Genomic DNA, 72,089 nt, shown 5'->3' with positions numbered 1-72,089 from the left:
TTTCACACACACACACACACACACACACACTTACACAAACACACACACACACACACACACACACATTTGGTACAGACCAAATAATTCCCAGCCTTGGCTTCATCCCATGTGCCAGTGCAAGGCTTCAAAAGCAATTTCAGCTGAAAAATAAGGTGCTTTTCTTCAATTTACAAGTAATTTGTGCAAGGGTTAGTCTTGTTTACCTGGCCAGTATAGTGGTATTTACATACCTCTTTAAAGGGAAGGGGGGAAATGACTGCAATGATTTATGGACTGCGGCAAGAGCACAATTTTCCATGTTGTGTGCGTCATCTGTGAAGCTGTGGAGAAAGGTCGTCGTGGCCATACAAATACCACAGCCTTACTATGGTGAAAAAGCATATCCACTCACTTTGATAAAAAAAGTGGTCTTTCATATCCTTTTCTAGTGTGTGTATATGTGTTGTATGTGCGTGTATTGCTTTGTATGAGAAATGATATCCAGAGTAGGACCAACAGCAAAAGCTCTCAGATGTGTGTGAACTTTGTGGACATGAATCTAATTCTCATGAAGGAATGTATTACACAGGCTTCATCTATTATCTTATACAGTTCAGATTTATTCAGACTATGGGGCTTGACACCTTACACACTAAAACAGGGAGAGAATAGCAATAACCCCATGCTGCTACCATCTTTCAGAGGAGCAGAATAAATCCTGGTGTCACTATAGAAAATTATGTTAACGTCTAGACAAGGAATCTAAACTTTATAGCATGGTTGTGATCAAATTGTGTAATTTAAATTGTAGGCAAAAATATATTTCAAGTTCTCACTGTATTTTCTCGTATATCAAGGTTGTATCTGCTATGTGTTACCTGTGAATAACAAAAAGAAACAAAAAATACTTTATATAAAAATATATACGCAAGATCCACACCAACCAAGACCAATGAGTTAATTTGCAATTTAATTTAAATAATAAGATTCAGTTGCCACTACAAACTCCAGGATGCAGTAATGATTTTAGCTTAGACACAACCAGTATCACAGAGTGTAGTCCCAACATTAGCAAAGCAACCGAATCTGATAACCATTTATCTGATAACCGAATCTGATAAACCATTTTGGGTGACTTTCATTCCAGATGAATGAAAAGTAGTAAAAGTGGTATGCAATTGTACATCAAACATCTGCTACACCTTATGCGTACAGAGCAACACATAGCACCTATAAATTTGTACTTAAAAAAAAATATTAAAAATAAATTTTTCTATACCTTATATTAATGTACTTTCTAAATACAAAACTACTATTATCTTTCACTACTACAAATAATCAGTTTTAAAGAAAAGCTTAGTGCAATTTTTGAAAATGACCTATTGATAAATAATTACAATTATCCACAAGTGATAGAAGATGCTTGTGAGTCTGAGCAGGAGCAGGACTGGTTCACAGCATTACGCAATGCACAGTTTCCCATGCTACCAGATGGATTAGAGTGAGAGAGTGATAGAGAGACACTCACTGTCAGGTGTTATGTTCAGTCCCATGCCTCAGTGTTGTAACCTTTACCCCTGTCCCTTGACTCAAGGCTACATAATACCATGGGATTGAAATAGAGAGAGAAAATACATTTAAAAGTACTTAGTGAACATGATACTGCTTCTGTGTTTTTTTGTGTATTTGTTCATTTCATCTGCATACTGTGTGAAACATGTGGCTCCCTCACTTAAATTTGATCTGTTTGGTTGAGAGATTGTGGGCAGAGACTGGAAGGGCAAATGATCTACACACAGTCTTTTATGATTGATCAAAATATTATGTCAAATATACGGCATCCTGTCTTGTGGGGTAAGTCTCTGAACATGGACAGTTAACAATTATTCTCTAATTTATTATCTATTAATGCTTGATATCGCTGTCTCTCTCATTAATATTAACCAGTTGGTATTGCTACTTGGCACAGATTCTGTTTCTGAAAGAGGAGAAAGAAAAAATCCTGAATAGGTCACAGAAATCACAGTTTTGCTGAAACATTGAACACATTTATAAAGGGCATCGCAATCAAGCTATCATATCAGGACAAGCCACTGGTATCAAAATGACTGATCCCCAGTGCAGTGAAAGGCCCTGGTTTAATCTATGCATTATTTCAAAGGCAGAGTATTGAGGCAATGAGGATAGCTTCCCTGATTTGCATTCTTCATTATGACTTGGGTTGCTTTATCAGAAGGACAATTCACTGATGCATTTGCTTTTACAAACATTTATTGTACCAATACTGTTTTTGCCTTGTAATTTTACTTCATTTTTAGGTAAAGTAATGGTGAAATAGCATGAATTCACCACAAATACATTCTGGCCAATTAAGGTAGCATGACCCAAATTTGCATGATTAGAGTTCAGTGATGTGCATGCTGGTGCTCATTAGCTGAGTGGCACTCCTTAGCACAGAACTGCTAATCCCTGGCCTGCGCGGGAGGATCAAGTTCATTCCTAATGACGACCCAGCTCTGACCTCTTTTGAGAAAACAAATGGATCCTCAAGGTGATGTTTCAGGCTCACTAGCCTCTCGGGGGTCACAGGGAGCCAGGAACAGATGTAGCCCTGAGGACAGGGAAAGGGTGACGTGCAGGTCAAGGTTGCCATACGCCAAGGTTAGGGTCAGATAAGCACGGCTGGCTCAGGGTCTGCTCTGGACTAAAGGCCAGTAAAAAGAGAGGGGGAGAAGAGCAGCCCTGCACTCAGGAACTGAAGATCGAGTGTTGCTCCTTAGAGACTGTGCGAGAGCATTCGCTGTCATGTAGGGGCTTTTGGGGTCATGGTTCTCACGGTTAGCACTTAAAGCTGAATTATGTTTTTTTTTTACATATAGTTTTGTTCAAAGTTCAGTAATCTGACATAAGTTTTAATGAAGAATACATACGGAATACAAGACAGCTAATCCTACTCCTCTAGTTAATCCTAATTCTACTAACCATTTGTACGCTTTCATATGCGTCATAGGAGTTTGTATGAAACTGCCATCCTGAGGACATGTTGGTTTAGTGAAGGTAATTTGTATCATTTGTGTAAATCACATTATTACTTATTTAGTAATTATACCAGATTTCATGTTTGATATGTCGGCTACTGTTAAGTTGATTTGAACAATAATAAAAATAGTTTAATATTTGTTAATAGGTTATTAGTTATTATTTAGTTAATTAATGTTATTGTACAGACAGAAGTCATGCTAAGACAGTGAAAATGTCAGCCGAAGTTGTGTCTTCTACGATCCCAGATCATTCCAAGGGAATATGTTATCTCATTTTGACTTGATTAATGTAATAATCTGAGTGAGATATTAAATTTCCTGTGTCCATAAAATGCAATAATAGCACTGCACCACAGGTGTACATGAAATTTTATGAAATGGAGTAGCCAAAAGCTCTGGAATGAAATCGCAATTAATGTCATATTCACTCGGAGGAGAACTAATAAGGAGCCTCTCTTTTCACAACAGATTCAATGAAATGTAAATGTGTTCTGTCAGCTTGTGTCTCCATTAATTAGAATCGGCGAGTTGTTTGTTAAACTCCTTAAGTGCCTTTAGCTGTCAGTGCTGCACCAATGCACTCCCTTACATACTCATTCATTCCATCACATTTTAGCTAGTTAACAACTAGCCCAGCTGGCAATGTCTCTGTAAAAGACATAGCTAGTGCTAATAAACACCTTTTCACTGGTGAAAGTGCAAATCTGAGGTGTAATAATCAGCCACCTTTCGAATAAAATGATATTGTACTATTCATTAAATTCTGATGAGGAAGATGCAGAACTAGTTAGTGTTTAAAATATGTAGCTTTTTTAATCTATTATTTATTTTAAATTGGCCTTGTCCTCCCTGCCAACAGACACAAGGGAGATTAAAGATAGAAGAGACAATGAAACCAATCAGTGTCACTCCTATGACACTCAGGTGGGTGTCTGTATAGAGAAAAAGTACTCCAACAAGATGACAAAAAGGTAATGCTTTTAATGGCAAGCTACTGATAAAACCAGCTTTATCTGTCTAAGACATTGTAATAAACATAGCAAAATAAGTAAATATTTAATGAAGGCATAGATACAGGAATCTCATCGGATTTCAACTCATAAACTTGATATGCAACAGTAATAAGAGCCACCACAGACAACCCACTTGAAGTAATCTGCATCCTCAGCTGGGATTGTACCGTGCATTGTTGTTTTGCATATGTTTCTGTAAAGCTTAAAAATGATATAGATCCAGATATACAGATCATATTTAGAATTTAAACAACAGTCCACAATAGTTAATAGGCCACACTATGTTTGTGCTTGTATGTGTGTGTGTGTGTGTGTGTGTGTGTGTGTGTGTGTGTGTGTGTGTGTGTGTGTGTGTGTGTGTGTGTGTGTGTGTGTGTGTACACTGCCATAGTTAGATAGTTGTGGTGAGGAGTGAGATGTGGCATTCAATCATGAATATCATAAAAGAAAAACAAGGCATGCTTTTCATCACCCTACATATACATACCCTTAAAAAGTGGTACTTAGCCAAACTGTGGGAAAAACTGTATACTGAACAATATATATAAAACAAAGGAAATGTATGCCTGTGACAAAAAATAAATAAAAAATATTGCATGTTCAAACAGTGACAATTTATTAACCATCTCAATCAAAATGCCAACTCTGGAAGCATTCCAAACAAACTGGTGCTTATGTATAAATAAGAGAAAAGGCAAAACAGTATCATTAGTTCTAGCAATGAAGAGGGGTGGATGAGTATCCAGGGAGGCAAAGAAAGAGAAGCAGACAGAGAGAACGTGTTTCCGCAAAGGTCAGTTCTCCTTTGTAGTCAATAATTGACATTTAGACGTGCGTTTCAAACGTCACTGATAATGTTAGGAGAGATAATGGTAGGGGGGGCGGCTTACACTGCTGTGTAATTACAGCCACAATAAGATGCAAAAATGCAAATGGCTTTGAGCATGCTCCAGCCCGGCTTTTGTCCAGCACAGTGGCGGTTGGGCTGGATGATAGATGCCACACCAACGGTGGCAGACTGCACCATGACATGTGGGAGTGGGAGCAAGCAGAGAACAGAATTAGGGCAAACATTCCACACCCATATATACATGCCAAATCCCACCAGTGAAGCACTTAATTCATTGATTAATGCTATTTGAAATACAGTATGTGAGTGCTTGAGTCAATTTCCGACACACACATATATTTTTGTGTGTATATATATGTATATATGTGTGTGTGTGTGTGTGTGTGTGTGTGTGTGTGTGTGTGTGTGTGTGTGTGTGTGTGTGTGTGATTTATAATCAAATCATTTATGTACATTTTCTGGGACAAGTATTAAGTATCCTAAGTGTGAGCCCTGTCATATGCACTGTTGTTGTTATCCTTGTCATGCTCCTTGGCAGACGCTTGCAACCCATTTACACTAATTGTCACGTGAGGTGGACAGTAGATACATGGTAATGTCAAAAGAGTAAAGAACAGTAGGTTTTGAACTCTATGTTTCAGAAATTATTTCAAATATACATTATGTAAGAATAAAGGAATGCAGTGATAGGAAAATATTTAGTAAAAAGTGGACTGGCAGGCTGTTAAATTTTTAAGTTGATTACTTACCTATAAAAGCATGCACAGTACTATTTTATTCTTCTTGTAAAACCAAATTATATTATTGTTCATTTCTATTACATTTATATCCATACATTGTGACATGTAATACTATGGAGCAAATGCAAAATAATTGTCCAGTGTTACTTATCACATTGCTGGATTATTGCAGCTATAAACATTTGTTTATAATTAATAACACAGTTATGTTCAAATCAAAACCCATCTACAATAAAAAAATATATATTTTTCCCCACTGTGAAAAATAACCGTTTTACCCTCAAGTGCTTATATGAAGACTTTTTGTAAAAGTCTCTATACATTCTGTACACAATCTGTATTCATAAATACATTACAAAAATTATTAAAGTTATTAATGCATCAAAAAAATCTATGATTAATATAAACCTGTTATTTGCCTTGTAGCCAGTATATTTTCATAAAGTGTTGAATACAAAAAATTAAACACTTCCATACCACTCATGTATTTCATGCAAATATAAAGTCTTATAAAGTTATTTTAATGCACCACTGACAGTCAGTGAACTAGCCAGTGCACAATTACAATAAAAATGTTAGTGAAAGCCTGAATCCTAATGAGTTATGTAAACCTATGCCTTCTGGCATGAGTTTTGATAACATAAATCACCTCAGATCAAGTATTCCCTAAAACATATTGTCTAAACCCCCTGCCTAGACAAACTCCAGCCCCTTTTTGGCCAAGTATCCAACCGGCATGCAGAAAATGTTCAGAAAGTGGTCATGCTGTTTGTTAGTGGCAATTAATTTCTCTGCTGCTTTTGCTCTATTGAGAGGGAAGCCTTTGTGCCTTAAATCCTTTGCCTCTAAGCCATCCCTCTTGTTAACAGAAAATGGATGAGAAAAAGAGAGAGAGGCAGAGAGAGAGAGAGAGTGAGAGAGATTGAGAGAGAGAGAGAGAGAGAGAGAGAGAGAGAGAGAGAGAGAGAGAGAGAGAGAGAGAGAGAGAGAGAGAGAGAGAGAGGCAAGAGAGCACAGGCTAAAAAAGAGAAAAAGAAAAAAGAGAAAACCAGGGATGGCAGATTATGATGGGCCAGTTAAGCATGTAATTGCTTGAATGATTTAAAATCCCTTCAAATATCTGTCTTTGTACCTCACCACACCACTTCACAGATTCAAATATTTGACAATTGGTAGAGATGAGAGATAAAACTAAACTAAATAATGAATAAAAATATGGATCTCGATTAATTTTATTCGCCATAGGAAGAAAAATAATATAAGCACATTGTTAAGCACAAGATTTCTAAAACAGAAATTTAGATTTTGTTTCTCCCATTTGATAAAGTGTTTATAAGGGATGTAATATAAGTCTATAGAGTAGGGTATTCCACACTGTTTTTTTTTGCATATTTCTTAGCTGTTTCTCTTGAGAATTTTAGTACACAAATATAATCTATAATGATGTACATCATGTATTATCAGCACCTTTATATTTAAAAAAAATATTTTGGAACATTATGCAAAATCAACATTTAAATGACTAAAGCTAAAGTACATTTCTATTATTATTATTTGGTAAACTGGTGCCATACAGTATTAATAGTGCTACAAAGTACAGAGTTTGCCATGAGCAGATTGGAGAAAAATGAGCAGTGGTAAGAGTAACAGAATGCACATCTTAACTCCTCAGACAGGGAGCTTGTTGGAGAGTGACAGACACAGCAGTCCACAAGAGGATCTGGGACACTCTGTGGCTCCTGCCAAGCTTTTACACATAGACACTGTTGCTGTCGTCTCAGCCCAATGGACACATGCCCTGTAGAAGTGGTGTGTGTGTGTGTGTGTGTGTTGTGTGTGTGTGTGTGTGTGTGTGTGTGTGTGTGTGTGTGTGTGTGTGTGTGTGTGTGTGTGTGTGTGTGTGAGGGTGGTTATCTCATGCCAGCTTTTTGAAGGTTGTGTCTCAGCATATAAAAAAGCGTTAATTCTTAAAAGTAGTGGTAATGAAATCTTTACAATCAGTGTCTGTCATGAGTTTTTAATACCATCCTAAGTTCATAATTGTCAGAAGGTTAAATGTATGAAAGAAGTACTCTTGTGAATGTGGAACTTTATCTAATTAAGAGTAAAATATTCTTGATATTGAGCAGCATTATATATTTCATTACTTAAAAAGGTAGCCTCTTTGGATAAAGTCATTTATTCAGTTGATGGTTATGTCATATAAGTTCTTCCCAATTAAATGTGAATCTCTTCAGTGAAAGAACATGACCCCTGAAAAGAAAAGAAAAGAAAAGAAAAGAAAAGAAAAAGAAAAGAAAAGAAAAGAAAGTGGTAATGATCAGAAAATGGTTCTACAGTTATTGATGGAGATAAATCCCCTAGTGTTGAAAGCTCATATGCTTGACTGAGGATCAAAAGGTAGCAGAGATTAATTTTGTGTGGGAGGTGGAGGGGACAGGTTTGATTTTCACCAGGTGTATCTATGCCGTGCCAAATGCCACCCTCAAAGGAGATCTGGGTGTGTATGTGTGTATGTGTGTGTGTGTGTGTGTGTGTGTGTGTGTGTGTGTGTGTGTGTGTGTGTGTGTGGTTGGGGGGGGGGCTTGGTGTACTGTTTTATGTCCCCCTGAAGAATACTAATGAGAGTGTGTGTGTCTAAATGTTATTCACACCAGATCAAGCTAAGCCTGTAAAGACGTGCAAAAGTGAGGCTGGCAGTCTCCCAAGCCAAAATACCCTGGAAGCATGTCAATACATTACATGTACTTAGCGCATGTACCAGTGGAAAGTGTGTCAGCTACAATAGTTTCAGGGTTGTATACCCATTCTTCAATTAAATAACAAATATAAAAAACAACTGCTCTTTTTATACCCTTGTATAAAATGTTATATATAAATAGCATTAGGAATAAGGCTATCTTTCGAAGAATGTTAAACAAAAGCTTGAATATATGAACTAAACAGTTAAAACAATGTTTGTATCCACAGGTTTTTTTAAATATTTTTGTGTTATTAGTCATAATATTGCTTTATTAATATTTCCATTGAGATTAAGATATACTTTAATTTCTCATCACGCACCAATCTACAATAATAATGCAGTTCTGATATTTTTATACTTAAATGGTCTAGCAAAAGTGAGAAGTGGAAAACTTTATATATTAATAGGGAACATTAATACATCCCCTGCTGCACAAAGTCATAATACATGTCAGTGTCATTTAGAATGGTTTTGCTCTACTTGCAATTTGGACCAGGAAGATGTGGTCTGGATAGGATTCATGTGACTCAAGCATTTGATTGGCTGATGGCTGACAGCCTGACAAGGTCATTGGATGTACAAGCTCTCATTTAAAAAATAGACATTTAAGTGGGGCTCAGGGTTAGTTGGGTCTATCAGGTCTGTCAATCAATTAATGACAATTATTGAACAAGGATGCCCAGGGGAGGCAAGAGACAGAAAGAGAATGACTGGACAGCAGAGTGAAGGGAGCAGGATAAATTAAGAAGATTGAAAAATAATGACTGGAGCTTAGTGGTGGAACAGCCCACACATGCAGATTTACCACTTTGGCTTTCAGAGCATTGCTCTGTGCTTTAGGTTGTTACGTGTTTCTTAGTTAGTTTTGACTTAAAGTATCAGATGCTGTGACTCATATAGTGGGAGAAAAACAAAACGTCATTATTTTCATTTGTTAAAAAAAAAAAAAAAAAAAAAAAAAAAAAAAAAAAAGAAAATGGAATGGAATGGAATGGTGCTTTTATACATGAAACAAAAATAGTTTTAAAGAAAATATGAGAACACAGGAAACAAATACCCAAACCAAATTAAAGTGTTTACTGCCCTAACAGGAATATTTTGCTTGAACATGCTCAGTTAGATGGTTAAGCAGTTTGAACACAGAAAGATCATGCTTTTCAGTATGAAAAGAATACCTTTTGATTAATGAAATTGCATATAGTGAAAAACCTGGTTGGTACATTTTAATGAATAAAAGAGTATACTTATGAGACTGTTTGTGTTAGGAAGAGATAGTGAAGGGGGTGGAGGACCTAAAAAAATAAATATCAAACAGAGCATAACATAGTCTTGAATACATGCCGAGAATGAGAAAGGGAGGGAGAGAGCAAAAGACAGAGAAAGAGAGAGAGAGAGAGAGAGAGAGAGAGAGAGAGAGAGAGAGAGAGAGAGAGAGAGAGAGAGGAAAAGAGTGAGAGACACAGAGAGAGAGAGAGAGAGAGAGAGAGAGAGAGAGAGAGAGAGAGAGAGAGAGAGAGAGAGAGAGGGAGATAGGAAGCTTTTTGAAATTCTCCAGCTGGCAGGGTTTAATTTTCCACCATTCTAATTAAAATGCAAATTAAATTTATAATTAGCAACCACAGTATCCGAGAAACCACCTTCTGCACAGCCCAAACATATGGGGCAGCCAGCGGTGTACAGAGCCAGGCATCCCTAACATGAGGGACCAGTAAGCTAAAATCTTGAGGAGGTGCTAGCAAGCTTTGCCACTGTGGAGAACTTGAATAGTTTTGTAGTTCTCCTTTGGCTCCTCAGTGAAAAGCTCTCAAGGCCATTTTAAACCCCAGTGGCAGCAAAGCAGTCAGTGTGATGCTCTTGTCAACATGTGTCACAGGTCAATGCCTGGGTCATCTCTGTCTATTGGAAGCACAGGCACTTCTCGTTTGTATTTGGTGAAAATAAATTTAGCCATATTTAAACTGTGCTACCAATGAGTGATAAATCTCACTCGTGAAAAACATAAAAAAAAAAAAAACTTTTGTTATTTAAAAGTTTGGGGCATTTGAATGTAATTTTGCAGCATCCGAATTGGGAGAGAAATGTTTGACTCATATGTTGCAGACATATTGTAGAGGTGTTTGGCATTTCACGAAATTGTTCAAAGGTCGGAGAAATTTTAAGAAATTTTTTTACTTAAAAAAAGATTGGTTTTGGTCATGCTCGTTACTGGAAATTATGGCACACTGTACAATATATTATATATTTTATATACAGTGAGGAAAATAAGTATTTGAAAACCCTGCTATTTTGCAAGTTCTCCCACTTAGAAATCATGGAGGGGAAATTGTCATTGTAGGTGCATGTCCACTGTGAGTGACATAATCTAAAAAAAAAAAATCCAGAAATCACAATATATGATTTTTAAACTATTTATTTGTATGATACAGCTGCAAATAAGTATTTGAACACCTGTCAATCAGCTACAATTCTGACCCTCAAAGACCTGTTAGTCTGCCTTTAAAATGTCCACCTCCACTACATTTATTATCCTAAATTAGATGCACCTGTTTGAGGTCGTTAGCTGCATAAAGACACCTGTCCACCCCATACAATCAGTAAGAATCCAACTACTAACATGGCCAAGACCAAAGAGCTGTCCAAAGACACTAGAGACAAAATTGTACACCTCCACAAGGCTGGAAAGGGCTACGGGGAAATTGCAAAGCAGCTTGGTGAAAAAAGGTCCACTGTTGGAGCAATCATTAGAAAAAACTGAAGAAGCTAAACATGACTGTCAATCTCTCTCGGACTGGGGCTCCATGCAAGATCTCACCTCGTGGGGTCTCAATGATCCTAAGGAAGGTGAGAAATCAGCCCAGAACTACACGGGAGGAGTTGGTCAATGACCTGAAAAGAGCTGGGACCACCGTTTCCAAGGTTACTGTTGGTAATACACTAAGACGTCATGGTTTGAAATCATGCATGGCACAGAAGGTTCCCCTGCTTAAACCAGCACATGTCCAGGCATGTCTTAAGTTTGCCAATGACCATTTGGATGAACCAGAGGAGTCATGGGAGAAAGTCATGTGGTCAGATGAGACCAAAATAGAACTTTCGGGTCATAATTCCACTAAATGTGTTTGGAGGAAGAAGAATGACGAGTACCATCCCAAGAACACCATCCCTACTGTGAAGCATGGGGGTGGTAGCATCATGCTTTAGGGGTGTTTTTCTGCACATGGGACAGGGCAACTGCACTGTATTAAGGAGAGGATGACCGGGGCCATGTACTGCAAGATTTTGGGGAACAACCTCCTTCCCTCAGTTAGAGCATTGAAGATGGGTCGAGGCTGGGTCTTAAAACATGACAATGACCCGAAGCACACAGCCAGGATAACCAAGGAGTGGCTCTGTAAGAAGCATATCAAGGTTCTGGTGTGGCCTAGCCAGTCTCCAGACCTAAACCCAATAGAGAATCTTTGGAGGGAGCTCAAACTCCGTGTTTCTCAGCGACAGGCCAGAAACCTGACTGATCTAGAGAAGATCTGTGTGGAGGAGTGGGCCAAAATCCCTCCTGCAGTGTGTGCAAACCTGGTGAAAAACTACAGGAAACGTTTGACCTCTGTAATTGCAAACAAAGGCTACTGTACCAAATATTAACATTGACTTTCTCAGGTGTATAAATACTTATTTGCAGCTGTATCATACAAATAAATAGTTAAAAAATCATACATTGTGATTTCTGGATTTTTTTTTAGATTATGTCTCTCACAGTGGACATGCACCTACGATGATAATTTCAGACCCCTCCATGATTTCTAAGTGGGAGAACTTGCAAAATAGCAGGGTGTTCAAATACTTATTTTCCTCACTGTAGGTATAAGTATATTTTCTGTATTCATGAAATTATTCCTAACATATCTGTAAACCAGAAAACGAGTTGTGGCTTGGAGTTCGTTCTGTAATTTATTTTTCCCGCCTACTGCCAAACATGTCTATGCTCTCACTACTTTGATCTGTATGGGTCAATTTTCTGTGAGGTAAACGGGCTAGATACTGCATGAATGTTGGCATCAATCTCTTGTCATCTGTCAGAGTCTAAAGAGTAGGGTCAAGGCAGTCACATGTCAAAACGAAAACCACCTCTCCCTTTGCTCTTTTGCTTTTAAGAGTGAGGGCTGATCTGTACAGCCATCTCCAAGCAAACACCAAGTTCTTCTGTTCATTATCGACCTGCTGGACACAGAGGTAAGCAGTGTCATGTATGACCCCCTCAACAGTTGTGTCATTCTGTCACCTGTGAGGGACCCCCTGCTCATGCTGAGAATTAAGCGTCTTGCCTAAAAGCCAGCCTTATCTTGCTAGCCTGTCAGGTCAGCAAACAAGCAGGTCTATAGCTCTGCCTGGACACTTTGATGTGACCACGAGTCATGGGTGATAGTACAAGGTCTTCAGGGTTGCTCAGTGGGTGCTATTCACCAGGACAGAGGCATGTGGAGGCAATGTGTCCAGGACAATGGTGGCTAAACAGAGTGGCAATGGTGATTAAACAATTTAGAGTTCATCTCAGGAAGGGTTCAGAATTCTTTTACTGACTCTTATAAGTGATTGCTATACATCCTGACTCAGGGATTTCTAATGAAGCCAGATTTTGGCCTTGGCTACTCCTTCTCCCTTTCACATCTCAATCTTTACATCCTGGTCAGCTGTTTTAATGTTTCCTTTTGTCCCTCTTAAAAGAATTTACAAAGATTAATGAATGTGACTCCTTAGTATGCATCTGTCCAAAGAGGGGCCCTTAAAAGATCCTTTTCAAGAACCATTGCTACAAATAACAGTGGACCTGACACATTCAGTTAAGTCAAGATGATGTATGGTTTCACCAAGGTGGGAGCCATTGTCAGACAAAAACCTCATTCCCAACACAAACCCCTCACATTGTCTGTGCCCTCTTTTGCTATATTTCTCCTTTAGCTGCAAGGTAGTGCCACCTGTTGCCCCATTAATCATACAAAGAAGATACTCATAAATCATAACATTGCACAATTAATCAAGCTGTCAGCTTCAGGGTCAAGGGTCGGCCTCAGAGTTGCCAAAGGTTGCCTCTGGGGTGTGAAGGGGTCATGATTGCATGGCATCTCTCATTCTTGCAAAGTGTCAAGAGAGGAGCTAGCAGAACAAAGGAGAAATCAAAGCCCTGCTGCGGGGGAGAGAATTCAGGCCCGCTCGATACCCCGAGACGAGAGCAGAATCCGGTTCACAAAGCCAGTCAAATTGACCTGTCACTGCATCAAGGGTTTCCTGCCAGACTGCTACACTATCACGCTCCACCATACCCTTTCAAAATGACAGAGCTTCAGCAACCTACTGGGCTTCGCACTTTGCCACATTTGCATAATTAGCAAATTGTTGCTCTTCTTTGAAATGACTTTGCTTTTGGTTATTGGAGGAAATAGAGTGAGGTGGAGTGTGCTATAAAAACAACAATAAAAGGACAGCAAGCTTAAAAGTAGCAATTTAAAAACTGACAATATATTATATATGTGACAATGTACAAAATAAAATATGTGTGTTGTTTGTGTGTGGCTTCACTCCTGAGCACACCATACCTTGCACAATTTCACCTCTGGCAACCAAAACCTTTATCTGGCAACCTTGCTGAAGGAGGAAGTACAGGTTTGCAAATGCCACCTTTGGCATGGCTGTCAAAAAATTAGCCTACATCAAAATTTACCATGGCGTGGTAGGGTCCAGCAATTTTTCTGAGGGCTTGTCAGTGCTCAAATTTCATACCTTGCACCTTGTACCTCTCCAAGCATACAATAAATGTCAGCGGCGACAGCTTGCCACTAGCTGATCTCTGCATGTTTCATCTTTTTTTTTCTTTGAATCATTAAATCCAGCCCGACTCTAAAAGGGCTCTTCCATATGTATTACCATTCAGAATTCTTCTTGTATTCACAGATTTTCCATGCAGTAAAAACATTTCATATCCACAAAGTGATCATTTCAGTAGAGAAAGTTTCAAGCTTCTTTTAACTGCTCTATACACCTGTGTGGCCCAAAACGGTTTCCACCGCCTATTGCGCTACCTTTATTTTGGTATTTCCCTAGCCTCCTGCACATTCTCCAGGGTAGTCTTTCAATACAATAACCACAATGTCAAATAACTAAAGTCAAAGAAACATTTCCACCTTTTATCTACTGAGAATGAGATTGATGCTCCAATGACCAGAATTTAATGCATTAAAGAATATTTGGTCTATATCTACAGTAACTTCATAAAACAGTGTTCAGTTTAATTCAATACAAAAGCCATCAGGGGATTGTGTGATAAGATTTGAAAAATATTACGTGCTGTTGCATGTAACACACTTGAGAATCTGTATTTGTAAGTTGAGAATCTTCTTTGTGTGTGTGTGTGTGTGTGTGTGTGTGTGTGTGTGTGTGTGTGTGTGTGTGTGTGTGTGTGTGTGTGTGTGTGTTTTCCTACATACTGCGGCAAAATACATAACAAATATGGCTATCAATTTGATTGTCATGTCTCTGGAGTATTTACCTGTTATGGATTATCTGAGATCCATACTGATTCTCTGAAAGGTGTGCTGTGGACAATTAATTAGTGAATCAATTCCTGGTCAAAATATGACCCCGACTGGAGATTGTAATACATACATTTTAATCAGAACCGAAGCCTGACAATTTAATCAGGAAGGATACCATATGTAACCTAATTGATTAACTCATTGAAGCTCATTCTTCACTTTTGGTTTTCTTAGAAAACACAGTCTTGCATTGTGTCTTGTCTTCCACAAGACAAATGGGGAAAAGAACATATCTCTTTATTTAGTGACTTGTGTGAATTGCATATATTACCTGCAAGTGCTTGGATTTTAATGTCGTGTACATCAAATGTGAACTCTGAACAGCTCAACACATCAATCATGTTGCACCTTGTAGTTGTCATTGCATTAGCCAGCATGAGTGACATTTAAGTCTTACAAGTGTTGCTGTTGCCCTTTCAATACCTACTTACCTTCTTTTAACTGTGCATGATTCAGTCAATACTGACACATTGTTTAGAGCTCCAGCACCTGCGATTCACGCTCTGTTCATTGCACAGCTCTACAACTGCAGGAAAATGGATTGTAATTGTAAGTGGTTTATGACAATGCAAGTAAATGGAAAGAAATGATCATTAAGTGAAAATTAGGATTAAAGAATGGAATGTAAGGCAAGAATAGTGAATGTTAAAATGAGAGCCACTTTAAAATAAATGTTCACTTGTGGACTGTCTTACTAAATAAAAAAATTAATTAGTTAATTAATAACTACATAAGAACCTTTATGTGTATGATTAGCCCACACAATATATGATTGTTTATTTAACAGTTTGATTAAATGATATAATCAATCACTATCCCAGCTTGTTTATTAATCACTTTATCAAGCAGTTGATGCATTGCTGCCTTTAATAGACTCCATTTATTTTGATTTTCCCTTTGTCTTATCAGCCTGTTCTCCCCCAGTCTGGCTCTGATAAAAAGGAAAGACATGTGTGTGTGTGTGTGTGTGTGTGTGTGTGTGTGTGTGTGTGTGTGTGTGTGTGTGTGTGTGTCAGTTGTGGAGTGGGGGACTTGTCCAGGGATAGTGCAGCTTTTGCAGCTAAACAACACATCCCACTTCTCTTAACTCTATTGCCATCACTGCACAACCAAGTTAACCAATTTATTAGAAAGAGTGAGTGCATTGGGAGATGGCTGGCTGTACCACACAGCTTAGCTCTGATAAACACAGAGCTCATTTGTTTGCCTTCTCACCTGACATGGTGCTGATATATGATCTTAATAAGATTAATATCCTCTTGTCTTCCTCCCATCCCCTTTCCTATACAGTGTCCCTAATGTTTCTTCTGGCCGATCACTCTTTCTGTTACTCTAAACAAAAAAGGGGAAAGCTTCAGCAGTTTGATTTCTTTTAAATATTTACATGTACATTAAGATTGTGCAAGCATGGATTCAGTGAGTCAGTTTGGTGTGCAAATATATTAGTTGACAAATATATAGACTGTATTTAGGATTTCAATTAAAAATTAGTACTTAATAAATATCCCAAGCTCAGTATAATTCGAACCAGATAATATTCATTAATTGTCATATAGGGCCTCTTCTTTGCTGTGTCAAGAAAATAAACTTAATTTTGACTGCTCAGTTCCCTGTTTAAAGACAAACACAAACATCAACATAATTTGCTCATGAAAAAGTGTCCTTCAAAGTTGTGTTTGTGTGTTTGCATTTTTTTAAATACCAATTTATTTCTTTTCATAACTGTCTAAATTTTTCTTGGAGTACTCCTTGAACTTGCCATGTTCTGGTCAGGGGTACCCATAACTAGCAAACTATCCATCTCTTTATTTAGTATGGCCATCTTCCTCCATTCCCCCACTCTTCTACTTACTATTACTTCTCTAGTCCCATCCATAGCTACCCTGTCTGGCTCTTTCCTCTCTCCTCAATTCTTGTTGTGTGGTAGTAAAAAAAAAACAAAAAACTATTGTCTGCATCATCTGAGCCTTCATGTGCTCTCCTCAGACAGAGGTAGACAAAAAAAGTGGGGAAATAAAAAAAGCAGAGAACACAGGTTGAGTAGCTGAATAGAAAATTGCATTTAAGTGGCCTCCTCCAGAACATCACCAAGAGCCGTTGGGATGGCTTAGACTGCTGAGTCTGACCAGGGGGTCGGGGTTGGGGGTTTGGTAAAGGGGGATAGTGGCAAACCTGAAAGCTGCCATACATTTGCAGCACTCTATTTCTTTCTTTCTCTCTCAGAAAAAAAACAACCGTTTCACACCTGAAGCCTTTCACGCATGGGCCTCTGAAGGTCCCCCTTCAAGACATTTAATTGGCTATTGCCTCGTCAAGTCCCATTATAGGGAGGCGACACGCAGCCAAGTATGCCAAATGAAAAGGGTCCTTCTCCCAGATGGGCCCCGATGGCATTAAAAAGTGCCAGATCACTTCTTGCTGTTGACTGACAGAGATAAAGGTTCAGTTTGCATGTAAACACAACATATTCCAAATAAATTGTGGAACATGCTAAAGAAGTTGATGATTGATGATTAATTGATAATTAGATTGAAAAGTAAGTGTTTGTTAACATGATTGTAAATTTATTTAATTCAACATTCACAGTAGATTTGTGAAAAGACCCTGCACTAGTGGCCAATTTTTTGACTATTCACTATAATCCAATACTATGTAAAAACAAAAATATTTGTAAAGATGTTGATTTTAACGGAAGTTTCTTCAAATGATCCTCAACATAAAAAAAAAAAAAACCTCTTTTATTCACAGAAAATTTAATGTGCAATAGAAGTTCTCCAAGATTGGTCAGGCCTTCTTACCTCTCTGATATGATTTCTTTTTTCTCACTCTTCTACCATCTGCCTCCTTCATTTTCTCCCATATTTGCCTGGGGCATCCAGGCCCTTCGATGGCCCTGGTTGTGGAACTGAGGGTGCCATGGAGGAGGGGTTGTTGGGAATTGGGGGAGCATTACTGAATCTGCAGACGGACTTTTTGATTGGGGACCAACAAATGTAGGTGCTATCTTTTGTTAAATCTTTTTGGTGAAATCTTTTAAGGTAGAGAGGTTGTTGGTGAGGTTTTGTAAAGATTAATGCCCCAAAGCTGCTAATGACATGAAGCCAGATTGTGTTTGTTAAAAGTAGTTCTTTAAATCTCTAAAAAGAGCAAAGCAAAGCTGTTCTGAATTATTAAACATACGTTATATTCAGATGCATGCATAACTTGAATGTGCATTTTCCTTGTAATAGAAATTAAATATCTGTGCTTTTTTAAGAAAGCAGAATTTGATTATGTGTCAACCAACCATTCATTTTGGTCGAGCAAATTGTTTGTAGTTGCCTTGCAACTATGATCACAATAGACAATTACAAATTGTAGGTTAAGAATAGCTGACATTTTTCATAAAAAAATAAAAAAATAAAATGACTATTATTGAACATTAAAGAATGCAATATTATTAAGATTTCCTCCAATATCACACATTTAAATGAAAAAAAAACATATAATATTGTTACAAGAGTTGAGTTTTAAAAAGTTACATTTCTCCCAAAATGTCATAAATAAGAATAATCAATAATACAATTAATACAACAGCTACATAATCTGTTTTGCTGACGTGATAAAGCAGGTTTTTATATTAGATTGTGATTATATCTGAAAAGAATTCAAATTTATATGAAGGGTTTCTTTCATATAAAGAGATTTAATATTTTTTTACCTTATGAGCATGGATATTTACTGTAAGGTAAAAAATATATATATATATATAGAAACCCTTCATATAAATTTGAATTCTTTTCAGATATAATCACAATCTAATATAAAAACCTGCTTTATCACGTCAGCAAAACAGATTATGTAGCTGTTTCTCCTGTTGTTGTTGTTGCTGTTGTTGTTAGAAAGCATAATGAGTACTGGATAACAGAAAAGAAGAATTTACTTAAAAGATTTGTCATTAAAGAGCACAGACTGAAATTCAGGGTAATGCTATTTTCTAACTATCAGTGTACTATAATCCTATACCCCCCAAATTTCATCCAACCCCTCATCTCCCCAAATAAATCAGGGATATAAAACAGCACCAATCTAATTATTCCTTCTATGTTTCCCCCACCTGCCAGTCACACTTTTTAGGGACTAAAGCTTAAAACAAGTTAGCTCACAAATTATCTGCTATATTTATATTAACACCTCAGCTGGTTGCACAGACGGCCCCTGAAGGAAGGCAATCCATTAGGGTAGTCACCATGCTGAATAGGCATGCTCTGAATGGCCTAGCTTTAAACAGAAGATCATAAAAAATTATTTGCCTTCAAATATGTATTCAATCTGTCTAGAGGAATATATATATATATATATATATATATATATATATATATATATATATATATATATATATATATATATATATATATATCTGACAGCTATGTCATGTGACTTTTCTATGGTCTTTTCAGCATGCCTCCCCATTCAATTTTGTTCTCTGCAGTATGACAGTTTGGCGGATATTACAAGGTGCACTGGGGTCTATAACACAGATCTAATCGCATGGCAAGGCACCACAGCAGTCCCAGGCAGATGACTTGCACGGCATCAGTCTTTGACATAGAGCAACATGATATCAAACACAGAATACAAGTGTGTGTGTGTGTGTGTGTGTGTGTGTGTGTGTGTGTGTGTGTGTGTGTGTGTGTGTGTGTGTGTGTGTGTGTGTGTTCAATGTCTCAGTGGCACTTCCTGAGCCCTCATGCTTCTGAGAGGGCAGAACAGAGTTGAGCTGAACAGGGAGCTGAACTGGTGACAAGAGGGCTGTCGCTTTGCACTCCCAAGTGAGATATTTAAAGCGTGCTACTTAACCTGACTGCCTTCTATAAGAACTTGCCTGAACAAATACACACCATGCAAAATGTCAGTTTTCTGTTTGACAGTGGCCGTTGTGGTTTTCTGAACATACTCCAGCAGTCATAAATCTGTCATAAACCTGTTTGAATCCTAGTATTACATACTTAGGGAGGCATTTGTATTTCCTGAAGAATGATTACAGTGTTGAGAATAGGACATAAGTGTAAGGTGTAAGAAGAGGCCACTAGGGCAATGCAGGAGCATGTGCATGTTTGTCCTGTTACTCTTTGTCCTAGGTTCTGACCAGGAGCAAAGAAGGAAAAAAGATCAATAAAGCAGCAAGACAGCCAGTCTCAGTGGGTTTCACTTCAGATTACACACCACACAAACTGAGGAAAGCAGGAGCAAGAACAAGAACAACTGTTTTGGATTAAATTCTCACATTTATGTCAGAATCCCAATTCATTAACATAGTGTAAATGTGGAGAATAAACCTACCTGTAGAATAAATCAACCAGTTCTCTGAACCACTGGCAGTAAAAGATTGCAGCATAACAATTAACAGAGAGTGAGGAGAGTGTGTGGGGGGTGGAGGCTTAAGTGATCTGGCAGGCAGCATGATGCCCTCCCTGTCAGAATCGATCAATCCCTGCTGAAATTAAGAGACAGTAAGTAAACTGCACTTAATGCACTGTTTTTATCCACACACCCCTTGATCTAGTTGAGAGTGTTGGTGAGGGTGAAAGCTGTCTGTGAAAAGGGGACATGAGGCCAACCACAAATGCAAAAATACTAAGCTTGGTCCCTAACCTGCTTGCCACTATAAGACACCACACTGCACCTGCACTGGAAGACAGCAGGCTAGTACAGGGTGAAATGAGCCTATGTCTGAACTGGCCAGTGTGTATTCATATTCATAGCTTTGCAACAGTGATCACGAGTCAACCCACATCTCTCCAGGAGTAGTAATCTTCTGTCCATATATATATATATATATATATATATATATATATATATATATATATATATATATATATATATATATATATATATATATATATACATGTATGATAAATTTTCTTGTCTTTAACATACAATTTCTGTGCCAGAAAAAATATGCTTACATCATTTGGCTAAGCTTACTGAAACTAATGACCAGATGTTGTGTTCTTTTTTTTTTCTGCGAATGAGGGTGTGTGTGTCTGTGTGTGTGTGTGTGTGTGTGTGTGTGTGTGTGTGTGTGTGTGTGTGTGTGTGTGTGTGTGTGTGTGTCCATCATCTATCCCTTATTAGTGCCCCTCCTTCTCTCCTTCTTTTTTGATACTTCCATACCATAAAATAAAGTCATTTGTAAACACCAAGGTTTGAAAAAGACAATGAAAAAGAAATTTCTAGACAGCTACCATTTGCCATTCTCCTCTTGATTGCTTTCTTTTCTGTAAAATGCCGTCATGAGGGATTTAATAATCTGAAGTGAGAAAAGAAAAATACCTGAGAAGAAAAGCAGCACGGACAGGGGCAATTGGGGTCCGCATGTCGCATTTTCACGTAGTAGCGATTTGAATTGTCTTGTTTAAATCACATTATTAACCATTAACACAATACAAATTATAAACCCGATCGTTTGTTTATTTGAACCCTTTGCATCTCTAAACGATCATATAGTGTTTAACACGTGACAGTATAATGCCGATCGGTGATGGTGGGCTCGCTACTTTTCAGATTAGATGAACACTTCATAAAGTTCATCAATGATCTGAATGCTTTTTTAAACAATACATTATGTACTCTCTCTCTCTCTCTCTCTCTCTCTCTCTCTCTCTCTCTCTCTTCTCTATATATATATATATATATATATATATATATATATATATATATATATATATATATATATATATATATATATATATATATATATATAATGTGTCAGTAATAATAATAATAATAATAATAATAATGATAATAATAATAATATATTATAATATATATTATATAATATATACATTACAATATTTTAATAATATAATTTATAAATGATTCACCAGGATGTCCTGGTGTTTGTTTGGTAGTGTGTGTGGAGGTGTAGAATGTGAACTGCACCCGAACAAAATGAATACTAAAAAATGAAAGACTAAACTGATGATAACTGACGTTGAATCGATTTATTGTAATTGCCATCACTTCTGTGACTTTCATCACCGTACAAACATTATTATAAATAATGTTTCATGGCACTAAGACAAAATGCACGTATAATTAATTCTACTACGTAAACGCAGTTTTATTCAAGACAGACCTCCCAATATCCATAACTTCGATAACAGATTCAAATAATGTCATTTTGTTGTTGTTCCTCTTATAGCAGCAACGACAGCAACAACGACGACGACAACAACAACAACAACAACAATAATAATAATAATAATAATAATAATAATAATAATAATAATAATAATAATAATAATAATAATAGCTGCTTATTGTTACTGCTGTATTACCTGAATAAAACCTGTTCTCATTCTACACAAACAATCTTTACACGGTTTTTACACACGCATTTAATTCGATTTATTTATTATAATATTTTTTCTTTCATTATATTTGTTTGCGTTACGTTCAGTTCTAATTTTCTTGCAGTTGTGTTGTTTTCTTGAGGTGTTCTTTTTGGCGTAGTATTCAGGTCTGTGCTCTGCTGTAGCAGAATGTGCACATTCAACAATCAGCGGTTACACAAATGTTCTTTTACTTTTACACTCCATAAAAGAATAAGTACATAGAATACACGCGCGCGCGTGATGTGTGTGTGTGTGTGTGTGTGTGCGTGCGTGCGTGTCCTCTCTATCTTATCGTGGTCCGGACAGCGTCAGTGATTCATAGCGTTCATTTGAGCGATAATCCACTCTTTGGATTGTCGATGCTGGGCGATTGTCGATGCTGGGCGACACGCGGCCTCCTCCGTTATCTGTAAATCCGAGTAAAAACGGACAAATTTTCGATGGCGGTGATTGATAATTGACAGGTTAATTTTCGGGCGGATAATAAAAGTAACAACCAGCACACGAACTGAGAAGTAAAGACCCCTTTGCTGCTCTACTTTGAGCGCAGTGCCATCTATCTATGACTCTCAGTACAGCAGGTTCTGATAATACTGCTGAGCGAGCCGACAAATTCAACTGGACCATGTCTCTCTGTAGAACACTCTGTCTGTCTCTCTGCCAAAATGATTCTGTCTTTGTCTTTCTGTCCACATTCTATCTTTCTCCATGTCCACATTCTTTGGTCTTCTCTCTTTATCTCTCTGCTCATGCACTCCCTGTCTTTCTGCTCGACCACTGTCCATCTCTCTGTCTGCACTCTGCAAGTCTCACTGTTCACACTCTTTCTCTCTGTCGGCATTCTGTTTGTCTCTCTGTCCCAATTCTGTCTGTCTAGACAGACACTTTTTTCCACTTACTATGTCTCTGTGTACACACTCTGTCTATCTCTCTGTCTGCACTCTTTCAGTCGTTCTGTCCACACTATCAGAACTCTGCCTCTATTCTGTCTTTGTCTTTCTTTCTGTCTACACCCTGTCTTTTTCACTGTCCACCCTCTTCGGTCATCTCTCTTTTACTGTCGGCTCACACACTGCTAGTCTATTGCTCACACTTTGTCTCTTTGATCGCACTCTGCCTGTCTGTTTGCTCTAATTCTCTCTTGTCTTTCTGTCCACAGTGTCTCTGTATATCTGTACACACTTTCAGTCCTTAAGTACACATTATCAGTCTCTCTGTATTGCAAAGCAGTTTTTCTAAATAAACTTTAAACATATTATTATTATTATTATTATTATTATTATTATTATTATTATTACTATTATTATTATTACTACAATATTTATTATTATTATTATTATTATTATTATTATTATTATTATTATTATTATTGTTATTATTATTATTTTTATTAATATTGATTGTGGTCATGTTGGTCTTTTACCACAAAGAGGCATAAGCTGGAGGTAAAAGTTTCACTTGAACTTAGAAACCCAACCCTGTTCCAGCATGACAATGACCCTGCGCAAAAAACAAGCTACATGGTTTACATGCTTTAGAGAGGAAGATCTTGAGTGGCCTAAAAATTTGTTCTCAACCCTATTTTACACCTTTGGGATGAACTGGAACACTGAATGCACCCTTGGCCTCCATACCCTACATCAATACCTGACCTTCCTACACCCTTGTGGCCACAAGCACACAAAATCTAGTGGAACATCTTCTCAGAAGAGTGGAGGGAAACACATTGAGACTAAATGTGGAATGTAATGCTCAAAAAACACATACCATACTTATGAGCAGGTGGCGGCAAGCTTTTGGCAGTCTAGTTTGTGTATTGTGCAAAATATTGATATGCCAAAAAGAATGAAACATAATCTAGAATAAAAAAAATCTTACCACCTCACACTTGATCAAATTATGTAGTTTTATCTTAGTGGTATGGATATTACTCAGATATGAACCTTTCCTTGTATATATTAAACAAAGCAATAGTTTAGTTTCTACTCCTGCGTCAAATTTCTATTGAGCTTGTCAGAATATAGTGCTGACTGTGTTTTTTTACTGAACATGTCTAATCCTCCATTAGATATTCATTAAGGCTGTATAACTCAGTGAAATACTTTACTACTTGTAAAGTGTGCACAAAAAATCCCACTATTCGTTTAGAAAGTTTTTGTTGATAATATTATTTTTGTTTCTAGGGTTATATATATTTACATATTCAGTATAATTGTGTAAAACATAGACTATTGAAAAAAAATGCCATTATTATTATGACAAACAAAAATAAATAAATATTCTTATATTCCAATAATGCCTTTGGATGAGAATTACATATAATTTTCTGAAGTACAAGACTTCAAGTATTTCACAAACTTCTAAACTAATTCTAGGGTGCTTCAAGCATTAGTTTGTCCAAACTGTGTTTCAGGAATTTAGGATTAAGTGAGAGAGGACAGAAAAAAACCCTAAAAGCCCAATAGCTGCATTCTATTTAAGATAGTCCTTAATTTGTGTCCTATTTCTGTTTTACAGCATACAGATAAGGGTGGAAATTAATATATTTGTAAAGCACATTTGCTGAGTTATTACAAAGACTGCTTGTTTGTCCTGTTATGAAAAAAAAAAAAAAAAAAAAAAAAAAAAAAAAATATATATATATATATATATATATATATATATATATATATATATATATATATATATATATATATATATATATATATATATATATATATATATCAAACACACAAATCAATTATTATATAAATTTACATGAATAATTTATATAGTGGTAGACTTCATGTTTGTTGTGAACATATAGAGACAAATCTTCAATCTACCTGGACAGGCTTTCCATCTCAATTTTAAATCTTAGACATTTATCACTGAAATTTTCAATTTCTGGCATGTTTTTTAGAAAGTACAATAATGTCATGGACATTCTATGTTCATTAATGTATGTAGACACAAAGGCCCAACATTCCATTAATCAGGTTTTTGAAAGTCATGGAGTTCTTATGAAATGTCTAAAATTCCAGTCTAAAGCAGGAACGGGTGAGATTATGTCATCATCGACATCACCCAGCCACCCTGCGGAGAAAGCTCATTTCGTCCGCCTGTATCCGGGATCTTGTCCTTTCGGTCATGACCCAAAGCTCATGACCATAGGTGAGAGTATGAACGTAGATTGACCGGTAAATCGAGAGTTTCGCCTTGCGGCTCAGCTCTTTCTTTACCAAGACAGACCGGTACATCGACCGCATTACTGCAGAAGCTGCACCGATCCGTCTGTCAATCTCCCGTTCCACCCTTCCCTCACTCGTGAACAAAACCCCAAGATACTTAAACTCCTCCACTTGCGGCAGGAACTCTCCACCAACCTGAAGTGGGCAAGCCACTCTTTTCCGACTGAGGACCATGGCCTCGGATTTGGAGGTGCTGATTCTCATCCCAGCCGCTTCACACTCGGCTGCAAACCATCCCAGTGCGTGCTGAAGGTCCTGGTCTGATGAAGCCAACACGACAACATCATATGCAAAGAGCAGAGACGAAATCGTGTTGTCACCAAACCGGACACCCTCCGGGCCCTGGCTGCGCCTAGAAATTCTGTCCATAAAAATTATGACCAGAACCGGTGACAAAGGGCAGCCCTGCCGGAGTCCAACATGCACCGGGAACAAGTCTGATTTACTGCCGGCAATGCGAACCAAGCTCCTGCTTCGGTCGTACAGGGACCGGACAGCCCTTAGTAAAGGGCCCCGGACCCCATACTCCACAGGCCGCCGCAAGGGACACAGTCGAATGCCTTTTCCAAATCCACAAAACACATGTGGACTGGTTGGGCAAACTCCCATGAACCCTCCAGCACCCTGTAGAGGGTATAGAGCTGGTCCAGTGTTCCACGGCCTGGACGAAAACCACACTGTTCCTCCTGAATCCGAGGTTCTATGTGTTAATATCAAATCACCTCTTCATCTTTCGGTCTAAAGAAGGTAGAAAAAAGCTAACATAACCACATGACAGAGCTGTGAATGTAGGCTAGACAGCACAGAATGTCAGAGTAGTACCATAAAGTCACAAGAAGATGATGACCCACTTCATCCGATCATGGCGTTAAACTAAATCTCTCCCATCAGCCAAGCCCCCATTGAGTGCTGCATATCAGCCTCTGATTATTCATCAGTTCCTTAATGAAAGATTCTGGTGGAACTTCAAAGTATCCACAAGTCTCCACCAGTGAGCCAGTTATTTCAAGAGACATCCAAAATCAAGTGCAAAAAATTCATAATGTAGGAGATAGAAAAGCAAAGTGCTTGAATGCATTATTACATTTTGCTTGATGCTTTACTATACTGAGTGAGCCATCCATTCTCCATCTTATATATAATCATAAGCAGGAAATCACCATCCTGGTGATGCACATGATCTATTAAGACAGCTGTTTAAAATATCTCTTATTTTTCAATGTAATCATGTTATAATTATACAAGTGTGTTTAATTTTTTTGGAAATGATTCACTAGTTTCGTTTCTTTTTGTCTATACAAAATAGGAATTTCATGAGAAGCTCTTTGAAGTCCGACCATGACAGACACACATGCACAAAAAAAGAACAAAACAGCATAATCTCTCAAGCTGTGTAGTGGAGTAACATGTAAATCTGCTGGAGGCCATTCTCTCTCTGCTAAGGAGCATCTTGGTATCACCTGGGGAGGGGATGTTCTAAGCTTCTCTCTTTCACATGAGCTTCTACCCCCCTACCTGTGATAGACAGACAGCCTAACAACAGTCGCTATTGATGCCATGCTGTTGAAGAAAGGGTTGAAGAGGACATGTCTTTGAGAATCCAGCTTGTCTTGGCCTATAAAAGACCTAGCAGCTTGAACCCATGTCACACAAATGGACAGAGCTCATCTCTCCCCCATGATTTTGTCTTTGAGTGCTAAATGGTTAATTGTTGTTGAAAAGAGAGGGATTTTAAGTAAATGGTTAGGCAGAAGAATATAGGCCAAGGGAGGGGCCTCTTTATGAAAGTGTCTTTATGAAAGTGTCAAGCTAAAAACTAAAGTACATAAAAGCTAAAGAAAAAAACTGAATCAATGGAGAATAATAAAATTAGTAATGAGAGGAGAAAGGAGGAGAAAAAAGTAACAGAGGCAGTAGAAAAATTGTGTGCAAGCTATAAATGCCGACATTTTATTGTCATAGAGATTTCTGTCATTGCTACAAAAGTATTAATTCCTGCTTTGATTAGTCTATACTTTGATTAGTCGTTGTCCCCATCCCCCACCCCCATTATGGCTGGGGTGGTCTGGCCCGTCAAGATGCTGCTGCTCTCATGGGTACTGCCTCGGCCCCATCCCTGCACCCAGCCGTCCTAAGATTACTGGAGCGAAGCTGACGTCTCTATCATCCTGCACCACCGGCATGCCCTTCTCCTAACAACCACACACCCATGCCCTCCCTTCACCACACACACATTTTCACACACATATACACACATACACACATACACACACACACACACACACACACACACACACACACACACACACACACACACACACACACACACACACACATAAAGACCTGCCAGCTGATGGCTTCATCGGTTCACACCGTAAATTCTGTAAAGTCCTCTTTTTTACTTTCACCTCACCCTGCTATCATGTATTCCCATCCATGGCCCCTTCGAAACACGGACCACCACATCACAAACACATGCATGTAGTCCTAAATATGGACACTTTGAAGCAGACCGTTTTACCTTCTGCTATTGTTCTGCCTTTCTCCCTTAGACTCACAGCCTGCTCTATGCCTCTGCCTGCCACATCAAAGGAAAGGCAGAGGTCACAGGTAGCCACAGGCATGGAATATGAATGTAGCTGGCAAGTGTGGCAGTGTGGGAAATCAATCCACTAAAGATAGCAGCATCTACCTCATGAACCTATCATCGTCCTCCTTCCTGTTCAGCTGAATAACCTCCAAGATGGCTTGGAATCAGTATGCATTAGATAAGAATTTTTAGAGGGAGTCTACATTGTCTACTTTATGATCATGTGTTTTGATAAATTTCACATAATTAACAGTAATGTGAGGAATCTCTATCTATCTATCTATCTATCTATCTATCTATCTATCTATCTATCTATCTATCTATCTATCTATCTATCTCTCTCTCTCTCTCTCTCTCTATATATATATATATATATATATATATATATATATATATATATATATATATATATATATATATATATATATATATATATTTTTTTTTTTTTTTTTTTTTCTTAATTACATTGCAGTCAATATCTACATATTTAATGTGTGCCATCACTGCAGATCAATGTTAGTGTACTTTGCACAAAAGGACTAGACAAAACATATAACATCCAGTAATTAAAATTCATTAAAAAACCAAAGAGATTGTAGATATTTAAATCATTTAAATCTCACAACTATTTCAAGAAGATAAGTCTTAGATATTCTGAATCCACATTTGATTTGTGTATCAAATGCCATTTATAATGAGGGGAACTTTAAGGCATTGTAAAATTTATGCATGTGTGGCAGTGAATAAAGCTTACCATCAAAACACTACATGGAAAATACTAAAACAGCTTTTGAGGCCCATTGCTGAATTCACTGTCAAGCCAAGTTGAGTTGAGATTTCGGCTTCCGGTTCATATCATGAATCCTTTTGATTTAAACATCTGTGAAATGCATCTGTATCTTTTACCATTGGATTGTCTTCTGGGAAAACCTTCAATAATGCTCCTAGGGATGCATTTTCAGTTCTGGCACATATTTATACATCTTAGTACACTGCTTACAAGATAAAGGCAGGAGATGAGGTGAGGCAGGGAAATACATTACACAAAGTCAATGATAAACTAAAATATGGCTTACAGCCAGACAGTCTTATTTTGAGGGGGTGCTTGAACATGATGATTCATGATATAGGGTTTATTGGCTTCATAATTATTGGTGTTGCATCAGATAAACATGCTCTGGATATCAGCATCTGTATTAATGCTGGTTGCACCTGATTGACACTGAGGTTTGGGGAATGTGACAATGTTAACTCTCTGGTTGCTGACAATGTGTCTTGATACAAATTAATAAGACTGGATCTTGAAAACATAAGTAGTAAATGCATATGTGTAATGTTCATCATGTCTTTAGAATCATCATTTAAATTGGATGAGAATGCTGATAAGTAACCATATTTATGATCCTGTTGTGTCCAGTTTCATTGACTTATGCATAATGTGGACAAAAATATTGCTAAGGATATTATTAAAAAAATATATATATTGCTAAGGCTATAATATAAAAAAAAAAAAAAATATATATATATATATATATATATATATATATATATATATATATATATATATATATATATTGCTAAGAATATTAGTAAAAAAAAAAAGAAAAAAGAAATATATATATATATATATATATATATATATATATATATATATATATATATATATATATATATATATATATATATATATATATATATATATATAACTTTTATGTGTTTTATTACATTAGTGATAGGTATAGATCTTTAAGCAGTTAGCATTCAGTAGAACCATGCTATAAAAAATGACTTATTCGACTCTCCTAGGTATGCCTACCACACAATGCATTCTCACCAAGCTCTAGAAAACCACAATATAAAAAGCTGTGCATTCAGCACATTGGTAATGCACTTAAAGCATGCCACAAGCAGTGTAGCTCAGTAGTGCAGTGGCCAGGATATGGGTTTTTCCACGCTTTCACAAAGTGGACGGTTAGTTGTTCCAGTCAGAAATGGAGCCACCATGTCTAGAGATAAGATAGAGCTTTTTTACTTTTAATGTGGAGCAAACAGTAAAGGCATTTTTGAAAATTAAATATTCAAATATTCATTATAGAGCCCGTTTGCCTTAGACAAGATGAGGAATGAGCCACATTCACCAGTTAAAGTATCTTAAAGGTGAAAAAGTGGGGGAATAGAACTAGTGAACTAGATAAACCAGGAAACTGTCTTTACATGTTTTAATAATAATAATAATAATAATAATAATAATAATAATAATAATAATAATAATAATAATAAGAAGAAGAAGAAGAAGAAGTATTATTACTGTTATTGCTTGTATAATAATAATAATAATAATAATAATAATAATAATAATAATAATAATAATAATAATAATCATAATAATAATATTAATAATAATAATTCTAATAATAATAATAATAATAATAATAATAATAATAATTATTATTATTATTATTATTATTATTATTATTATTATTATTATTATTATTATTATTATTATTAGTGTGTGTGTGTGTGTGTGTGTGTGTGTGTGTGTGTGTGTGTGTGTGTGTGTGTGTGTGTGTGTGTGTGTGTGTGTGTGTTGAGTGCTTGTGTATGTGTGTGTTGTGGGCTTGGTTGGATGACATTAACCCCATTAACCTATCATTTTCCCATTTTCCCTTCTGGTTTCTTACTCTTTGGAAAATCTAACCCCCTAGCCACAACACCAGCTGTGTCAATTCATATTCACAGTTAAAAATACTTAATGGGTAGTTTTGTGCATCATGTATGTTATTGTGCTGATAATAAATCATCACTTTGCAGAAAAAAAAGGAAACGAAAAGAAATGTGTACCTAAACTAACATTGCTTGAACTACTTTAATGATTATTGTTAATCCTCATTCATGTTGTTCTTGTTATTACTACAAAAGACCTGGACAGTGAGAGCATATGTGGTCTTGCTTCTGCCAGTCACCAAGCAGCCAAGACTCAATAAGACTAGACCTCTAAGAGCTCCTTGGTTGCCTGATGGCAGGGCCAAGCCAGAGTGGTGTGCTCTTCCCCTTTAATGCCCCTACTCCATTGATCTTTCCCGTAACTGCGGCCCTCTACACAAACCTTCATGATTCCCCCCCTCACACACACTTCAAAGGTACATATTTACTCTTGGAAATTTAGAGAAAGTGCAGCTGTGGATGCACCGGACAACCTCAATCAATAATGGGACTGGTCCTTCTGACCCCCCCTAATCCTTTTTCCCCACTGTCTAATAAAGTGCTTCTTAGGGCCCCATGGTCTTCCCTGCTAGTCTTTTGAGGTTGGCTCCAAGCAGCACTTACAGGTTCCCTCTCTACTCCCCCTAATATCAATTCTCGTTAACAGAGATTTTTTTTTTACCTTCAAACTTTTCTGCATCTCTGTTTAGTTGCACATTAGTGAATAAGGCTAGCAATTTATTGTATATTACTTAACCTTTGCTGCTGTACACCATATTTATTCTGGCAGATATTTTAGTTAATTACATTGGTTATTTTTAGGCAGCTTAATAAATAAATTATTAAAGAGGTATGCATATATAAAAAACATTGGAAATGCAGTATATTGTGGAGTATATATATATATATTGTAATATATATAACTGTATTAATTGTTGAGGATTGTTTATTTAAAAAAATTACTAAACCTAAAATAATATTCCTTTGATAATTGCTAGCATTTTAAACCTCTGTTGTCTCCATCTTTGAAACTGCCGCAAATGTGTTTAGTTGTCCTTGAAAAATCTTTTAAATGAATATTATGCCATACTTGGAGGATCTCCGGTCCTCTTGTCTTAGACAAAGTTTCCTGCTGAGAAACCGATTATCATAATTGTCTTATCCACTTCTAGAACACAAATGTGTATTAAGATGAAGGCTTAGGATAGGCCTTCTGCAGTTGCAGAATCAAGGCAATCACAATCTTTTGTAATTATGTGCAAAGATATACTAATTACTGATGATTAAAGCTACTGCCTGCTGCTTTCTTCACCTGTCTGCATCAATTACATAAAAAACATATATGTCAGTTGAGTTTTAGTCGATCATTTCACTAAAATGTGAATTTTATAAAGCCGCACAGTGGGAGATTCCTTTTGGTGCAGTGAGAATACAATTTGTGTTCTCACACAAGTTATGTTAACTTTAGTCATTTCTTTAACCAAGAAAGCATTTGTTTTTCTTAATGCTTACCTTAAAAATACTTGTAATTTTTGAGCTGGTAAATTGTATGGTATTCTTTTCAAACATTTGTGTTTTCGGCTATATGTAAAGATCATATGTTAACCATACATATATAGATTAGCTAAGCATTAATGGAAACGACAAAGAGTAAACTACTTAATCAATCTAAAACATTTAGTAAGCACTATGGTAAACGTAGAGAATCCAAATTCCAAACCCATGAAGTCCCATAGTAACAATTACAAATATAATCCATTATTCTGTATTATACATAATGTATTCACATTATTATTTCTATATACGTACCTTCAGGTGATATTGTTAATTATCTAATTGTTTAATTCATTGGATTTGTAGGTTTGTACATATTAGTTGGTGTATTCACCAGCACTACTTATAAAGCTTTTCCATGTGGATTTCAAACATAAGGAATCTTGCTTTTTAATAGGAATTCCATCCATTCCATGTGCATTGGGGAGACACCTGCCTCTGCTGCAATTGTTTGTGTTCTCAGATATTGCCACATCTGTGACAGACAGCACTGAAAACACAGCCTTGCTTCACTATCATTAATCCTGACTGTTTACTCTGTCTACTCTCTCACTCTCTCTTTTTTTCTTGCTTCTCCCCCCACGGCTTGCTAACTCGCTGACAGCCGTTTGTTAATAGGTATCAGTTTGCAGAGAGTGCAGCTGAAGGGACATGCTGTAATCATCTTTATCTTAGGGCCCTGTTGGCAGCACACCTCTCTCACTCTCGTTACGCTGGTGCACACTTGCTATTGAGTGGCTGTCAGGCAGAAAGGGTGTGTGGGATATGGGAGAAAACATTCCTTTTTCTCCAAAAGTTGCCACAGAGAAAACCTTTAATGGCATTTAGCTACCTGCATTGTCGCTGCTCCAGACACTCCACTTATTTAAAAAAGGAGACCACCAGTGCTGTTAGACAAGTCCATTACTCCTCCAAAGGTTTATTTAACAGTGTATGTGTGTGGGTGTGGTTTGAGTGGAATTGCTTGCTAATGTCTGTAAAACTCTAGTGAAAGTGGTAATCAAATACTATACAAGATAACATTGTAGCAAACACAAATACAACAAAAACACATATTAGAACAACCATTTGGTTCAGCTGGTGTTGACCCGGACTGCTGAAATTCTCACATAAAAATATTGCCTTTTCATCTACCAGCATAGACTGTCAAGCTACATACTGTAACTAGCATATCTAGTAGCAGTAAAAAAAATATTTAGCTGTGACAAATTCCTTTGTTTGTTTTTATTTGCTGTGAAAATATTACAGAAATGTAATAGAAAGTACATACATAAACTTATACAAGATTTGAGCCTGTTGTACAGTAAGTCATTAAGCTGCCTCAACTGAAGCCACTATTTCATCATTCGCACTTTAGTGGTGGTGATGTATGTGCTGCTGAATAGCTATTGGATTAGGCTAAACACAGGCAAGGATTAGCAGCTGGTGCCCAGAGGGGATACAGAGGTCCCTGTGATGCTCCACTAGTTTACTTTGTGGTCAGCTCTGGGTTAACATTGAATGTGTCTTGCTAAAACTGCTGAGATAGTGATTGTCCCTGAAAATAACAGGTGAATGGTGACTTTGAAGTGAACAAAGGACATTTATTATTATTCTGAAAATTTTTTGTCTACTTCATTAAAGTGGAGTGATGGACTCAAAACACAGTGATATACATCGGCTCCAAACATGCTTTAATGTATTTATTATGAAAGGGAAGAACTTTAAGTTTAAATGTTTATTGGCAAAAAGTTATAGTCTCTCATTCACTGCAGAGTAATATTGTTTAGTTTTTTGTTAGAAAACTAGCTTTACTGCATAGTTGGAAAATTATTGGAGAAGTCACTCCTTGCTAAGGGGTCTGAGTATTTTCACTTTTTTCTGTGCTCTATTTTTCTCTTTGATGCCCATGTCACTCCCCAAGATGCTGCACTTCTCCTTTTTTCCATTGATAGTTATTCTGCATTAATGCAGGTTTGTCTACAGGTTCAACAAGCATGGCCCATGCAGTTCATGTTGTGTCATCTGGCAGCAAAACTAATTACCAATCAAACTCTCAAGTTGCAACAAGAGGTTATCCATATAAAAACTGCATATGAAAGAAAGATGAAACATATATGGATTGAGAATTGGCTTCTACTCAATATGTTACAAGCTCTTGTAACCCAGACCTCATGATCTTTTGAGGGATACCCTCAAGTTCACAGCAACAAATGCACTCAGTCACTTTGGGAGAAGCCATGTCTCTCTGTAGGCCAATTACTGGTTTTTAAAAGCCTGGGGCGTTCTGCAAACTTTGACACTTGGATATAAAGACCAAACTGAGAGAGAAACAGAGCAGCTATTAAAATCTTTATAATTCCACAAATCGCAAGTGAGTCGTTTTGCCCCAGAGCTTGTTGGGATATATCCTTACTGCTATTGCAAGGGTCAAAAGGTCATAACAATGGAGGGAGAAAATTTTATTTTTGCAACTCAGACTGAAAGGAAGCACTGGTCTTTTTTTACATATTTTATATGTTTGGGGTTTCTAAAAATCCTGAAGATCTCCCTTTTTTGTTATAATTGCCTGAATGTTTGCGCAAAAGTCTAGGCCTTCTAATGGAGGAAGGGGTCTTCATCAGGGCTGTGAAGTAAGAACCATCTTGTAAATGGTTATGCCCTGTCTTGTTATTATGCATAAAAAGTTCTAAAAATTTTAATGCTTTTTAGTCAGCTTGTCCAATTTACCATAAATGTCCTTTCATTGTCAATTTATATCTGATACAGAAAAAAACTTTTGTTGTTTTCATTAAGGTTGGAAGGATGTACAGTATGCAATGCCACTAAGTAGTTTAAATTTCATCAGCTAAATGTTTTAATTTTCAAATGTCCAATGATACATGTGCAAATTAATTAGGCACTCACATGATGATGTTAGATTACTTATCTCAACAAAGTGAAAGCCCAAAGTACCTGAGAGGGTCATGTAATTATGTGTAAAATCACTCCAATTAAACATTGCAGTGTTAACTTTTGGAGTGCACACACTTAGCTTTCAACTCTGCATAATATAATTATGATCCATAAAAAAAGAAAAAGCCTAAAATGTGGAACAAGCAGTGAAAGAGGATGTGCTCATCTTTTTTCCAATGCTTTTGAGTTAAGAATTGTACTTTAACCTTAGATGCTTCCCTACTAGATTGCTGATAGGTACTCTGTTAGCTGAGGAGGTTCTCATCTTCTGGTTGCTAATTACCAAATCTGATGGTGCTGTTGGACCACATGGGTCATTTAAAAGCTGTTCCACCTAAAATCAGAATATCAGGAGGGTGAAAATTTATGAAATAGGTGCATTGCCATTGGGATCATAGAGACTGATGTTTGTGTAGGGAAAACACATATGGGTCTGCCAATCAATAATTTTCCAATCTACATGACTCCAAGATTTTGGACTTGAGCTAGGAACTATTTTCTGAATCTTTTACTGTCAAATTTGAAAGTGCCTTGTCATTACTTTTACCTCTTGATGAAAAATTGAACAAGCTTTGTGTTTAACTTGTAATGAGAGATAGTCTGGGGAAGATTTACCATCACTTGCCCTCAAGGCCACTGGGTGGGCAGTTTGAACCACAACCTTAATCTATTTCCTCATTATCTATTAATTATTACTTGATTATTTTATAAAGCTCAAATTGCTGTGTAATTTAGCTTTATTACATGGTTAATGGCTTGATACTCTAATGAGCTGCTACACTTGTTAGATTACTGTTGATTGCAATGATTTTGGCATGCCTGCTACTGACATTGAGGATATATATGCTAATCAATAAATTTAAATTTGTATAGTTGAATATTTAAATATTTTACAATTATAAAGCTTTTTTGAACATGACTAAAGAAATGAAGACCCACAAGCTTCAGAGTTGTATAACAAAACACAAAAACCTCCTCAAAATAGAGTTCAAAATCCAGTTTATGTGCTATACATTTAATATTAGATAATATATATATATATATATATATATATATATATATATATATATATATATATATATATATATATATATATATATTAATTAAGTTAAATAAATACATTTGTATACATCCTTCCAAATGTCATGTAAATGTGTGCGCTAAAAGCATCACAATAGCCAGAGCGGATGTAAGTGCCGGGTAAAAGTGTTGATTTAAATAAAGTGGCAAACAATCCAAAGTGGCACACAAAAATTCAGACACATGAAACAGACAAAGGTCAGGCGATTACAAAACAATAATACATAGACAAAATCATGAATGAGAATGAGATAAAAAAAGCAAGATCAAAAGCGTAAAATCCATGAAAAATAGAACATGAAACATCGACCAAAAAAGCCTTGTTAATTGCTAAACTAAACAAGTTACTTAGCAAATATAAAATGCAAACAAAGTGGTATTTAAAAACACAATAATTAAACATGAAAACAGACACCTGTGAATGAAGACATGTAAACCTAAGGACCAATAACAAGACAGTGTTAGATACATTATATGAATGAAAACAACAGCAAACATGAGACACACCAAAACAGAAACAGAAACACAGAACAAAGATGTGTGCTGCTTTCATGCACTTTGTGCACACATGCACTACTACAAACAGCAGTGAAAGTGGGGAATCTCTAACATAACGCTTCTCCAAAAGGCGCTCCTCCTGGAGTGCCTATAACAAGGTTTTCCTTTCTGGACCAAATATACCTACTAGATATTGTCTTTAATGGGGAATGGGATAGAGACAGGAGACAGGTTGCTGGAACATGGCTTGGGAGACTGCCACCATCTGATTAAATTCAATTCAATTCAGTTTTATTTGTATAGTGTTTTTAACAAAGGACATTGTCCCAAAATAAATTTTACAGAGGTAAAAGGCTTATGAAGTTTAAATTTATAAGTTTAGTGCATACAAGTTTATCCCTAATGATCAAGCCAGTGGCAAATGTGGCAAGGAATAACTCCCTGACATGTTATGAGGAACAAACTTTGAAATGAACCAGACTCAAAAAGGAACCCATCTTTATCTATGCAGCACCTAATGTCAATTCATTAAAGTTTTATCATTGTTAAGGTGTACTGTTCAGTAATGGCCACTTAAACATAGAACTGTTTATGCAAACTGCAGTCCTGTGCCATTGGAGCCAACTGCTTATATTAATTGCAGTCTAACTCCATCCTCTGAGTTTTTAAGTTGCTCCGTAATATCTTTACAGCATCGAAAATCTTTATTCTGTTTATATGGAACTATCCTCAGCTGCAAAGAGTGTTCTCCAATTGAAATGAACTAGGGCATTTGGATGAATCAGGTGGATCTAAAAAAGAAGAAAGAGACAGGAAACACTGGTCACTGGTACCACAAGAGCATGTGTAATTGCCTGGCATGAGCAGGTCATGGCAAGAGGCCGCAGGTTCACACCTTGGTATGAGCAGGTCATGAAGGGAGGCTGCATGTTTGCCCCCAGGCACGAGAAGGCCATTGAAAGAAGCAGCAAGTTGACTTTCCTTAGGCTTGGGCTGCAGCAGACTCTTAAAATGAACTTGGCATTGCATAAAGAACGTCTCTAGGCTACGTATATAACCCTAGTTCCCTGAGAGAAGGAGATGCTGTGTCAAAATGCTTTGGCAACGCCCCGCATTGTCCACGCTCTGAATCACATTTAAAATCCGCCCAATAGGCAAGTCTTGACGTCAGCGGGGTGCAACATTGCGTAAACCAGGAAGCTACAAAATGGCTGAGCAATGGTAGTGACATTAGCTTTTGAAAAGGAGAAGGTAATGCAGGGAGTATAGCCTGTTGACGCAGCGTCTCGTTCCCTCAGGGTGGACCAGCCCGCAGCGTTACATATGCCCTGTAGGGAAACCCCCACGGACCAGGCCATAAAGGCTGCAATACTCTGGGTTGAATGAGCCTTGACTCCAAAGGAGTGGGAAGACCAGAGGACTCATAACATGTGGCATCCACTTTCCATCTACTAAAAGTCTGCTTATTGGCAGTATAACCTTTCCTGTGAGAGCCATAGCAGACCAACAGCTGCTCCGACTTTCTTCACGGACTTGTCCTGTTGAGGTACGTATCCAGTGCTCATACTGGACACTGCTTTTTCTGGTCTGGAGCTAGGAAAGTAGGAGGGCAGAATGTCTGCAAAACGTTGTGAGGGAGCGTAGGCACCTTAGGCACATACCAAGTATTAGGGTAGAGAAAAGCACTAGCCATGCCAGAGGTAAACTCCAATGTAGACGGGGCCACAGACAGAGTACACTCTTCCCTGTGTTCAGTCTTAACCCCAGCTCCTTCATGCAGGCGAGAACGACACCTCGATGCCGGACTGCATGAAGCTCTGATCGAGCTAATAACAACCAGTTGTCAATATAGTTCAGGATGCAGACCGATATTGGTAAGCTCCCCCCCAAAAGCAAATCTCAGAAACCTCCTGCAGGAAGGATGGCTATGTGAAAATAGGCGTCCCGTAGATCTATAGTGACAAACCTTTCCCCAGAGTTGATCTGTGACACGACCTCTTCGATGGTAAGCATCCTGAACCTAAACCTTAAGCATGAGTGATTCAAGAAGCGTATATCTAGGACTCAATCTGCCATCCTTTTTTTTCGGAACAACAAAATTCTAGCCGTATTAGACTGACTCTCTGACTGAGGGAGGAACCAATAAGATGGCCCCTTTCCTCAAGAGGGTGTGTAGTTCTTGATCCAGGAACAGAGCCCACCAGAGGAGAGGACCCAAATTCAATCAAATAGTAAATCTCTATTGTAAAAAGGACCCAACAAGATACATCTGGCAGCTCTTCCTAAGCTGCCAGAAAATCTCTCAAGGGAACCAGCCTTTTGAGGCTGGCCTCTAACCCTCCCAGAGCGGCTGGAGCAGTACCCTGCAGCCGTTGGAACCTCCTGAGAGGTGGCAGCCCCATGAGAAACGCTGCCGTTGTCTTCTGAACCTGTCTGCGATCACCCTTACCTAAAGCGTCGCCTGAACAGGCCCGGAGGAGCCACTGGGGCGTTTAGAAGGAAAGCCCTGTCCCTGTCGGAAATCTCCGCTTACAGGTTAAGCCACAGAAGCCTTTCTGTGGCTACAAGAGCTGACAAGGACCGACCTAAGGCCCGTGCCGTACCTTGGTGACTCTGAGGGTTAGGTCGCAGCGTGACGTAACTCCTAATCATCAGCCCCAGAGCTGAATCCCTCATCCATCTCTCATAGCAGGTCAGCCTGGTATGCCTGCAACACACTCATCGTGTGGAGGCAACCCCTGGCCTGACCTGTCACCGCGTAAGCCGGAGTGGCTTTTGTAGGCAATACCGGAGCATTTTGCGATGCATCACCTGGGGAGAGATAGCCATGCTAGCGTCTCTTCAACCCTGGGCATCTCCCCAAAGCCACACTCCCTGAACCCTAATATATTTGTGTATAGCTAATGTGGGGGAAAGGTACGGGTTCTGCATATGGGGTCTCCCAGGACCTAGACACCTTGGAGTGTAGGTCGGGAAAAAACGGTAGTCCCCGGGCTGGAGGCTGTGCCAGGGGATGCAGAAAACACTCATCCAGCTTGCTGGGAATGCGCTGCTTCCGCTTCTCATCGGGCCAAGCTATCTCTAGCTTAGTGACGGCCCGCGTCCAGGAGCTTCTCGAACAGCACAGGCTGTGAGGAGTCCATGGGCTCGCTAGCATCCAAAAATTCTCCCTTCTCGGAGGGAGAAATACGGAGCACCGTGTTACACAAGCCGGAAGAAGGAACTGCCGAAGCGAGTTCTTTCCCCGGAAAACGGGAGCTCGGCCCAGCAGGAGAGGCTGGAGAGGACGAGAGCGCATAGCCGCATGGCTAAAAATGCTAACAGTTGACTCTCTCTTGAAAGCCGACTATGCATGCTCCTAAGCTTAGCAACAACACATCGGCTGTGTGTATTCCCCAACCCCACCGAAGGAAGCGGGGCAAGAAGGAACACATAGTTGGAATTCTGCTTGCATTTAAAGCTTATGGCTGCACAGATTTACTATTTTGTAGCTTCCTGGTGACCTGCCGATGACGTCACGACTTACCTATTGGCTGGATTTCAAACGTGATTCAGAGTGTGGACAATGCGGGGCATTCCCAAAGCGTTTTTTGAAGCAACTCGAGTTCCTGAAAGGGAACCTTTCTTTTTGGAAAATGCCAACATATTGTAAATGTGTGCATTAAAAGCATAGACTCTAAAGAGAGCAAAAGCAAGCAAACAATGCATAACAATAGAACAATAGAACATGAAACAAAACAGCTTGGTAGTCAATAAACAGAAGGAATACCTTATATTAAGTTATATTACGTTATATTAAGCAAATATTAAGCACATTCATAGGTGGTATTTAAACATTCTCAGAGTGCTTGCACGAGCTATTGCAAACGGCAGTGAAAGTTGGGAATCTCTGACACCAATCTATTAAACATAAATTGTGTATGAATTTAAATGTAAACTGTATATAGCTAAACCAAGAAAAAAAATATACAATACAATTATTTTCATTCTTCTTCATATTGCTGTAGAGAACAGGACTTAATAAAACTGAAACATAAAACCTTACTTGTCTTTGTTTTGTTTAGAGTTTCCAAGTTAAATTATTTCTAATTTTAGAAAGTTGGCAAAATGTCATTGGTCTATTCTCATTAAAGCACATCCCCAACTGCTCAAGTTCTGAGACAACACACAATTAACAGACATTATTTGTTAAACCAATGTGAAAGAAAAACATTCTACCCCTCTCTTCACTGAGACAGCTGCCATCCTAGAGCTATGCTGGAATGCAGAAATAGTGATGGAGATGTAGGAAGGAAATGACCCCATTGATGTTTGTGCTGTTGTTATGGTACGGGTTAGCTACTTTATAAATAAAGCCCATCTCTGCAAGAGGGAGATGGAGCAAACCAAGGTGAACACGAGAACTAGCCTACTCTTCAAAATCTTAGCACAGGGCTGCCAAGATTGCATGTACAAAAGGGAATACTTGTATGTTGTATTGCCTGGAAGCATCATGCAGTTTATTTTACAAGTGCATTTTTTCAGGAAACTGATACTGTCAAAAAAACCTAAAATTATATTTGCCGCTTCAGTATTAAGATATCCATAGTATCAAAAGGAATGTTATATGTTTAACTAATTTTAATAGTCCCATCACAGAGAGGGTGATATATGAAAGACAGGGCTTTGTGATGTTTAAGAGAAAATGCCACATTATACAGAATGTGCTCTGTCTGTATATTACTCTTATCTGTTTGATTTATTCTGATTTATGCATAGCATTTTGGGTAATGCGTGGTATATAAATATGCTTTTACAGTAAAATTGTGAATCAGGATGTCAAAGTGTTACAGGAGGGTGCAGAAGGCTGAATGTTCTTTTTTGTAGGATGTTTATGCATAATGCATAAATAAATAAATAAATAAATAAATAAATAAATATATATTAATATATATATATATATATATATATATATATATATATATATATATATATATATATATATATATATATATATATATATATTATATATTAGATATCTTATATATATATATATATATATATATATATATATATATATATATATATATATATATATATATATATATATATATATAAGGCAGTGTTTATCTGTCTTCTTAATGTCTAACTACCAGAGATGGAAAGTAACAAAGAACAAATACTTAGTTACTGAACTTAGTATATTTTTCTGGTAGCAGTGCTTTACATCATTATGTATTTTTCTGACAACTTTTTACTTTCACTCATTACATTTTTACACAAATATTTATACTTCTTACATTTCCAAAACAAAAATCAACCTATTTCGTGTCTTTGCGTGGCTTTTTCAACCTACCACTGGTGTGTCATTTCCTTGCTATCATGCACCACAGACAAGCTAGCCTATGAAGCTAACAATGAGCTGGGCAGAAGGCAATAAGAAGTATGGGGTTAACATGGATGAGACAGAGGGAGTCTGTGATGTAAACATGACTGAGAACAAAGACTTTCCTGCTCATCTTTTCTCTGCTTTTGTTCTATATGTTGGTTGTTCAGCCAGGATACATTTATTAGGTAACAAAATTTGTAATTCTTTTGTATTAATATATTAATTAGGGCTGTCAAAATGCAAATAAATGTTTAATGGCACCCATTTTTATTAACGCGCAATTAATGTATTTCTGTTTGAACATTTTCAATAAAATATAAATAAATAAATATAAAATAGTTGAAATTAAAACCTTCAGCCCAACACACATTTATTCACGTTTTTTCTTTACTCATATATATATATATATATATATATATATATATATATATATATATATATATATATATATATATTTGTATACACTTATTATAACAACAAAATGCTGTGCTTTTGTAAAATAAAGAAAACAGACAGGGTGCGCTCTCTGCCATCTCTCTCCTTCATTTCTCTTCGCAGACACATAAATAAAACAACCTGAATCTTAATGAATAATTGTCTCACAGACATTATAAATATATGAATAAAAAGCTTGAAAAGTCTACTTTTAAATAAATAACTATTGAATACTATTCTCTGATTATGTAATCTGTATGAAATTTAGAAGAGGTACATTTTCTCTGGTATCACCTCATTAAACATTTGCGTGGAAACATAGCAAAGGTTCCGTTTGGTGTCCTGATGATTTACGTAATTTAAAACACCATAATTACTTTGAAACATTTAATAGAATATTTTATCCTCATGCTCTATGTTAAGGATGGTTTCACTAAATACATTTGCATAAAGCATCCATATTTGTCCATGCCCATGTTGATTAGAGTATTAAACACTTGAAAAGTGTAAATGAAAGGTACATTTAGAACATGAGTATCTGTACTTCTACTTAAGTGAAGGATGTGTGTTCTTTTGCCACCTCTGCTAACCACAGGCCATAATAATTAATTAAATTGCTTGTTTAAGAGGACATTGTCCAAAAGCATCAAAGATTGCTGACCTTAGGAAAAGAGGACAAAATAAAGAAGCAGTAATAATAATGGAGCACAGTTTGAACAGTATCGCCAGTATGTTGATTAAACAGAATTTTCCTGCTAAAAATACGTTGTCTTCTCATCAGTGGTCCCCCTGATGAGTTTGAAAGTGAAAAGGAGCTTTATTTTGCTACTGAAGGGAAATTCTTCATTGGTGTGTATATATATATATCAGTGGTGGGCCGTCAGGCCCCGCAAAGCCTTCTCTGCTTGCATAACACTATCAGAATCACTTACTTAAGTTTTAATATATTTTTGTCCATCAATATGTATTAAGATATTCCCAGTTGCATTTTCTCTTCATTTCATAGCTTTTCTCTTAGTTGTACTGCTTCTAAGAGTAGCACAACCTGCATATAAATTTAGATGATAGTTTCTATTTATTCAGATTTCAGCCATCATATCTCATTGCCAGGGTTAAAGCAATCTTACTTGAAGTCTTCAGAATCAACAATACTGGTGTCTGCAGCTTTTAACGGTCATGTTGCTTGAAAGCTATGCTTTAACCAATGAGATTTCAAGTTGGTGGCACTGGGGCCATCTAGCAGGTGTACAGTAATGTCTGCATTTTCCCATCCTTTGATTGGATGGTTATCTGTAGCAAACTGCTCAAATTTTAAGCTTTTTCACGAACCATTTATAAAAATTCTGGAAAGAAAAATGCATGAAAAACCCAGGATAATTTCATTAAGTTAATATAGATGCTTCTGCTAAAAATGATGTAATCAGTTTAACTGTGGCTGCATTGTAAGGAGATTTGTTGAATTGTGAAAATAATTAGCAAGGTAAACGGATGTTAACTTGCAGATTTTGCAGTATAGGGGAGCATTGCAGCTTAAAAGTATCAACTGATTAATTTGTAAAAGCAAATGCAATCTGTCATTATTGGGTTCTAATTCTGATGTATGCCATGGGTATTGGTTTTAGTTCAGGTTTAAGTTAAGATTTATAATAATCTATATCTTTCTCTTCCTGTCACCCATCTTCACTCTGTCTCTGTGTCAAGTTAAACATGCTCCTGAGGCACCAGTGACCACTGTTTCTGCCCGTCTCCTCAGATCTGCCTGCTTCGCCCCAGCCTGTCTCTGGATGGTGTTCTTTTTGATTGAAGGCCACTCTGTGCAGCTGGGTATGATTTCTCATTGGCCTTGGTATTCATGAAATTATGAAATAAGACAGGAGCTTTTGAGGGTGGATTTGAACTGTAGTTAATATCAACAGTCAGACACAGGGGTACAGTTTGCATCTGATCACCATCACTGCACACCTCAATATCATTAGCTGTAATAAATGGACCTTCAGTGCCACCCAGATGAGGGTGGATTCCTTCTCAAGTCTGGCCCTCTCAAGGTTTCTTTCTTATTCCACCTCGGGGAGTTTTTTCTTGCCAGTCATCACCGGCTTGTTCATCAGGGACAAACTTACACTTATAAAGAACATCTTATTCATTCTTTATCACCACATTATCTGTGTAAAGCTGCTTTAAGACAATGTTCATTATTAAAAGTGCTATACAAATAAAAATGTATTTATTTGACAAAGTGAAGAATGGTCACATCTTGTAATGCACAGAATTGAGATATGCAATTTCTTAAATATATTCTTAAGCAAACCACACAGAAAAATAAAAGCGAGAAAACAAAGAATTCAGAAAGATGTACATGACAGACCTAAACTTCTTTTATTTATAAATGCAATCCTATAACCATAAGTAATATACCGTAATTTCTGGACTATAAAGCGCACCCATATATAAGCCGCAACCACTGAATTTGACAAAGATTTTTATTTTTAACATATATAAGCCGCACCTGTCTATAAGCCTCACTGTCCTCACTGAAACTAATGAACTTTACACAGGCTTTAACAAAAGACACTAAATTAAATATGTTGCGCTTCTATTAGGAGCATAGCGGTATTTTGGGAATAGCCTGCCACTGCATAAAAAAGCACGAGTTTTGGAAACCTTTCTGTGCTTATATGATTTCATTTGCAAATGGAGTTAGCAAACTCTCCCATTTACCCTGACTCAACGCGTTACAACGGCTTGTATCTAAACAGTAGCCGATCAAGTAAGTCATTGTTCACTGTCTTCCTCTTTCCTTTCACAACTACAGTGGTACCTTGACCTACGAGTGCATTATTGTACGAGTTTTCCGAGGTACGAGCGGTCACTCGGTCAATTTTTTTGCTTTGTTATGCGAACAAAAAATTGAGGTACGAGCTCGAGACGCTGCTGCTAGATAACAAAGCGAAGCCAGAAAGCGAAGACTGTGACGAAAATTAAGATAAGAAAAAGTAAAAATTTTTAGGTTTAGGGATACATAGTGTACAGGAGTGATAGTAAAAAACAAGTTTTCCCTCCGCCTCCGCTTATCGCCTCTACCCCCCCTCTACACACACACACACACACACACACACACACACACACACACACACACACACACCCCACCAGCGTTTTCATTAGCTCAAGTCGTCTCATCTCCAAGGAAAATACACTGAATAAAACCTTATTATATCTTTACATACTCTTTCTATTATGTTTTTTTTACAAGATTTGTTATTTAGAAATGTATTTTCCAATTTTATAACATGAAACGATTAATGGATTAATGCCATTTGAAGTATTTTCAATATGGAAAACTGATTTGATGTGTGAGCAAATTAAGATACGAGCTCGTCCACGGAACGAATTAAACTCGTAGGTCAAGGTACCACTGTATTGAGTTTATCTTTTGTCATCGTCGTGCGCCACCTGTGGAAGTTTTTTCTCCTGATGCCATGCAGCTCAGAACACAGGTGAAGTGCGTTTTTCGTTTCTGTTTGGAAATTTCATTGGTCTAATGTTATGTCGCTCAGTTTTTTGGCTTGAAGTTTGTGAAAAAGTTTGTGAAAAACCCAGGAAAAATCCATATATTAGCCGCTTCGTTGTTTAAGCCGCGGCGTTCAAAACGTGAGAAAAAAGTAGGGGCTTATAGTCTGAACCGATCAGATTAAATGGGCACAGTAGCATATCACTACACTATTTCATGAACATCTAAGTTTGCAAGGAGGATTTGAGACAGCAAATTCATTGCAGCTTATGAATTAAGGAAAAGTAATATGTATTTGTGCGATCAACTGAGATAATTGTATGTTCACAAACATGCAGTAAATAGAAAGTAAAAAAAAAACAATCAGGCCTGTTAGTTCTAGTAAAAATAATTTCTCCTCAAAGAGTTAAAAAATTTAGTTTTGTCCTCTTATAAAGGCTGATCCTTCAAGGAAAAAAAAGGAACGTGAAAAAAATTCTAATTACTTAGAAAAAGTAAAAAATAGTCACAATTATACAGAGTATATGATGTGTGTGATTCTCTTATCTATATCCAGGAACTAAATATGCATTAAGGGTGCTGAATTCACTCCAGGAAAACATACTCTGTGACTACACAGTGTTGGCTCACTATTAACAATTCCAAAATTGACTCTGGGAGAACTCATCAACAGAAAGCAACACAAAAAACAAACCATAATGCAGAGAACTTATCGCTCACTGACATTCATTTAATCTGATTAGCAACAGGCATCTCTCATGAAATTACATATCTTTCTCTTCCAAAGTATTAAATTATTTAACAAGGAAAATACTGGAAAAAATACCCCTAAATATTAAACAGACATATTATTGTAGGACAACTATTCACTTAACTGATTGTCATTCATACATACATGTCATAAAATAATCACATGCTTTGATTACAATACTAATGTGCTAATTAGTTGAACAGCTGATTTTAGCATTACATTTAACTCCGATTGTTTTTTGAGACCAACTATCTTTTATCTCATCACAACATGTAAAATTTTCTTTCGGCTACTCCCGTTAGGGGTCGCCACAGCGGACCATCCGCATGATTGATTTGGCACATGTTTTTACGCTGGATGCCCTTCCTAACGCAACCCTCCCCATTTATCCGGGCTGGGGATTGAACCCGGGCCGCAGCGGTGAGAGCGCCACATCCTAACCACTAGACCATCATCACAACATGTACATTTTAATATTTATCCAGCACCAATGAGTTATCAATTATATTTCTTACCATAAAACATACATTTAACATATATAAGCAATTGCAGAGCACCAGCTTAACTTTTAAGTAGTTCCTTATAACAAAAGTATAAAAAAATTTTTCGTTCCCTGGAATTTGCTGAAAAATAACTATTTTCTACTCCTTTGCTATTCTCTTTTAAGAGGTTTAGGCCTTAAGTTAACATTATTTTTTTCTCCTCTCTCCTTTGTAAAATGGATGCTTCCACTTAATCACTTCACTCATCATGGAGAAACGTCCTTCTAATGGAGAATAGTAGTTACTACATTTCTTTCATGATGAAAAAAGAAAGTTTGAGAACTCCAAATTGCACCTGAATGAAATGTAGCAAAGTGAACGGTCCACTTCCCTCCTGAATCCCTCTGACCTTGCATTCACTAGGGTGAAGCCAGGTACAAGTGGACCTTCCATGTAGTTGCACAGGATCAGACATGCTCTGCACAAATCAGTGCCACTAGGGAAGCTGCTCTGGGAGGCAGCCAAGCATGGGGGTCTCCAACTGGGACTCAGGTGAGGTCTGGTCAGCCAAACTCAAGGGCAGAACCAGAAGAGTGTCTCCATGGGATCATATAAACAACACTTCTGCAGAACTAATCTCACACTTGGCTCACACTGGCTGCCAACCCTCATTTACTTCTCATCTTCATTCTTTGAGAAAAACTTCAGACAGAAAACATACTTCAAGGGAACTCCTGTTTACTTTGTTTAAATATATAGATTTTTGATTAACAAGATCTTGTGACTAAGTTCAGCATGCAATAATGCATTATATCAGGATTAATTGTGATTGGATTATGAATTATTTATTATGTTCTCTATCAGTGACCTTTTCTTAAACTGCTGCTAAAGCCTGATATTAAAGACCCTTATAATATTGTATAGTTTTGTATTGTATTGTATTATATGATAAGACATAAATATTAAACAAAAGAGAAAAATAAAGCATTACAAAATATATTATGTAAAAGTATTTAAATTATTTAGTATTATTTTGCACGCATTTTTACCGTATTTTTTGGTATTGTTTTATGTGTCGTGTTATTTACTGTGTATTATCATTATACAGCATTTATATTTAATGTTTATTGATTTTTTATTTTTTTTGCAGACCTACATGTGCATCCCAAATAATATTTTTGAGGGTGTTGATTAAAAGAAATGGTGCAAAAGTTAATTCACATTAATTTGGCCATTATAGTGACACAATTCAGTTAAATCTTGAGCCACAGAGCTTACAGCTAGTTTTTAGAAGGCACACTATTCTATTCCTCTCTTTTTCTCTGTAACAATTATACATTTTATTGCTGATTTATTTAAATAATATTCTAAAACAGAAAGCTTTAAGCTATTAGAACTTTTTTAAAGAATTGTTTACCACAACACATGCTGTGAATGTGGAGAAATCTTGGGTTAGATGTTTCTTTATGTTGTGGGAAGGAAAGCAGTTTTGTCTCCATCTTAATTTCATATCACAGAACTTACTATCCAGAAAAATATAGTCGGCTTGGCTGAAGATCTCTGATCTTGGCCTGGCTAATCTGATCATGGTTGTGACCACTCAGTGTAAACATATGTCTGTACCAGGTAAAAGAAAGAAGTGCCTTGCTACTGCATTTAAAAGTAAGCAAGAGTATAAAAAGGAAAGCAAGAAGCCTTTTAGTCAGCAGGACTTTAGACAGGCAGACTCTGGAGGAAACAATAGAAAGCCATTAACTAACCGCAGTGTTGTGGTAATCTATTTGCAAGGATGAACCACAGACAGCTCTGAACTAGCCTTAACACTTTTGCCTTTTTTCACTTTTTCCTATTCCTTTTGTTTCTTCTCTTTTTCTTCATCCTTTTCGGTAGCCCAGTGGTATGGTGGCTTTTGCCTGTACAAAAAAAATCATGGCAGATAAATGCCAAATTCTAAAATCAAGAAAAACAGTTATTCTCCCATCTCTGTAAGATTCCATGCTCCTTTCTCTCTCATCTTTATCTAATGCCCTCCCCCTTTATAATTTACATCCAAACAAGTACTCTCTCTTTCCTGCACTCCCTAATTAAGGGACTTTTTCTCATTCCCTTATTTTTTTGTGGTCTTCGTCGTTGTTTTCAACCTTGGTGTGCAGAGTGTGAAAACAGATCTGATGGACTGCATGCCTCCAGCTCCACCCCACTCACGCTCCAGCAGGTATGGGCCACATGACTGACAGCTCTTAGGTCATCTTCCTATTTCTCACACTGGCGAAGTGTGGGTGGTATAAAGGAGGAAAAATAGATTGAGAGTGAGATAGATATTTGGAATGTCTGAGACCCTGATTGCTTTCATCATGTCATGCTATCAGAGCTATTGTGCACTGTGGTATTATTAGGGTTTGCCATATATTGCCACATGGGAGGCATCATGTTTGCTGCATCACCACAAAACCTATTCAAAAGTCTCTTTTCCTGGCGGACTTAAAGAAACTAGTGTGTGTGCGTTAGGGAATAAGGGGTGTATTGATAGGAGAGAGGCATGCAAGAAATGCTTCAGTCTGGCTGTCAGGCTGGGTCACCCAAGACTCCCTTGAGAAAAAGTGCAGTCACTGGGAGATCTCAAATCAAGCTTAAACAATGGGTAACTTTTACCTCGCATCTAGCATTTTAAATATGCGGCAAGTTTTTATGGGCTACAAGCGTTAAAAAACAGCAAAGTTTTATAATGTATTTTGCATTCATTCATATCTATTTTTCAATATTAATCTGACAGGTGAATATGTTTTTTTTTATTATATACAAAAATTAACCCCTGCCCACAGATTCTATCTCCTGATTTACAAGCCCACAATGACAGACAGACGGTCTTCTGAAGGGCAGTGGAGCTGTGACACCAGTGCTCCCAGAGGCCTCCCCAACAGCCTTCTCAAGTCTCCCACTGGCTTGGGGGTTGGGGAATTGTTTTTTCTAAATCTTTTGCGGGAACTGTGCCGATGTGCCTCTCTGTATGAAAAAAATGACAGCGGGACAAACTCTCACCTTTCTGGTCAGTGCGTTCCCAGGCTTTCCACAGGGAAATGGTTTCATAATTTTACCTCTCTCTTCTTCTCCCTTCTCTCTTTTTTGCCTGTTTTTATGGTGGTCTTTAAAGCTAGTGGAGGCACGTAATGGGACGCTCTGCAGCCTGGCACAGCCGGCCCACACAAAGCCTGCTGGGAGACATGGCAAATAGACCTGCGAGTCTGGGCAGGGCCTGAGAGGGGCGGAGGCGCACTGGGACTGGCCCATCCTGTTTGGACAGAGGGGGTGTGAAAAGCAACTCTCCCCTCCTGAAAGATCATTTCGTCGTTGGCTGGATCCCCACATTTGTCCTGTTGTCTCTTCCCATTCTCCCAGCATGCCACTGTTGGGGCCTTTTCAGGATGTGTTTCTGTTCCCTCAATAAGTGAATGTATATATTACAATGTGCTGTTTCTCATTTTGACATCTTCGGTGACTGAGAACAAGCATGTTGACTTCATGTGGCGTTTGCATCAATATTGATTTTAAGTAAGTTATGACTCTTTTACAATGTATGTGTGTGTGCATTCTGATCTGAGAAATAAGTGTTAACCTGTTCATCGCTCTGCCCTGGCATGTCCTCAGCAGACGCCATATTGATTTAGTTTTTTCAGCAAGATCTTCTATTGTCCATGGCCTTTACCGCTGGGATTAATCTAATTGTTTATCTCTGGATCTCGTTCCTGCTTTTGCTCCCTTCTGCCTCATTATGTGCCAAGAATTGACAAGTCGAGTCTCCACACTCTCCAATCACGCTTTACAACATGTCGATCAGCAGAACACTACAGATGGCCTGCTTCTCAGCAGACCCTCCCACATGGAATGTTACAAATATGACAACATGGCACACTTGTGCAAATTCAGCAACACACATACACTTCCACACTGCATCCACTGTTGGATGCACTTGAGCACACACAGAGAATCTCACAATGGCATGCATTGCAGCATACAGGCACGCACTCTTACTCACATAAACACCCACATTCACTTATGTGAATTCTATGTCTAGATAAATCTCTTCCACAATGCAAGGTGGAATAAGTCTTTATAAAACACAATTTTTCTAAGATAATTTTACACTTTACAAGATAACAGCATGAATAATGTCTGTGAGTTCTTGTCAGCCCTAGTGGTGCAGCCGGCCACATTTATAAGTGCAACACAATTCCGGCAATAAACAAATAAACCCATGCCAAAAAGACTGTCAAAGTGCTTCCCTCATCAGGCTGAATAGATTTTACTTGTATTACAGGCTGAGATCTTTTCCACTTTTTTCCAATTTTTTTGATTTCTGCTTCTTTTGTTTTTCCCCCTCATTGTTTTCCAGCAGCATCCCAAACGGTCTCAGGCGCATGGAAGCCCCGTGGTCAGGTTTTATCACCGAGTTAACTCTACAGAAGTGGGCTAGATCAATACACACATTCTCCAAGAGTAGTAGGGTGATGCATGGAGCGATACAGAGCCTTGTGGATGTGTGGGCATGTGTGTGTGTGTGTGTGTGTGTGTGTGTGTGTGTGTGTGTGTGTGTGTGTGTGTGTGTGTGTGTGTGTGTGTGTGTGTGTGTGTGGGTGCCTTCAGGAGAGAATCAATGGGCTGACAGAGGCCTTGCTTTGTTCTTTCATAGCACTCAGATGTTCAACATGCTTTACATGATTGCTTAAAGGTTTTTGGTAGCTGGGTTGTTTGTTTGCTACACATATTTTTCTGGTTTCCCTTTACTTTAGTCAGGTTTTGCATATAAGACTTGAATAAGAGCTTGCATTGTATTTAACATTAGAATTTAATGTTTGACTGTTCTTTATCTGTGAAATGAAATCGCTGTGCAATAATTATTATACTGTATATTTGATCAATATTGACATAAAATAGCTTATTTACTTATTAATAAAGACATGTTTTATATTTATATATATATATATATATATATATATATATATATATATATATATATATATATATATATATATATATATATATATATATATATATTTATTTATTTTAGGGCTGTCAAAATTATGCATTAATAATGTGTTAATGCAAATTAATTTTAATGGCACTAATTTCATTAACATGCTACATTTGCATAAAGCATCTATTTTTTGCCCATGCTCATGTTGATTACAATTTTATTGTAAAAAAAAGTATTCATTTTAAGTACATTTAGAACAAATAAAATTGTGTGATTAAGTTGCAATTAATCACGCGTTACCTTATGACAATCATTGCAATGAAAAATTTTAGCTCTAGCCCTAATATATATATATATATATATATATATATATATATATATATATATATATATATATATATATATATATATATATATATATATATATATATACACACATGGTTAACTGCCGTATCCTGATTTTTATTTGCAACAGTCTGTCCCCTTGGGCAAAAGCTTTCACTAGTTAATTTCTTTTTTTTTGTATTTACATTTGTCTTCTCTTCATCATTTATTAACAACACATTTAGCAGTTAGCAACACAGTTAGCAACACAGTCTTCTTTATTTATGTGCATATTGATTGTAGTGTTTTGGCTGGCACATGAGCCACATAATCTACTGTGTAATATTAGACACTCTTACCTTTTCCTCTTTACATCATACTTTTATTCCATGGATAATGATAAATTATTTTAAATGAGTCTCTTTAGTCTTTGTACTGACAAGGCCAGAGTTCGTTTACTGATTTCCAATGTTGGCATTTTATGTCTTTTGAATATAAAAAAAAAAAAAAAAAACAACCAGAATTTATCAAATAAATGCTTCTCTATTGTGGATAATATTATGAGGTGGTTTGCAACGTATTTGCAACATATTAGCTCTTTTATGAAAGTAAATTCCTGTAAATTGTGTTCTATAGCAATGCCTTAGACAAAAACAGCTACACTTCAATTACTGAGAAACCTTAAATAACTGTGAAAAAACTGTGAAGAATTCATAATTAGCACTCTTTTTTTATATTTAGGCTATTGCTTAAATTAAATAAATATAAAGACCGAGCACAGTTTTATAGTAATAAATCAAAACAGGTTATTTTATGCAACTTTTTCACTTTGTATGCAAATCTAGAACTTCAAAAGAGGTATTGTGCTTGTTTTATAAAAACAAACTTCTTTAAAGTACTCAGTTATTGTTGTGCATGCCTTCACATTTCTGAATCACTACTTACTGCCCAAGCACTTTTGGAAATAATAACCAAGACTAACAGGCCACTTGTACATATCATACAAACGTTTTAGACACATTGAGAACAAAATTCCCACTCCATTTCCCAACAATTCTGATAATGAATGTTGCTAAGAATGGTTGAGCTCAGCATCTGAGTGTCTGGGCCCTTGTTCTGCACATTCATGTGAAGGACTTTTTTTTCAGACCTCATGCACTTTTTCAGGTCTTAGTATAAGGAATTTTGTTGTTTATCATTGTTCGTTTGCTTATGCAATTCTACCTATAATGAGTTAACCACTTGGCTCTTTAAAGTTCTCTAAAATTACTTCTCTCAAGACCTAGTGTGTGTGAAGTCTATGCTTCGTCTGAAAGGTACTGACCACTGAGGGACAAGTAGGTGTCAATGGATATGTTCTTGGTTTTGGTGGAACCCTAAGAAGAGTGAGCTCTTTGCTGTGCCCTAATAAGACGTGCACAGATGCTCCCTTGTTTGAGTGCGGCCCCCGTGTCTTATTTGTAGTCTGGCCTCCCAGTCTCAGATAGAGACTCCATCGGCTGAGCTGGAAGGTCTCATTAAGAGAGGCGAACGAAAACCCGGGGTCAAGGTACATAAAGATGCCGTGAGCTAAGGAGCATGCTGCTAAGATGAGCTTGGAGCTTCTCCTTGGATCAAGGATTCAATCCTCTTCAGACCTCTGGCCCTCCCTGCCATGACCTCCCATCTCAGGCATTATTTGATGAAGCGGCGCTTGATAATTATTTTGCGTGGATGGAGAAGAGGGCACATAGTGTGAAAGGAGGGTGTCACTCAGAGGGAAAGGATAGCAGGGATGACAGAAAAGAGAAAGCAAATCAGGAGAGAGAGATGGACAGAGAGTGTAAGGGATAGAAAAAAAAAGATCAAAAGCAGGCCTTTCACTTTTCATGCCTCAGAAGGCTCCAAAGAGGATAAGGAACAATCGGCCCTGGGGTCTCCTGTCCTCTCTGGCAATTAGACTCAGCTGATGAAGTGAATGGTATGAATGGCAGGGTTCAAGGCCTTCTCCAGGATTCACACAACAGGGTGTGTTTTCCCCTACTCCTCCTTTCTTTCGCTTTCCCCTCTGAGTGGCACGAATGCGGCTGAAATATTTCCAAATGAAGACAATGTGGTCCAAGGTGCCAAATCTTAATCACGGGGGCTGATGAGACTGAAGAGGCGGGAGGGAGAGAAGAAGGGTGTGAGAGCTGCTCAGGAAAACACAAACTAGCATGTGCACGCATATACATTCAATACTGTGGAATCTTTGTGCCTTATCAAGCCATTAAAAAAAAGGAATTACTTTGTACAGAAATTCACCTTTGTTTAGCTATACACTATTGTCTCAGTATATGAAATACAAGAAAATGTATATTTAAACATGATAATTACCAGAGTGTTTTAGATTAATAGACATCACAGATGGTGCTTTGTCTGAAACTAATGGCACTCTGGTTAAAAGAAATCCAGGGGATATTAAAGGCTATTATTTTTTAATATAAAGAAAGATCAATAATTCAAAGTGAGACAATTTTCCACTATCAATTTAACGCATTTAAAACTGCACAACACAAGCATGACAAAGTTGAAGTAAAATTTAGATATGCTTAATAGATGTCTTCCTTTCTTTAACCTTACTTCTTTGTTTGAAGATAATATCTTGGGTTTTTATCTTATTTAAAATGAACTTAATTTAGCATGAGGGTAAGGTTTTTCTCTTTCTCTCCCAGTACCCCCTTTGGTGTGTTTTCTCAGCCATTCCTAATACACTATATAGTAAATGGCTCCAAAGGCAAAGCCCATGCTGCCACACTGCACTAAAACCTTAAGATGCTTAGTGATATTCTTTTATCTGGCCCAGTGACGATGTGTTTAAAAGAACAATTCAGCTTGTCCAAACTTTGAGGGTTCAAAGTCCCAGAAGTATGGGGTCAGAATGCCAATGAGCTAAATAAAGATTGACCAGAATAGACTTGGAAGGGGATTTGAAACTTAGGCTTCTGAATCCCTTTGATCTACACAGAGTTGCAGGCCACTATGATGCTAAATATCAAACACAAATGACTGCATCTGTGCCAGCATTTTATGTGCTTGGTCAATATTATTTGCATATAAGACTTATCTCAGTAAAGTTTGTTGTTTTGTAGATGGCATACTGGTGTGATATTAGGAGATGAGGATAAATTGTAGCTGTTACAAGTGTGTGTGTGTGTGTGTGTGTGTGTGTGTGTGTGTGTGTGTGTGTGTGTGTGTGTGTGTGTGTGTGTGTGTGTGTGTGTGCTTGTGCATGTGCATGTGCTACTGTGCATTTTAACTGTTAACAAAAGCCTAGCTGCAAACCGACCCAACAACCACTACCGACCCAACTGTTTTCAATACCTCACTAATCGAATGCCTGAGGTTTCCCCTTCATTTATATTGACAAAATTCCTGTATAAATTAGGTATAGCAAAATGCTAAGACACGTTTACCTATTACGTATGTAGGTGTGCTTTTCAGAGTCACCCAAAAATAAGTTTATAAAAAGTTTTTTCCCTAAAAGAAGCAATTTTGGAAGTATATTATGTAGTCACATTATTATCAAACTTATTATAATAAAGAAGCTCAATTATCACTTGATTACAATTAACAATTAAATAGAGGATATACATATATATATAAACATATCTACAAATCTATAACAAGTTTATATATATATATATATATATATATATATATATATATATATATATATATATATATATATATATATATATATATATGTATATCCTCTATTTAAGATATATATATAAGCTGTATAAGATATAAGATATAGCTTAATGATGTTACACTGATAGTTTGATACTGATAGTGTTAAAGAATGCCTCAAGACAGTGTGTATTGCTGAACGAATTTTGGAGATAACAGTAAATTAAAAACCCTCAGACGAAAATCTGAGCTCATACACCACAGCCCTTCGATTTATAAAAATGTCCTAAACATTTCTCAGAAATAGACAGAGAAATTCTACAAATAGAATATACCCATTTCTCTTTTTCTAAGGTGTTAAGTATTAACCTACAATATAATAGTGTGTATTTAACAGCACTGTAAATTACTAATTTGCTGGCAGTTGTTGAATAATTGGTGTAGTTACACATATTATATAAATATAATCACAAATAGTGTAAATTCAGCCAGGAATCTTTAGATAATAGCTGTCTTATTTTAATTGTTCACATATTTTTCTTTTCCTGTGTGACATGGTCATTATTTGGCAGTCAACGCTTATCAGCAAAATCGCCTAGGATTAATGGGCTCACTTCGACTGGTAAAAAAAATGTTGAAGTTTTCCCGATTATCAGTGCAAAAAAAAAAATAATGGTTATTTGTCACTGCTTAAAGCTGGCAAAATAAGTAATCTAACAAAACAATTTAGGCACATGATTAACTCTTCTCTGCAAAACTATCTTTGTGAAGGGCAAAAGGCACAGATTGCTATATATACAATTGTTTTTTTTGTTTATTTTTTGTAGTTTATTTGCTCAGGCAATCCTTGTGCGCTTTCCTTACAAAGAAGGATTGTGCTTAAACTTTATTTAAACTCTGGGTAACTGGCATTAAGTCAAACACACACACACATACACAGACACACACAACAGACACACACTGCACCAACAGCAGATAGGATTGTACATTTCTATGACTTGATTCATGGAATATAATGAGTATAGTGCCTGACATTTTGACAAGTCCAGCGTAAGGTCATACTCTTAAAACATTCTACTCAGTGTGTTCTGCATTTTGGAGTGGTTGGGAAATTTTGCCTTATGCTGTGAGTTGTCAGGTTATCTCTGTGCTAAAAGTAGTAAGACTTGCACACGTAATGAGAGAGATAATTACTGTATTTCAAGTGCATGTCAGATTTCACTGGTTCCAATTGCAACATTAGACAAAAGTGAGAGATCTACATCAAATTTTTCCTTATATTATTGGGATCAAGTGACATTTTTATATTCTTTATAGACTCTGTTAGAAATTTCCTACCTTTTCTGTCTAAAATGTGTTTGTAGTTTTCATTTCTCTCACACATAAAACTACATTTTACACATTGTTCTATTTTTAAACCATGCAAACTACCTATGTTGAACACTCATGTAATAGGAAATTAGTGCTTCTGTTAAACTGATATTTTGTGGTATATGAGTTGTGTGGCAAAGGGCCAATAATATATCTGAATTCACCCAGCAGTAAGCCATTCGCATACAGTAGAAGACATGCTTAGCAGACATGTCGGCTTTCAACACCATATGATATGAAGGTTTTTATCACCTTTCACAGCACTTGCAAAAAAAAAGATGAAAGTATTTTACACTGAATCTAATGTATATTTAGGCTACTCTAATGTGTTGCTTTTAATATAATGACTAGCCATTATATAATAGTTTTTTCCTATCTCATGCAAGTGAGACAATAAAATGAATTTGTTGACTCAGAATAAATAGACTTACATGCACAGTAAAACTCAAACAAGGGTGAATTGCCCTGCCAATATGTATGCTCACCCCTGGATGGCCTGCTGCACAGAGAAGGTGGGAGTTCCCACGAGGGGAGCAATCTTCATGGCAGCACCTCCACTTCATCCTCCAGTTTTATCTACATTCATTTTTTCTTGTCTCCTTCCTTCAAAGTATCTATTAGCGACATACCGCTATCTGTTTGTGGGGTGTTTGCTCCTTTTTTCTTCTTGAATGTTTGATATATTGGAGAAAGAATGATTCTTCGCTGCAATGAGACCAGCACATGGCCTCAGTAAGACAAATTGCTCCAGAACGCCTAAATGGCAGTCAATGATAACTCATTGTAAGGAGTGTAAGTGACTTTCAATTGAGTGGCTGGGGGGACCGGAGAGTAATGGCAGTTCACTGGTGAAAAATAGATGTTTGGGTCTCTGTAATTACTCCATTAGGGGGCTCTCTGTTAATCTGCCAAACACTGGCAAGTCATTTTCCTGGTAGTGGCCAGTCAGTGCAAGAAGCTGCAGGTGGACAGAAGGGATTATTTATACACGTTAAGAATTTCTCAATACTCAGAACATTAGAAAATATTTCTTTTTATTGTAATCCCATCTAGATTTACTAAAAACTTGTTATAACATAACTATCTTATTAATTTGTTTAAATAAAAACAAATATAAATCCTAATTTGTTATACTTTATTGATGAGACCATTTATATTTTTTATATATATTCATATGTATTAAATACTGAAATACCTTGTTATCTATATTCCTGCCTAGTAAAAATACTATAAGCGACTAAGGAGAAAGGCAATGGGGACAAAAGAAGTCAACCATCCAGACGAACATAATGATAAAATGTTTTTTTACCATTTGGTGTCCAGAGAGGTACTGCTTTTATTCTCTAGACAAACACTTGTGATGGTGAAGGAGGGGAGAATGGAGGAGATACAGCAATATGGTCCTTAGAGTTCAGTTTCACTAAACAGTCTGTTTTTCTTTTCAGTAGACCCCAAAAACACAGCTGCAAGTTGTGCAGCTTCACCACAAACTAGGAAGGCAACCTTGTGTACCAGCCTTCACTTCCCATCTGCTTCTAATGTTGTCACTCAAGATTAAGTAATAGGCTTAAAACTGCTTCTTCTTTTTTTTGTGCTGAAAACCAATGCTGGAAAAAATAATAATAACATGATGTCTGCCCCGTCACGATAACAAACAAGATAGATCCTTTGGTTCTCGTCTTTATGCTGTCTACGAAGGTTTGAAGTTGATAGATGAAACTTGTTAGCATTCAACACTCACACTGTGTTTTAGGTTAACAACCTGATATTAATTATGTGGTCTACCTACTATTATGATCAGGGTCCCTTTCAGTGGGCAAAATTAATTGCTTGTAGTAGTCTACAATGCTGAGAAGACTATATGACTTTTTGTTTTTTCAAGCTCAAGCTTTATGAGCTATTATCTAAATTCTATGGAGTATTTAAGTTCGCAATTCATATTTAATGCCCACTGTACGCTCTTCATGATTTGTTCATTTGGGAACTTTCAGAATGTTAACTACAGCCAACAATCAAACAAATACTATAGTCAACACAATTCATTAAATATATAGCATTGAAAAAAAGTAAATTATTGGACACAATAAATGTTCACGGGTATACTAAAGCTACTGAGTTTTTTTACTACCAGTTCAGCAAAGAGGCTGATCTTTCTCACATGCAGAAAGATTTTGACTTAAAACAATAAAGCAAGCGTTGGAAATTAAATCTTTACATTAAGTATAGAAATATATCTAAAACATATATATATATATATATATATATATATATATATATATATATATATATATATATATATATATATATATATATATATATATATATATATATATAAAACCTTTCTAATCTTAAACCAGTTATTATCTAACCAGTTATTATCATCATATTTTTTTTGTGCATAATTTTACTCAGATACACGGTAAAAATCCAGTTAGCATTCTGGATAATTTAAGTGAGTTCATAAAACTTGTGTTTTGAAAAGCACTTAATTCCAGACATGCTTGAATGTGTGAGAATATCTGTCTCGTAGGTTCACGGTTCTCACTAAGGTTCACGTTTCTACGGACAGCCGATTCACACAGCTTCACAGTAACGGCTCGCCGGCTTCATTTATTTCAATCTGGTGGACTATAGCGCCCCTCAGTGGGTGAGCACACTCGCTTTGCTTTTTGTTTGTCGTTGTTTATTAAGAGGCGTGCTGTGAAGCGTGTCACTTCTGCCGAGCGCCGTCTCAGCTCAGAATTCAGCCATTATTTGATTCATTCTACTGTATACTGCACCTAAATCTAAAATAAATTTTATTTCTCTATTTAAAACATATTTAACATCTATTTTCTTAAAAAATATATATTACCACAATGGAGCCTTACCGCCAGTCCACAGCATAATCAGCTGGCAGTTGATTACTAGCTATACAACTTGACATGTTATATATATATATATACACACACACACACATACATACATACATACACACACAAGATAAATATATATAATACATTAAAAAAAAAAGACACACTACCTGTTTACTTTAATGCTCCTCTGCTGACATGGTCGAGCTCTGTATAAAGCTGTAATTGTTTTTACATTAGTCGAGATCAGTCTCCTCTACAGAAATGTGAAGCTTTACTACTGGAGAGCTATCACCAGCATGTGTTGTGACCTGCTTTAAAAAAAAGTAAGGTTTACCTTGATTAGCTGTGATTGATTAATTAATAACAGATCATTTGAGCATGCATGCTGAGTTCTTACCACGCACCGGCCCTGTGGCAAGGTGGGGGTTCAGGCCAAGAGCTTGCTGTGGGTGTAATTGTGTTCAGCAGGGTGGTCTGGTGATGAAAGAGGGAAGGAGAACGATAGGGAGAGAGAGAAAGAAACTGACCTCCTGCTCTTGGGAGAAACCTGTTTTAACATGTTCACTCAATGCCTCCACTCTTTCTATGACACCTAACTACAGGGTATGAAGAAAGAGCGTGCTGAACTAAAGCTCCCCAACCATATGCTGACAACCATGCCTTTTTGCTCTAATAATTACATCCAAGAGATGTCCTCCATTTAAGGTTATGCTGTGTAGTGCAAGTGGTGCTTTCTTTTTATTATTCTCTTTTTTTTCTTTATTGCATTTTTTAACACATTAACATGTCTTCTCAGCATCACATTGTATGTTCAGCAAATTTCATTAAAGCTTATGACTGGCTGCTGTTGTTGTTTTTTTTTTGTATCTACACAGACTTCTTGTTCTATCATGCTCCCAGACTACTTCATGCCTCTTCTACTTCTATGCCTCTGTGTGCAGGTGGAAGGGTTCAAAAGGTATATAGTCTGTGTTTTTCTTAGGTTTCATTTGCATTAGATCTGCTCATTTAGGTCAGAACTTTCGCTATTAAAATAGTTTATTCTTTTCTTTGTCCGTTTATATTTTTTGTTTAATAAAGAATGTCTCCTGTTTGAAGCCAAGCAGAGCTAGAGATTGCCACTCTTTAGAATAAAAAAGCAGAATAAGCTACATGCCATTATTATCTGTGAAGAACATTGTGCTGAGATGAACCAAAATTTTTAAGACTTTAAGTTCTGACATCATAGTTTGCCTCAGTTACAGTAGTACTAGATACAGTTTATTTTTTGAGTGTAATTAAGAATAAGGGCTTTTTTGTCAGTTAAACAATTATTTTCTTTTTTCTATTAATCGTGCCGAGTAGTGTGTACAGTTGTCACATGCCTACGTTGGATTAATGCTATTAGTGTTAAGCTATAGATTAAGAAGCTAAAATATTGGCCCTAGTCCATCTTTAGACAGAACTACACCAACTGGTTATCCAGTGATGCTTAACAGCTGGTTTGCTAAAAAAATTAAGTCATCTCAGTAACCAAATGGCATACATTAAGCTATACAGTTACTCAATTTTGCAACTGTTACAAAAATGTTTTTATGTTTTTTATAAACAAATGTGGTACTCACCACATCCAGAGCCATTTTGTGGAACATCATAAGGTCATTATAAATAACCACAGTCTAGTAAGTATTCAATGTGTGCTCTGTTTAGTGGTCTTGCATCACAACAGCCTAGTAAAAAGACGGCTTGTGGTGTTACGTGCATCTGAATGTGCAGATTCAGGATCTTTGCTCCCTAGGTTCTTGGGTGTCACTCTTCTGTGAAAAGCTGTTTTTCATTTGACAGTCCAACCAGCAGTTATTGTCAACATATTTGAGAGGTCTTAAGTCCCAAAATGAGTCCTGTATTATTTTAGACTGGCTTGAATATTACACGGCAGGAGACTGAAAATGAGACCTTCCATCAAAAGACTGCCTGCAGTGCGGTCTACTCTGTGCAGCATTCACCAAATCTCACACAGAGAGAAAACACACACTTTGACCACATGATTATATATTTATTAACAACTCTTTTGATGATTTTCCCCTTTTTTTGGCTGCTGTTGGAGAGAAGGAGAAGGGTGGAGATTATAAACTTCTGTTAGGAAATAAGTGGCAATGCCGTAGTGGGGCCATTTAAAGATTATAGGCAGTGCATGCAGGCAGAAGTGAACCTTAAAAAGGTGCATTGTCTCCACTATAGGCTCAGCAGTGGAGGATTTTTTCTTTTTGAAAGGGGATAAATAAGGAATGTTACTTTAGTGAAAGTCTGATTAAAATGTTGAATATTAATTGCATTCCTTGAATTTTGCATTTATTAAATCTTTATTTTAATTCATTGTTCACTGTCATCTTTTATTATTCCAGTGTTTAGACCAGTATGGATTATTTCTTATTATACTGTGAGTACTGTATATCTAATCATGTACAAAAGACTTTACTATCTTATATTTATTTCTATTTGAATCATTGTGTGAAACAAAGCATGAAAAAATAGCTTCCCAGAGAACTAATTTATTTTCATATAAACATGTGCTGGTGCTTTACTGTATTTGTTGTCCTATTGAAAGGGTTAGTTGGATTGAGCTTTAGTTCAGTTTAGTTCGGTTTGTTAAAAGAGGGTGCCACAGGGAAAAGAGAAAAGTCAGAGCAGAAACCCAGGGCTTAATCAAGGCAACTTCAGCTGCTAGTGACCTTTGGGAAGGATCCATATCTCTTTTCCCTGGAAGAAATGGTGATGATGGCAAGCAGTAGTATGCTTTGTGTCTAGTGAAGATATCGAGTGTTTGAAGTGTTAACACTGACACTAAGCCTCTGGGGCATGCGGGCCAAGGCAGCGTGTCACACAATGGGATGGGACTTGGATCTTTACTTCCCTTTTGCTGACCTCTGATCCCGGCTGGTTTTCAGGGTTGTGCTAGCTCCCGCTCCTAGGAAGCAGTGTCTGCTTTGATCAGGTCATCAATTGATGCATGGAATGAGCATTGCACAACCCATGCTGGGAAATGATGTGTTTTACTGCAACCAGACTGATTTCCGAATAGGTTTAAAAATGGTTAAAAATTAAACATTATAATACTGGATAACAACTGGTTACCACTTTTTTAATTTTGTGGAAAAATATATTGTCTATTCTGCAGGTTCACATAAGCATTATCTGTAACATAGAACACTCCACAATAGAGGGCACACATATATTTACATAGATATTTATTTATTAGATTTTTTGCAGTATTCGCATATTTGTTACAGTGAACACAATTTTAGTGTGGTAAATCCTGTTGCTGTTGTGATTGCCTGCAGTAGCCAAGCTGGTGGGATCCATTGAGGCTGTACATAAAAGGGCTTGCCATTCGCACAGCGCATAGTTATACCCTAGCTAGTTTTTTTTTTTTTCTTTGCCTGACCCTTCTCTTCCCTTTTTTCCAGGCTAGAGTGGCCCAAAATGAGGAAAGCTTTCAAAGGCACTGTCTGCTTAAATCAAATCAGAAGTCTTTTTCTACTCGCCTCCAAGATAATAGCAAGCTAGAGGCAGGAAGTATGCTGACCCTTCCTTCCAGGCTAGATCAGAACTTGGCCCAGTCAAAGTCAGCCGCATTTCCTCAGGCCAACAATCTGTGATAGTAGAAGTGAGAGAGGGCACCAGCTTGAGTCAGAACAACACACTGGAACCTGTCACACTGGGAGAGTGTCCTCATGTTTTTAGTCTTAGATTAAAGGAGCAGGCCAGCCTTTAAGTTTATAAGAGTGAAAGAACCATGAATATATTGATTATATCAAGACTTGTTGTATTTGTTTTAAATAAAGGATTATATTTAATTCCTATATATTAATAAAAATAAATTCTATCCCTTGTTTTACATGATATTATAAAGCTTACAAACTTAATACATATAACAATTCATTTATATATATATATAATATATAGAAACATTTTCTGTTGTAATAAAATATTTTCAGGAATTACAGTAAATTTTTCAGGATTAACTATGAATCTCATTAATTAGCATTTTTGCAGTTTTTTGTCCATATTAAATTATTTATACAATTTGGCCTTTGTATTCTCTGTTTAACCCTGGTGGACAATTTTGAACATTATTTGCTAGCATGGATTTCACATGCATAAAGCATTAGTGTGCGGTCTCATGCTTTGCTGGTGTGTAGATTAAGCCCATCAAAGACAGCCCCAAAAGGCTGCTTTCACTGTAAATTTAGCTGCATGGTCGAGACGGTGGGAGCTAACAGTGCTCATGTTGACCCACAGGATTATTGCCTCAGTGATTTTGACCCTGCTCCTGCTTGACTTGGACTCATTTCCAACACACACACACACACACACACACGCACGCACGCACGCACGCACGCACGCACGCACGCACGCACGCACGCACGCACGCACACACACACACACACACACACACACACACACACACACACACACACACACTTACTCTTTACACAAGACATGTGCATTCATTAGGCTTTTGTATTCATTTAAACCTTTCTTTACTTTTATAAAGGCATGTAGGATTTCAGTGTGTGTGTGTGTGTGTCTGTGTGTGTGTGTGTGTGTGTGTGTGTGTGTGTGTGTGTGTGTGTGTGTGTGTGTGTGTGTGTGTGTGTGTGTGTGTGTGTGTGTGTGTGTGTGTGTGTTGTGTTTGTGTGTGCAAGCAACAGGACTGAATTTCAAATGCAGTTGTGCCTCGCTTTCCCATTGACCTCTATGGAAAAGCCCAGTGATCTCATTCTCTGCTTGACAAGAATGCTGCTGATTCTCTCTGTTGCAGTGTTACTTTTGCTTTAAAATGAGCCTCAGTGGAAGCTTAACAATAGTATATCACTGCAGGCTACTCCTCTTCAAGTCCACTGAAACTAACGACTAGGAGAAAATGCTTAATTCTTACAGCTTTGATATGGAGATGCATGCTGACCTCCTGCTTTTCAAAGAAAGAAAAATTAAATGCCTCGCTAGTGGTAGATATGAGAAGACTTGCATTGTGTGGTTGTTTTCCTTTATTCTTAGTTTGTTATATTTGAAATGACAACTGTTTTGATTACTTTTGGTAATTATCCTCCATGAATACAAATATGCCACAAAATATTTGTAGAAACTGCCATATATTGTGAAAGTAATCCTGGAAGGAAACACACATTTATAAGTGTGCGTGGAAGATAATCAGTGTGCAATAAGCAGTTTACAAGTAGTCCAAATATAGTTGCATACATAGTTTATAGAGAAAAGTCTAAAGCTTTGTTGTAACTGCTGAGGTTCATGTCCCAGCAGGGGTTTAAGCAAGTCAATACTGCTTGGCTTTATTGAGCGTAAACTGAGCCCGGTTAGTCTCAAGGTCTCGAGACCCAGGCACAGAAGTAACGGCCATGCATGAAGAACGAATTATTCCACCCACTCACACGGATCAAAGGCTAAGATCATATGGCCGCGAGCCACACTGTTATAACCGTAGCTGAGAGTCACACTCGGACTCTCCATCACAGAGATCCTCTTCCATTCGCTCCTTCACTGTTTGGGGACCGATAGAGTTAATAGGGTGTATCTGAGGCAGTTGACAGTTGTTCTTTAGAGAAATCAGTCAAGCAGGTTAGCAGATACTGTCAAATACACTTATAAATGCGCGTCATAAATGCAAGTGTTTGACTTCAGAGGGTCGTTTTTTCCTTGTTTCCTGAACCATCTTAAAATAAACTTTCTCATTAGCTCACACACTAAATAATATTTTCAAATTAAAACCATTAATGAGGAATGACTTTCATCAACTGCTTTTGGAAGCATGTTGTGTAAATTTTGCCCTCATCTCAGTGTGACCAAACATGTTTATGAAAGTGACAGTGGCAGTCACTCTTAAGATTTGCTCAGGTATCACATTGCCATGCTAGTCTGGTTAGTGAAGCTAAGCATTTTGCATTCAAGAAAAGAGACAGGAAGGGCATCAAACACAATGGATATTTGTGGACTATGTGTTCTTGTCAGAGGGTGTATTTGAGACAAGCATTTTGTCAGACATTGTCTACAGCTCATCTCTCACTAGGCTTTTCATTGTAGAAACAGATTACAGTGGACCTTGCCAAATTTCATGCATTAAAATATAAAAACTTAATTTGTATCTTTATTTTATAGTATGAAGTATGTATTATAATTAAGTAGTAGATGTGTTAACAAAATTCATTTAATTGCTTGACTGTATACAATAAAAATTTAACCAAACAAATCTGCTTTGATGTGTACATGACGTGTCCTGGCAGACACAAAACATTTTTGTGCAAGTCACCCCCCCCCCCCCCCACACACACACACACACACAATTCAATTCAATTCATTTTTATTTGTATAGCGCTTTTAACAATGAAAATTGTCTCAAAGCAGCTTTACACAAATAATGCGGTGATTAAACACACACACACACACGCACAAAATTAATGTTTTGCATTGACCATTTTCATTTTAACCCTAATGACAGTCTGTAATTTGAACTGAAAAGCCACAAAACAGCCATATGATCCACCACCATATTTTATGATGGCATCAAGTAGTTTTCCTCGTATGTCCCCTATTGTAACCTTGACTTAATTTTGATCTAATCTAAGCACAAAACACAGTGCCAATTATAATTCTAATGATGCTTGGCAAACTTTACACACAGCATTTTGAGAGACAGAGTTTTACAATATAGGACATCATACTGATGACTTTATATTATATTATGCTGTATATTATGTTCTTTAAATTATTAATCGTTCAAATAAAAAACCTAAAGCTAAAAACTTTTGAAATAGTATGAGCTGCTATTCACCCTAGTCAATTTTATTTAAGTTTACAATTTTCTTTCTCTGTAATTTTAGGTCTTAGCTAATATGACAGTGATATTACAAGCACCAGTACACAGTCATTATTCGAAGAAACATTTCCCCCGAGGTCATGGGTTGGAAGGCATAGTCTAGTCACATCTCAGTCCAAGTAACTGTAATGACCTTTAGTTGGTGACAGCAGTAAATGGAGGATTTGTGAGATCTCTGTACTGTCACACGCAATATGGTCTGTTGGTTATCAAACATAGCTTCATTTTGGTGACCCTTGTTCTTTTATATGACCTGTGCCTTGTGGAGGTGCAAGCAGCTCCATTTTTGCCCTTTGTAAAATTTAGCTGGAGGGTAGAATGATGAGCCCTTCCAAGGACAAGGGCACTGTGTCATTCAGAGACCTTTTAGTTGGCTAGTCTGACAAGATAATTATCTAAGTAAATATCCTCAAGCAACTAAAAGAAATATTGTTTTCATAGTCGAGTGACATTCACTTATTCATGTATTATATTTGTAGATAAACATGACAAATATTAATTAATTCTCTGAATGATTCAGTTCATTTTTCCATATTTTCTATAAATTAATGTGAAAACATTACATACTTCTAAATTCAGTCTGAGTTGTGGTTAAAATAGATCTAATGCAAATTTCTTTACAGTATATATATTTTCATACTGCAAGCTGGTAAATGTCTTTTTTAAATACGTTTGTAAATTGTGTTGAAAGGCTTAAAAAGCTTTTGTTGAATGAGCACATGAAACTACACAGGCAAAGATGGTTTTAATCTCAGTGGTTCACAATTTAATGCACCTGATCGAAAGCATGATTTACCCTAGTGCTGACACTAAGGTCAAGCAGTCAATATTTATAATTGCACAGCCCAATGAGTTTCAGGCATTGAAATGAAGATCTTTCTTTTTATCTGTGCAGGCAATCTGTAAAAAAGACAGAACAAAGGTCGAAATGTAATTTTTTTTAGCTGGTGTGTGTTTTTTAATCATATTACAAAGGCCAACTTAAATTGATTATAAATATGTATCATATATATCACATATATTCATTATATTCATATATCATATACAGTGAGGAAAATAAGTATTTGAACACCCTGCAATTTTGCAAGTTCTTCTTCTTCTTCTTTCGGCTGCTCCCATTAGGGGTCGCCACAGCGGATCATCCGTCTCCATACCACCCTGTCCTCTATATCTGCCTCTTTTACACCAACTACCTGCATGTCATCCCTCACCACATCCATAAACCTCCTCCTTGGCCTTCCTCTTTTCCTCCTACCTGGTGGCTCCATCTTCAGCATTTTTCTACCAATATAATTCCTGTCCCTTCTCTGCACATGTCCAAACCATCTCAATCTCGCCTCCCTCACCTTGTCACCAAAACGTCCTACATGCGCTGTCCCTCTAATAAACTCATTTCTAATCTTGTCCATCCTCGTCACTCCCAACGAAAACCTTAACATCTTCAGCTCTGCTACCTCCAGCTCCACCTCCTGTCTTTTACTCAATGCCACTGTCTCTAATCCATACAACATCGCAGGTCTCACCACAGTCCTATAAACTTTCCCTTTCATTCTTGCAGATACTCTTTTATCACAAATCACTCCTGTCACTCTTCTCCACCCACTCCACCCTGCCTGCACTCTTTTCTTTACTTCCCTAACACACTCTCCATTACTTTGCACTGTTGACCCCAGGTACCTGAACTCCTCCACCTTCTCCACCTCTTCTCCCTGCAACCGCATCACTCCACTGCCCTCCCTCTCATTCACACACATGTACTCTGTCTTACACCTACTGACTTTCATTACCCTTCTCTCCAGCGCATATCTCCACCTCTCCAGGCTCTTCTCAACCTGCTCTCTACTCTCACCACAAATCACAATATCATCTGCAAACATCATAGTCCAGGGAGACTCCTGTCTGACCTCGTCCGTCAACCTGTCCATTACCACTGCAAACAGGAAAGGGCTCATGGCCGATCCTTGATGCAGTCCAACCTTCACCCTGAACCAGTCTGTCGTACCTACTGCACACTTTACTGCCGTCACACTGTCCTCATACATGTCCTGCACCACCCTCACATACTTCTCTGACACACCTGACTTCCTCATACAATACCACAACTCCTCTCTTGGCACCCTGTCGTACGCTTTCTCTAAATCCACAAATACACAATGCAGCTCCTTCTGTCCTTCTCTATACTTCTCCATCAACATCCTCAAAGCAAATAAGGCATCTGTGGTGCTCTTCCTCGGCATGAAACCATACTGTTGCTCACAGATGGTCACCTCTTCTCTCAGCCTGGCTTCCACTACTCTTTCCCATAACTTCATGGTGTGACTGATCAACTTAATTCCCCTGTAGTTACTGCAGGTCTGCACATCTCCCTTATGCTTAAAGATCGGTACCAGCACACTCCTTCTCCATTCCTCAGGCATCCTCTCCCCTTCCAGAATCCTGTTAAACAATCTGGTTAAAAACTCCACTGCCATCTCTCCTAAACATCTCCACGCTTCTACCGGTATGTCATCTGGTCCAACCGACTTTCCATTCTTCATCCTCTTAATCGCTGCTCTCACTTCCTCCTTACTAATCCTATCTACATCCTGCTTCACCAACTCCACATCCTCCAACCTTCTCTCTCTCTGATTTTCCTCATTCATCAGCTGCTCAAAATACTCCCTCCATCTTCTCAACACACTCTCCTCACTAGTCAACACAGTTCCCTCTCCATCCTTTATTGCTCTAACTTGCAGTACATCCTTCCCAGCTCGGTCCCTCTGCTTGGCCAATCGGTATAAATCCTTTTCTCCTTCCTTAGTGTCCAACCTCTTATACAGCTCCTCATATGCCTTTTCCTTGGCTTTCGCCACATCCCTTTTAACCTGCTGCCGCATCTCCTTGTACTCCTGCCTACTTTTCTCATCACTCTGTCGATCCCACTTCTGTTTTGCCAACCTCTTTCCCCTAATGCTCTCCTGCACTTCCTCATTCCACCACCACGTCTCCTTGTCTTGCTTTCTATTTCCAGATGTCACACCAAGTACTTTTCTAGCTGCCTCCCTCATCACTCCTGCAGTAGTTGCCCAATCATCCGGCACCTCTTCACCACCACCAAGCCCCTGTCTCACCTCTTCCCTGAACCTCACACTACAGTCTTCCTCCTTCAGTTTCCACCATCTTATTCTTCTTTCAAACCTTACTTTTCTCCTCTTCTTCTTCGCCTCCAAAACCATCCTACAGACCACCATCCGATGCTGTCTAGCTACACTGTCCCCCGCCAACACCTTACAGTCTCCAATCTCCTTCAGGTTGCATCTCCTACACAGAAGATAATCCACCTGTGTGCACCTTCCTCCACTCTTATACGTCACCCTGTGATCCTCCTTCTTCTTAAAATACGTGTTCACCACTGCCATTTCCATCCTTTTAGCAAAATCTACCACCATCTGCCCTTCCACATTCCTCTCCTTAAAACCATACCTACCCATCACCTCCTCATCACCTCTGTTCCCTTCACCTACATGCCCATTAAAGTCTGCCCCAATCACCAATCGTTCTTTCCTAGGTACACCATCTACCACTTCATCTAATTCACTCCAGAATCTTTCTTTCTCCTCCATCTCACAGCCAACTTGTGGAGCATAGGCACTGATGACATTTATCATCATCCCTTCAACCTCCACCTTCACGATCATCACCCTATCAGAAACTCTCTTCACCTCCACTACACTCTTACTGTACGCTTCCTTCAGAATCACCCCTACACCATTTCTCTTCCCATCCACACCATGATAAAACAGTTTAAACCCACCTCCAATGTTCCTGGCCTTACTCCCTTTCCACTTGGTTTCCTGAACACACAACACATCTACCTTTCTCCTCTCCATCATATCAGCTATCTCTCTCCCTTTACCCGTCATAGTACCAACATTTAAAGTACCAACCCGAACCTCTACTCTCCTACACTGCTCCTTTTCCTGCCGTCTTTGTAGACGCCTTCCTCCTCTCCTTCTCCTCCTTCGGCCAACAGTAGCCCAATTTCCACCGGTACCCTGTCGGCTAACGATACCTGTGGCGGTCGTTGTTAACCCGGGCCTCGACCGATCCGGTATGAAATTCTCATTTGTGATCCGCATATTTGATTTGGCACATGTTTTACGCTGGATGCCCTTCCTAACGCAACCCTCCCCATTTACCCGGGCTTGGGACCGGCACTAAGAGTACACTGGCTTGTGCCCCCCTAATGGCTGGGTTGCAATTTTGCAAGTTCTCCCACTTAGAAATCATGGAGGGGTCTGAAATTTTCATCGTAGGTGCATGTCTACTGTGAGAGACATAATCTAAAAAAAAAAAAAAAAAAAAAAAATCCAGAAATCACAATGTATGATTTTTAAACTGTTTATTTGTATGATACAGCTGCAAATAAGTATTTGAACACCTGTCTATCTGTTAGAATTCTGACCCTCAAAGACTTGTTAGTCTGCCTTTAAAATGTCCACCTCCACTACATTTATTATCCTAAATTAGATGCACCTGTTTGAGGTTGTTAGCTGCATAAAGACACCTGTCCACCCCATACAATCAGTAAGAATCCAACTACT

At 37.5% G+C, this 72,089-nt stretch overlaps 1 long non-coding RNA gene across 1 annotated transcript; it reads right to left on the bottom strand.

Moving 5' to 3' along the window:
- Positions 1–53,539: 53,539 nt before the first annotated feature.
- On the bottom strand, positions 53,540–62,380 carry LOC310731711. Its single transcript, XR_014535281.1, has 4 exons — positions 61,040–62,380; positions 60,803–60,943; positions 58,266–58,738; positions 53,540–54,892 (listed from the first exon to the last, which is right to left on the bottom strand). It is a non-coding gene; the product is annotated as an uncharacterized lncRNA (long non-coding RNA).
- Positions 62,381–72,089: the final 9,709 nt, after the last annotated feature.

Source organism: Silurus aristotelis (assembly GCF_946808225.1).
Source record: "Silurus aristotelis genome assembly, chromosome: 10".
NCBI classification, from domain to species: Eukaryota; Metazoa; Chordata; class Actinopteri; order Siluriformes; family Siluridae; genus Silurus; species Silurus aristotelis.
Note: the sequence above shows the minus strand (reverse complement) of the source record. Positions and strands in the feature narration are given on the sequence as shown.